The following is a 72,089-nucleotide window of genomic DNA, read 5'->3' on the forward strand; positions in this document are numbered from 1 at the left end:
TTCACATGGTCACAACTGGTATTTATAATTACAATTTTCCACTCTCTATTCCATACTCCCCTTGCCTTCAGCAAAAACTTCAGCTGGCTGAGGTTCTTTATCTGCCAGAGCGATCTAAAACTTAATTCCTGAAGGGTCTGAGCCATTTGACCCTACTAGGTTGTAGTTTTCCATAGACTTTAATCATAGACTTTGGGGGTACTAAGAGGCACAGGGGATCTCCTGCATCCTAGGCACACTCCCCCTTACTGCCATTTTGTAGTGGCAATCAGAATTTCCCATGGATGTCAGGATCAAACCCTCTAGTCGGTATAGTACCCCTTACCTGCTTTTTGATTCACTGGCATGAGGGCACTAAAGAGGTGGGGTGACACTCTCGGCTCTGTTTAATGGAACTGTTGAGGTGGCCATCCCTTGATGGAAATATTATCTTGGGGGACTGAAACTTCTAGCCCAGCATAGCCCAAAGTTGTAGGAAATGGGAACCAAAAGTTTCACAAGTGCATCACTAGAAGTCACAGTGAGAGGAGCTGTTCCCATTTTCTACACTTGATTCCCGGGCCTGTGAATCCTGGTTCCAAGAGAAACAGCCGCATATACTGATCATTGATTTACAGCACACGCTGCATCTTGGCAGGCATTGTTTTAGCTCCAAGAGGTGTTGACATTCAGTTGGCATCATAACTGAGTTTTCAAAAGGCCATTCCACCATTCCACACAGCTGCTTCAAGGTGATAGGGCACATGCTAAAACCAGGAATTCCATGAACATGAGCCAATTGCCACAATTCATTTGTTGTCAAACAAGTTCCTTGGCCAACAGCAATGCTGTGTGGTATACTGCGATGATGAGCAAGGCATTCTTCAGATCCACACAATGGTGATTTTTGTAGCAGCATTGTGGCCAAGGAAGAAAAAATCGTATCCAGTGTTAAGTGTCCATTTTAGTAAAAACCAAGTGCCTACTGGGAGTGGTCCTATGTGATTAACCTATACCAAGTAGATGGCTCATCTTCCTGGAGAATGATACCATTTTGTGGGTTTGTTGTTGATTTCTTCAATTGGCAGTTTGGGCACTCAGCAGTGGCTCTAGCCAGATCAGCTGTGATGAGTGAAAGTCCACGTATAACTTCCATCCCTGTAGCCATGGTCACTTTGTTTGTGGGCCCGCTAGGCAAGGACAGGTGTGACTGGGGAAAGAGGATGACTATCCATAGGATGGATCATCTTATCCACCTGATTATGAACATCCTTCTGTACATATGTTGCAATTTATTGATTATCACCTGGGGCACAAATATCTTCATACTATGAACTTTTATAGGAAGGTCTCTCTCCAGACCTCCTCAACAATTTTCCTAGTATATTTTCTGAAATGGAAGATGTTTACAATATGTTTTAAATGATGAAAAGCATCCACAAAATTGTATATAGACCATTGGCCCATTTGTTTTGTAGGTATTTTCTGGGCACTGTGCACTGAAAAGTCTGAGGGACATAGAGATGATTAATATCTATGTGATGAGATTGTGGAATTTTTCCTTTTTTGAAACCGCATGTATTTCCTAACTTTTCTATAATAAACATATATTACTTTTGTAATTAAAGTTTTAAAAATAGTATTTTGTTGGAACATAGTAAACATCTTTCTGGTCTTTCATGAGTATATCTGTCTCTCTACCCAGGTACTGTTCACTGCTGTATTCTAGAAGGGGTGAATAATAATGCCTCCCAAATTTGTTTCCATTCGACGTGAGGGTATCTGGATGTTCATCACTACACAGACATTAATTACTACACTACGGACGGCCATCTGTAGTATTAGAAACTCAGTGTCTTAAAGTCAAGGACAATATCATTTTTGCCACAGAATTCCCTGCACCTCCACAGTGCTGGCACATAGTAGGACTCCTTAAATATTAGTGGAATGAATCCGTGAATGAACCCCTTGCCTCTTCCATGTCTTTTTATCCTTCAGTGTATCACCTTAACAATTGTGCTTCCTTAATTTTTCTTTCGTTTGTTCCCACATTTTCGTCTCCACTACCGCTTCTTAGTCCAGACCCAACCATTTCCCATCCCAGTTCTCTCCACATTGCAGCCAGGGTGTTCTTTCTAAGAGACTGAACAGATCTCAGTATGCCAATCAAGATGCCATCCTTACTGCTAACTAGGGAGATGTAAGTAGCTGGGTAAAAAGTAAAATTTGGGGGCGCCTGGGTGGCTTGGTTGGTTAAACTTCCGACTTCGGCTCAGGTCACGATCTCACGGTCCGTGAGTTCGAGCCCCGCGTCGGGCTCTGTGCTGACAGCTCAGAGCCTGGAGCCTGTTTCGGATTCTGTGTCTCCCTCTCTCTGACCCTCCCCTGTTCATGATCTGTCTCTCCCTGTCTCAAAAATAAATAAAACGTTAAAAAAATTAAAAAAAAAAGTAAAATTTGGTTTCTTTTTGCTCATTACTATCTTCTTTCTTTTCTATCTCAAAGCTCCTTTCCATATTTTAATACATGTTTTGCCGAAATTGTGGGTATATTCTGAAAGCATCTACTTATGCTCACATACTTCTTTCCTTTCCTTTGGAGAAATGGGGACCAGCGAGGGCAGGCAGTAGTGCTGGTGATGATAATGTTCACCATTTCTTCCTTCATTCATCAAGCATTTATAGAGAATGTAGCAGAGACAAGTTCTGTTCTAAGTGCTGGGGTGAAGGTGGAGGAGGGACAAGATAACCAGTACCTGATTCCTGCCTCAAGAAACTGTCATTCTGATCAGGAGAGAAACACACACACACACACACACACACACACACACCACAATCAATGGCAGGACTGAGAAGTGCATGCTTACTGGAGTTCTGGACAAATTGCTTAGCAAGTCCTGGAACAGAAGTTACTCATTCTTGTGGGTAGGAAATTCCAGACTCACAGAAGAGCTCATATTTGAGCTGGGCATTGAAGGAGGAGCTAGATTCCTTAACAGTCAGGCTTTTCAGGCACGAGGAGCAGTCTGAACAAAAGCAGAGAGGTATGAAATTCCAAGGGAAGGTGAGTCGCTTGCATTGATGGTTCAGTGGTAGAATTTCTCACCTGCCAAGGGAAGGTGAGTGATTGCATATGACAGAAGACTAATGGAAGAAAGGCTGGAGATATGACTCTAAAAGGAAGGATGAAGCCTGTTTGTGGAGGGTCTTTCAATGTCATAATGCATTTAAATTTTACCTAAATAGATAGATTGATAACTGAAGGATTTTTGAAATTGAGATAATCGGGTGTGTGTTTGGAAGACAGATGGGAGAGCAGACAGACATGAGGCAGAGAGAACTTTTAGGACCTCAGTGTGAAAGCCCAGATGAGAGACAATGAAGGCATGGGATAGACTGTGGGAATGTTCAGAGCAGGGAGGTTGGTGGCAATGGAAAGACTAAAAGATCGTCACTGGTAGAATCAGGTGAATTTGATCAACAAATGGATATGAGGCTTGAGCACTGATAAAAGCGAACTGAGAAATAATGGTTTTGGGCAACTCTGCTGCTGAGTCCACGAGCTGGACCAAAGAAGAAGGCTTTTTCCTGGACCTAGAGGAGGAGACTGGGGTAACGGCCAGGGTCAAGTAGTGCTTTCGTGGATAGCAAGAGCCAGGGTGGAGCATACCTCCTTCCTCCCTGGGACTCTTACTATATATGCATGCCACATTCACCCCCAACCCACTCAATGCCTGTCAGAGGAAGATACATGGAGCTGAAGGCTAAGGTCCTGCCATCTGCCTGATGAGAACTATCGTTCTAGAGGTACTCTCCAAGAGGGGACCTTGCTCCCAGGAGGGGACCTTGCTCCTCCTGGGACCTTGCTCCCAGGAGGGGATCTTGGTGGAGCCAAGATTTCGAGATCCAGGAGTCAGCAGCATCTGGGTGATAGTGCATGTCTTATCAGTGGATGAAGATGCCTAAACACGAGATGGAGTAGGCAGGGGGTTTGTTTAGAGGGATCATCCTCCAAAAGATCTCCTTGCAAAGCTGATAAAAGCTATGACCTTTCTCAGAGCCTGGAGCCCGTTTCAGATTCTGTGTCTCCCTCTCTCTCTGCCCCTCCCCTGTTCATGCTCTGTCTCTCTCCATCTCAAAAATAAATAAACGTTAAAAAAAAATTAAAAAAAAAAAAGCTATGACGTTTCTTCCCAGAAAAATGCCCACACATACCCACCAAATGTAGCTATAATTATAGGAGGTTCAGAGACAAAAGTTGAAAGACAGAGGGAAGAGAACAGAGGACGATGCTTAGGGAATCACCCACAAGATTAAGAGGATACCACATAGTAGATACAACAAGATCAAAGGAGCAGAACAATCAAGGGAGAGCAGTGGCAGAGAGGCTCAGAAGGGGGAGTTTCCAGCAAGTCAGATGGAGTGAAACTGAACAGAAGCCACAGGGTTTGACAATTGGTCATTGGTGACCATTGGCCAGTGAGTGTACTGTTAAGTACATGACACTAGAATGACTCGAGAACGGATCTGACTCCACTGCAAGGCACAATCTTAAAACGTAGTATCCTGATCAATGCTTATAAATGGTTGGTGAATTAATTCATTAATTTCAGTAGCATGGTGGCGGGAGAAGAAACCAGATTGCAGAAGGGAGAAGTGAACGGGAATTTTAAAAATAACAGGAGTGAAGGAATATAGGATTCATCCCTCCTAACACAGGAGGTGTGAAAGGAATAGGAGGGCTGAGGTGGTAGCTGAGGTTTTTTAAAGATGGTGCCACTTGGGCACGTTTGTATGAGACAAGGAAAGAAAATTGTAGAGATAGTGGGACAGAAGTGGCAGAAGGAGGGGAGGGTGCTAAGGAACAGAACAAATTCAGGGCCATGGCACAAGGGTGTGGAATGGAGCCCATCAGAGGTGAAATTTACCTTGGAAAAGATCTGAGCCATCTTCTGAAGAAAAAGAGATTAGAGGCATAAGGCAGCCAATAGTGTGTGTATAGACAGGAGTGTGTATACTATACACAGGAGTTGTATTAGGTTGGCTTATTTAATTCATCCAATAGGTGTTATTGACTCCATTTTTCAGATGAGGAAGCTGAGGCTTGTTGAGCTATTGGGCAAAATGCTCAAGTTAACACATTCAGAAAGTGGCAGATCCCTGGCCTGCTGATTCCAAAGCCCACACCTTTCCACACATTAAAGTTTTGTGCCAAAGGATGATTGCTATGTCTTCAGATACCATTAGGCCACTTGGAGTGAGGGTTGGATTGGGAACAAAAGCACATACTTTCAGCCACTTTGAAAAATGCATTAGTATTCAACATTAAAGATCCAGATTAAAAAAAATTATATACATATATATTTAAAATTATATACATATATTTTAAATTATATCTTTGCATGTAATATATATGTAATCTTGTGTAATATATGTTTTATATATACATATATATTCCATTACGCTTTTTAAAGACAAATAACTGTATCTGAACATTTTTTACCTTTTCGTGCAAAGCTGTTGCAATTCAACAAAATAACAGTATGTTTTTCTGACAGCCACCCACCTGTAATTTCTTTCTGTGGCCACAGCAGGGCAGGAGTTCGCTTTTACAGGAATCACAGTACTTCGCCAAAATGTATTTTCGATACCTTGAGATTTACAAACTATATTCGCAAGCATAATGAAAAAGCAAACTTATTTGAAAAAACTTGCCTCAATGCTGTGATCAAATAAACTCAATGAAACATTACACAAATGGAAAAGGCTGCTTCCCACAGCAGTCAAGCATATCTTTAAAATGCAAATGGTTTACTCTTTTAATGATGAAAGAAAAATCTTGTGAAAGCAACATTTTCAGATGAATAAAATATCAAACCCAGGATATTTTCTTTTACATCTAGTTGCCTTGCAAATCATATAGCTTTATACGAGTGAAAAAAAGAAATGTGTATTTGTCTGGCAAGTTTGGGTTATTAAATCTTAAGAAAAAAAAAAAGAAAGAATAATTTCCAGTTAAGCCTTTTAAAGTAAACGTATTAGATTTCGTTTTTTCAATGCAGAAATTTATAAAGAAGGCATAGCAAAAGTGGCCTGAAATGCCATCAGACAGATAGTCCCTGTTCTTTTAAAAATAAGATTACATGTTGAGAGTTATAAAATTCAGAAAGTACAAAGAATAAAAATATGAAAATTGAATGCCATCTTCCCCTTAGCAGTTTCCTCCTTCCCTATTTCTTCTTCCTGAAAGTAACCACTATTAATAGATTCTTACGATGAGGGATACTTTGCAAGGACTGTTTTACCCCGAGATTAGGAATAACATTTAAAATAACAGACTTTAGGGGCACCTGGGAGGCTCAGTCCATTAAACATCCCACCTCGGCTCAGATCACGATCTCATGTTTCCTGAGTTCGAGTCCCGTCTCCAGCTTCGTCCTGACAGCTCAGAGCCTGGAGCCTGTTTTGGATTCTGTGTCTCCCTCTCTCTCTGCCTCTCCTCCGCTCATGCTCTGTGTGTCTCTCTCTCCCTCACAAATAAATAAACATTAAAAAAATTAAACTAACAGACTTTAATCTTTCCAAAAGAATTTGAAGCGAAACCCAGAGTGCAATTTTGTTGCACTTGTGAAACGTGGCAGTGGCCTCAGAACCAAAGGCCTGTGTAAAAGGGCCAACCATTCCACCACCATTCCCACCGCCATCTTTCAAAATGAACAGGAAATCAAAGTGCTTTCTCACCTCCAGAAATGATCTTAGCAGAGGTAAGGTATTTGGGGTACATTTGAACAGCAGCTGTCCCTGCTGACTGCCAGGAGCCCAGAGCAAAGACCACTGTCTCCAGGGGCTGTCAGTCTGGCTCTTTCAGACTCACTGAAGTGGATTTAACAACACAAAACAAAACAATCCTATCTTGGAAATGACAAGAGACTCTTTAAGACATTGATGTATCCATATTTGCACACATTGAAGAGAAAAGTATGTTTTATATATATACTGAATAAAATATCTAACTTTTTAAGAATGTTGTAAAATATTTCCATATGTACATTATATCAAAGTACTTTCCCCCCAAGTTCGGTTGAAAGGAAATACCCAGAGCATTAGGCCCATCAGAATAGATGTCTCCAGTTGTGGTTTTCAGATGCCCTAACGTGCTTCTGCCCAGAACTAATCAAATACAGCTTGGCATTTTCAGACTGTGTGTGTGTGTGTGTGTGTGTGTGTGTATAATTCCTTACAAAGAGAAAAAAATCATTTGGGATAAAACATGATAGAGGAGGATAAGGTATCCGCTGACTTTTTGGTTTATTTCCAACATTATCACTTGTTTTTAATCATACAAATGAGAGGACTCCATCATGACCATCTTGATGCACTTTGTTGATTTCTCCGTAAATATATATGAAGGCATTTCCATACTAGAACCAGGAAAAGGACATGCAGAACGTGGTGTGGATAACACAGGATATTTAATTGAACTGGACACTAAGAACGCTTGAAGTTAAATATTACCTTCATTTTATAGGTGTGGTGACTAAGATTTAGAGAAGGTAAGAAACTTGCTCCAAGTCACCTAATTGATGACCAATTGGTGGACCTACGATTTAAACCCATATTTGCCTAACACCAAATCGTGTATACTTTCTACGGCATCTTGTGAAAAAGCAGTCCGAGGTGCATCTCTGTGAGAATCCGCTGGGAGATCTCGTTAAAATGCAGGTTCTTGGCTGGACTTTCACGGGTTCTGACTGAGAAAGTCTCAGACAGGGCTCCAGAACCTGCCCAGCAGATTCTTCAGTGAATTGGAAGTGTGAGAACCTTTGTCCATATCATAATGCTCAGTTTTTTTAAAAAAAACGGAAAAGGAAATTTCGTACAACAAACCTCATTTGAGCCCCTCAACATCCGTTTGTAAAGAGGTGGCAATCCCAGTGTGCTCTTCACCCTTGACCATGTCCTTGGCATTACCCGGAGACTTTGTATTTCTATTTAATAGAGTGATCCTTGACTCCCAAGAGATTGAATTACCCGCTTTTCCTGCCTGAAATTCCTTTGGCACAAGTCAGTCTTTCCACCCACCATCAGGAATTACAAAGCTAAAATGTAAATGAGCCTAGAGGGAATACACTGACTTATGTTCACACTATGGCTGATGGCAGATGTGTTCTGAGATTAAGTTTTGAGAAGAGATGGAAAGGGACCCAGAATAAATATTAATTAAATGCCTACTAACAAATTTTTTTTAATGAAGTAACTTAATTAAGTGTGCCAGGCACACTTAACCTTTCTAACAATCTTGGAAGATAGGTATTTTTATACCCATGTTTGCCTTTCATAAACAGAGACTGGGAGGATTTAAGTGACTTCTTGAGGTAACATGACAACTAAGTAGTGGAGACTATGCTTTGTTCATGACACCAAACCACATGCCTGTGTGCACAGAAAGAGGGGGCAAAGAAGGGAGATTGGAGACTTTGTGTACTCCAGAAATTCTCACCAGGGGCAGTGCCAGCATAGTGCCTGGTATACACCCTGTGCACAGTTAATGTCTGTTGAATGAATTGATGTGAATTCTTCATGCCATCAAAACATTCTAAACACTAATATCCTTAAAACCCTGTGCTCGCTCCCTGTTGCCCCTAGTAGTAATTCTCTAACTTATACAGAAAGCAAAGCACTCAGAATCATGGTGCTCTTTTCAGAACACAACATACATATATATATATATATATATATATATTATATATACTTTATATATATATATATACTTTATATATATATAAACATATAAAGTATATATATGTGTATGTGTGTATACATATATATATATATGTATACACATATACACATATATAAAACGTAGAATAATGGATAATGACAACAATTTTCATGTACTGCCCTCCCCTCTTTCATCTTCCCCAAATTGTCGAAGAATAAATAATTCCTGAGAGAGAGTCCCTTGAGAGTGAAGCGAAAACAAGACAGACAAAAGGGCAACGCTGCCTTATTTTCTCCAGAGGGCAAAGGGGTGGCAAGACTCCATGTCTCTCTGTTTTGCTTTTTCTTCCTTAGAAATAGAATTGGGGAGGAGCACTTAAGTGACTCAGTTAAGCATCTGACTCTTGATCTCAGCTAAGGTCTTGATCTCAGGTTGTGAGTTCAAGCCCCACGTTGGGTTCCACACTGGGCTTTGAAGCCTACTTAAAAAAAAAAAAATAGAATTGGGGGCCCCTGGGTGGCTCAGTCGGTTAAGCGTCTGACTTCGGCTCAGGTCACGATCTTGTGAGTTTGTGAGTTCAATCCCCTCATGGGGCTCTGTGCTGACGGCTCGGAGCCTCAAGCCTGCTTCAGATTCTGTGTCTCCCTCTCTCTTTGCCCCTCCCCCACTCACAGTCTGTCTCTCTGTCTCAAAAATAAATAAACATTAAAAAAAATTATTAAACAAAATAGAGTTGTGGAAATCACCAATCAGGAACAGACTTTCAACAAAAAAAGTTTAAAATCCCATGGAGAAAATGGAATGATAATATGAAGAGGAAAAATGAGGAATATAAAACATCCAACTGTTGAAAGAGCCTCCCTGTGTCTTTGTTTTTAATGGTTGCTATATAGATTTAATTCGATATATTTGAAAGGTGATAGTTGTTTTTTTTTAATTATTCACATTTTTACTATGCTGGAAATTATATCCTTTGGAATGATTTAAAGTTATAATGAAAAGTTTTATATGATAATCTAAAAATGTGCAAAGGTCTACACAGTTTTTCAAAACAATTTTAAGGAATATGCAAGTAAAATCATATTTAAAGACCATTGAACTGTACCACTGTTTTAGAGGTATATTGCTATATAAGAAACTACCTCAAAATTTAATGTAATAAAACAACCAATTTATTTTCTCTCAATATCCTTTGGGTTATTCAGACTCAACAAAGCAGTTTTCTGCTGTTCTTGCTTGAGGTTTCTCATGCACTTGCAATCAGACGGCAGCTATAGAGGGGAGCAGCGGTCATCTAGAGCAAGGGGGGGGGTGTCCACAAACTACCACCAGTGGGCCAAATCTGACCCAACATCAGTTTCTGTAAATAAAACTCTACTGGAGCACTGCCAGGATTGTTCATTCAGGTACTGTCTGTGGCTGCTTCCACGCTATTGGTAGAGTTGAATAGTTGCATCAGAGACCATATATAGTTTACCAAATCTTTATACAACTTATGTTAAGAGGCAATAAACATTTGCATTTTCTTCAAGGCCATTCGTTCTTGAGGAATGTCAAGCGTAAGCTTATTCCCAACCCAAGAGAGAGAAACAAAGGAGAGAAAGAGCACGCATGTGAGCCAGTAAAGCCCTCAGGCTATGGCACAGGCCAAGAAATACAGAAGCTGAATGAGTATTAGGGGAATTCAGTCAATAATTTTTATCCCTTTCCTCCTTAATAGTAAGTTGATGCCTAAATTATAGAGGGGAGTGCATAATTTAAATATCCTCTAGTGCAGAGGAGTATGTCTTTAGGAAAGCTTTTCTTTCACTGGTCTCCCTTAGGAAGCAAGGGTAGCATACATCTTTTGGCTCTGGGGACACATAGGTGGACCAAAAGCTGTGTACTAACAGGGAGTTCCCTCTTAGTGATTAACAATTTGTTCATACATATCACATTTATTTGGCTGTAAATACTGAGAGTGAATAGGGTTGCAGGAATTACTTTATTTTTACGATCTCTTTCTTGACAGTAAGGCATTTACACATGTTGGTGCTTCCGTTTGGAATGTTCACCCTACTTGTCACCCAGCTAAGATCTACTTATCCTAAGATTAAACATCACTTCCTCAGAAAAACCTACTTTAACTCCCCATGAGGTTTCTTTCTTGCCTGTTTCACAACATTGTAGTTTCCCTTTATGATTCTTATCTCAAAGAGTGCAATTAAAAACGTATTTGTATCCTCATTTAACATGGTCTCCCCTATGTGCCATGAGAGCAGGGAAGAGTCTGCTTTGTTGACTACTGTATTACTACTTACTCAACAGCACAATTTCTGGAACATAGTAGTTTCTAATAAATATTTGCTGAGTGAATGAATGAAAGCTAAAGCAAATTGTAACAGAATATAAATGTAGTGGCAAAAATATTTATATAATCTTTTAAATTAACCAGAAACACTTAAGATTTAGTCAAAAGAGTATTGAATGCTAATATTTTGGAAATCAGAAAGCATCTTTTGATATAGAATTATTGTGGGTCTCATCCCTTAAAAAGGACATTCGTGAAGATAGTCTTAACTTTTCTACTCCTGGTTTATAGTAGTGTTTATCACATCTAGTTTTCGTTGTTTAAAGAGATGAAATTTGCACCTTTGCAAGGTTTTTAATTATTTTCCTCTACATTCACACAAATGGACTCAATAAAAGCTTTGTTTTGTATTTTATGAAATCAAATCCCAGAACATTCACGGATTCAAAGCATTAATAAGCTTTTACTACAGAAAAATTTAAAGTATAAATCATTACTAAGTATGTACCAGATATATGTAGAGCTCCTGAACCAACAGCATCATATTTAAGTTGTGACAAGAGACTATAACTTGAGTAATAGCCAATGGCTTGCTGGTAATATTTCATATCCAGCTCCTGAGGAGGGAAAGGGACTTTTGTAGCATTTGCTGATTTCCAGGTGTAAATACTCCCACCATGTCAATTTCAAGGCAGGAACCTGACATCAATGATGTCCAGAGCTGGAAAGGCACACACTGCTGGCTCTCACAGCCAGAATGGGCTGGCTACACACACTGCTGCTTCTGTTGGTAATGTCTGATGATTATAAATTCTGACCAAACCCTTACTCTTAAAAATTCTAAGTAATCCAACTCAGACAAAAACCGTAGCATTTAGCCCTGCTTCACAATCTTATTCTGCAGGAATTGAATATGATTTTAATTGGTGTGATAAGAAATATGGGTTACAGTTAAAGCTGGACATAGTCCAGACTCAAAATTCTGGGAACCCAAGCTCCAAATCATTAAGATAAAAATTCTTTAAGTATGTTATTGCGCTGCTGAAAATAACCTTAAAATTTACTTATTTAAACATATGGAGATTTTCTGCTTTTAAGGGTGGAAGACACCCCTCCCCCATCCTTCTAATAGAATTTATAAGCAATTCCATGGAAGGAGAAATACTAGACTTTGAAAAGAAACCACTGACTACATTCACATGTCTTTTTAAGAACCTGTCAAGAATACTTAAGTCACACACACAGAACTGGATTCAATAAAAGATTCATTTTGCTTTTTACAAAGTTAAAACCCAGAACAGAGCAGAATCCATTTTGGTCGCTAGGGCAGTGCTGGTGCTATGTTCGTGCAATTCTAGGTTCTTCTAGATCTACACACAAGACAAACTCGGTCTGCTTGGAGTGTGGGGTGGGAGGAAACTGGACCGGGCAGTATGAGAGGGAGAGATGAAGAGAAGCATTAGCAAAGGGAGGCTGGGAAGCGGTTTGTGGCCAAGAGCTTCAGTGGCTAACCCAACAAAGGTGAAGAAATTGGTCACCAATTAGGCACACTTCATATCATTAGTCGTATAGACATTAGCCTATTTGTGTCCCCCCCACCAAAAGTCGTTCAACTGAAGCCCTGATCCCCAAAGCGATGGTATGAAAAACGGGGGTCTTTGGGAGGTAATTAAATCTTGAGAGTGAAGCCCTCATAAAGGCATCTGTGCCCTTGTAAGAGACACAAGAGGGCTTATTTCTCTGCTCTCCATCATGTGAGGATACAAGGAGACAGCACTCTGCTAACCAGTAAGAACTAAGAACTGAATCACTAAGAACTGAATCTGTCAGAACCTTGATCTTGCACCTACCAGTTTCCAGAACCTTGAGATAGGTATGTAGTTTAAACCACCCAGTCTATGGTAATTAGTTACAGCAGCCAGAGCAGGTGTCCTGATACCTAGGAAACAGTCCTGTAACCCCAGTAACTAAGCTTAAGGGCTGTACTTCAGTGCCAGCTTATGAATTTAAAAACAATCAGAATAAATAAAATAATCAAATGTATAAGTATGCTCACAAGTATTAAATAGAGCAAAATTGGAAATAGCTTTCATCTTCAAAAGAAAGGGAGTAAATTATGGCACGTAGATTTGACAGCACATGCAGCCACTGCAATCTTTTCAGTTAAGTGGGGAAAAAGGATTGAAAATATATATACATGGTATGCCTCCTATTTTGATCTAAGACTCTTAAGTCTAGAAAACAAGATGGGAACATATCAAACTGGCAGATAACCTGTGTACTGAAATTAAAAGGCATTTTTTTCATTCTGTTTTTCCACACTTTCCAAATGGTCTACATTTATAAAAGGGAAACGTTTCAAACTTTAAAAAGGCTAAACCATTTGACAAATCCTTTAAAAAGTATGGAACTTCAGTGCTTTAGCTGTCTAAAATTTCTGCCAACCCATTTCTTTTGCTGAAACTTGGGTAGTCCTCGTTGGTCAGTCTTTGCGTTTGGTCAGGTTGTCCTGTGGAACTCTTTGTAGTAGAGGGAAGAGCCCCTACAGGGAAGAACTCCTGGTGGGCTGGCAAATGAGGCTGTCCCCTCACAGCTGGTATGAAAAAGCTACATCTCAAGCCTTTCAGAAACTCATCTACAAAGCAATCAAATAACTGAATTAAATTTTAAGGCATTGCTTCTGAACGTTAATTTAAGTACTAATTTGTACATTCTTATACCAAACCCACCCCAGGATTACCAAACATGTTGCTGCAGAATACATCAGCCTGAGTCATGGGGAAATGAGAGGTTACTCCACCTCAGAATCCAATGTTTTTCAGTTATATTCCCATCAGAAATCTTATTATTCAATTAAACATTACACAGTGATTCCATTACCCCAGTTGCTCAACAAGCCTTAGGATTGGCAGGTGTTTGGGGAAGCCTAACGGATCTCAATTGTCTGAGACCACGTGGGCAACAGGGGCCTCGGCGATCACTGCTTATGCTGTAGGTTCACCGGAACAGGCAGTCATTTGATTCCAATCACTAAGTAGACCACTTGCAAAAAACCTGGAAACACTTAAATGACTCTGGGTACTATCGTACAACCTCTGTGCCTCAGTTCCCTCATTTGTAAACTGGGGATAAAGTAGGTGTCACAGAGTGGTTAGAGAGACTACATGAAGGTTAGTTTGAAGTGTTAGCCACCACTAAGGAGATGCTATCAAGTACTGTCGTTAAATTCTTGAGTTCCTATGCAGCTTAACCACTTACTAGCTCTTGTACAAAAATGTTTAAAACCCGTTGTCTGTCAAGAAGTTAACTGGCAGTGTGGCACAATGAGTGTTTAAGAGGCCAGAAAGATTTGTTTTCCTTCCTACAAGGGGAATCATTTATTATAATTAAGAGAAAACATTCCTCTGCATGAGCCATCAAAGTTAAACCACACCAGTACAGTAACATCTAAATTGAAGAAAAGGGTCAGAATTTACAGAATTCTTCTGGCTTCCAGATTTCTTGGCTTGTGCAAATAGCCTGGGGGCTCTGCTCTCTATTTTTCCTTGAGATTCAAAATAAGCTTGACATGATCTGAAAAAATGGTCTTGGAAGGGAATTCAAATGAGCTTATGCATGTAGAATATTAGACAAATACTTGGTACAGTCTGAGCACTGTAATGAGCTATTATTACTGTGTACATACTTATTAAGAGTTGTTAGATACACAGAGCTTCCAAGAATAAATGTAACTAAGGCCTGTTATTTTAATTTTCTGGACTGGATTAAAAATCCAATTTAAGTTAGAATTTAAATTTCACTAGACCAGAGACATGAAGTTTTTGTATACGAGTGGAGCTCTTGATTTGCTGAATATGGAGTTCTGAGCTCTTCCAAAATAGACCGTTTTTGGTCTGAAGTGAACTAATGAAATGGAGGGTTTAAATACAATGGTGTATAAAAGATTCTATTCCAAATAACTTGTCAATAAACACTGTTTAATTTCCATCCTGAGTTTTGGTGCTGAAGGAGACTGGATGGAAATGATGCAGCGGAATTAAAAGAAACATCCAGATATAACAGCCACTCTTCTCAAACCTCCCCAAGTGTTCTAGAGGTGCTATCAAAAAATTCTACCCATCACTGGCCTCCATTATGGTCTTTCAGTAAAAGCAATCAACTAAAAATCACGGAATCCCAAACACCACATAGAAACCAAACCTGTATACTAACAAATTACAACAGCAATAACAGAAAACGCCTTTGATTGTTTTATTACTCAAAAAAGCTTCATTTCTTTATTTAGCTTTCTGACTCTGTGCTTGTGCCTTCAACACTTTCACAACGATTTTCTGCTCCTCAATAAGGAATGCACGTTTGATCCTAGAAAGAAAAATAATAAATGAATACAGTTTAAGATAAAACCCACTGATTTAATAGGCAGGAAAAATACCATAAAAGAATTGAGTAAAGCAATCAGGGAAGATACCTAGAAAAGTAAAGGAAACCCACCAGTATAGACTAAAAACTTAAGATGAAATTAGATGGCCAGAACCGTTTGGCTGGCTCAAAGTCTCCTTTCTACATTGGCAGTTTAAGTAGGATAATCCTTCAATTCTACGCCAATTGTACCTGCCCTCTTCTTCTGAGTCACGAAGGAATTACATATGGGAAACCAAAACGAAGGTTAAAAGCTAATGGCAAGAGGCATTTTATCAAGAGCAAAGTTTCTACAGCCTGGGGTCAACTCTACTACTTACTAACTGTGTGATCTTGGGCAAGTAACTTTCTCTGTCAAAAGGTACACAAAAAACCTTATACCCATTTCACAGGGTTTTTATGAAGATTAAACTTGGAAGGAGTTGCAGCGTGTGTACTCTGAACCTCCATTTAGAGAGGAAGTACATTTTATCAGTCACTATTATTACAGTGCATGGGACCTGGCAAATAGCAGGTACTAACTACCATTCGTTAAAGCAAAGCTACCTCCACAGAGAAAGCACTCAATTCCCACAAAAACCTCCCCATTTATGATCTTTATTTGTAACCCTGGTCATCTAATAATATGGCCTAAAATTCCTGGGATTTTGGACTCCTTCAAATCTCCCCAATGTAATCACATTATAGAAACACAACTGACTGGTGCCACTTTTACTCAGGACCCTTACAAATTCCCTAAACTTACTCAAAGATCAGACTCTTGTCAGTGTCACAGCTAATACCAACCTATAGACAACCGGTAGATCTACATCCAAATTTCCAAGAGCTAGGGCCCAAGAATTGGACTTTCAATAAATGTGCCCATGATTATGTATAGCAAGGTCTGGGGAACCAAAGACTGGTAAAAGGCCAAACTCCACCAGCTTAAAACTAACACATGACCCTTCCGCCTCCATATATCTTTCCAATCTCACTGCTCATTCTTTAACATTCTTTGCCCTTTCAACCTCTTGACCAACATTTACCTATCATGCAGGTTCCACCTCAAATACCGTTCCCAGAGTCCCAACTACTTGAAAGTAATTTCTCCTCCAAACTTCAATCATAGTTCAGTTTTCCAGTATTTCATGAAGTTCAATTTACCGTGTATTTGTACTACTGTAACATGTTTACCATCCCCCTACACATTAACTCCTGAAAGGCAGAGGGAACTTGCAAGGTTTGTTGTCAGATTTGGTTTAGAAACCTAGCCTGACCACTTTACACAACTAGCTTTATAAACTGGAGGCATCTAACTCTTCTGAAGCAGCTCTGTAACTTGTGAAGACCAACCAACGTCCTTACAAATCCTCCCAGTCAGGTCTTTAGAGGCAATTCATGTCTATCAGTGAGGCTAAAATCAAGGGTCTCAATAAAACCTAGAATGAATCCCAGTGCTGCTCCTCACTGGCTGTGTGAATTTAACAACAAGCCTTGTTTCCTTCATAGAAAGTAGAACGGTCCCTGATGGACCTTTGACAACGTTTAGCATAAAGACTCCACTGCTCCACTTCTACCTATGCCACTACCAACTCTCACATATCCCAACATCCCAGTCCTCGACCTGGAACACTGTCCTCTCCTCTAACTCACTCCACCAGCCTTTAGGTCTTCATGCAGGTGCCATCGCCTTAGCCTCCACCAAGAGGAAAACCATTCCAAGCACTCACCTTTTGTTGAAAGAATGAGGTTACTATCCATCCTGCTGCAGTTTTCGTTCTGGCACATCAAAAGTCTCCCTCCCGGCTCAAAATCCATCAATTCCTACATGTTTTAGGATCGAGCTAAAAGTCTGTCCTTTAAGGGCCTGCATAACCTGTGACTTCTACCTTTCTTGTCTATCACCTCCTGCAAAGCTCTGCTACAGCCACACTAGAACTATATATAGTTATTCTCTTCCTACACTTTTTAGACTTTCCTCTCTCCATCTACCTGACTGACCAAAAACTAATAGTTTCTTATCTACCTCCTCCACAAAATCAAGGTCGTTTTAATTTCTACATCTGCCATAAAGATGCCGCCAAATCTTAACTGATTTAAAGTGAACCAGTATCTTTACTGGTTTGTACAGTATCAATTGCCCCTAGCCTAGGAAGGACTCTAAAATATGCTACTCGTGTTTACATTTCACCAGTCTTCTAATAATCATTAGCATTCAGTGTAACAGACATGCACACACGTTTGAGAAAGTCCATTTAAGAGTGATATTTACCTGTCACGAACACACTTAGCACACATGGAACCACCGTAGGCCCTGCTGACATGTTTTTTCGTTTTGGACAGCCTCATAAGAACTTTAGGTCTCACAGCACGAACCTGCACAAAGTCAATGTTGCGATTATTTCGTGATGCTTTAACAGAAACAGAAATTGTACTAGATGCGACATATGGCAAGTATAAACACTAAACTAGAACAGGAAATGGTATACTGCTTTATCTGAAAGGCATTTCCCTGTATTTATCACATAGGCTTTAAAAGTCCACGTTCTTGACAGATGTGGATCATGGATGCTTAGTACTTTGCACCCTTCCTAGTGGTGACCTCTCCTTCACTCCATCCCTTACCAAGATGCTAATGCTCCCTAGTTTAATTCTTGTTTACGTTATTCAGAGCAAAAAAGATCACTTACTCCTCGAAGTCGGCCTGGGCACACGCCACACGCAGATTTTGGTGCTTTCCCAACCTTCTTGGTATAAAGGTAAACGATTCTATTACCCGGCGTTCGGGACCTAGAAAGTGAGAGAATAGGGAACAGGTTCAGCATTCTGCAGAGTAAATGACAATATGTATTTCAAATTTTAGAAATACTTACAGCCTAGTTTTGTTAGAGGCTGTATTGTAGGACAGCCTACGACGGTATGTCAAACGCTGGACCATTCTGAATGCCTAAATTAAGAAAGGAATGAAATTGCATTGTAGGAATAATTCAAACCTTACAGCAAAACAGCATCACATAATTTATACGTTCACATATTCTTATATACAATAATCCTTAAAGTATCTTATGAAAAGAATTCCCTATTTTAAAACTACTGAGATTTAAAGGTGCCTGGTAAGAATACTAACAGACCCATGTTTGTTTTCCTTATGGTAATCAATGGTGGCACTTGGTTAAAATTTACCAGATGTATTCCTCAAAACGTCTGATTCTGTTTGGAGTGGTGTCCAGAAAAGTGCTACTAACAGGCAGATTTAAGAAACCCTGTTTTTAAAGGAAAAGCGCACCTGAGCATCTATGCTGAACCCTCACTTGGGCCATCTACTGGCCTATACAGCACAAGGGGCTAGCTTCCTTGTCTCTACATTTTTAGGGAGTTCACACAGCTGTCATTAGTTACAAATGAGAGAAGCTATCCTGCCCAACCTAGTGCAGTGCCTGTCACATGAAAGATGCTCGGGTTCAGTGTCTTGCCCCAAAGTAGCATGGGTGACAAGCTAAGTGCCAAATAATACTTATTTCTGTATCAAAGAGTCTTTGGATTATGGCATTTTTTTTAATCAACTGGAAATAACACTGAATGTCACTGAGCAAATCGGTAAGTATGCCTATGAACCGTTTTCTCAGAACTGCTCAAAGTAACATGAAAACGTAAACAAGACTTGAATCCTCATTTTTAACCCCAGACTTTGTAATCATTTCATCACATGCAATGCAAAAGTAAAGAGCCTGCTTTTGTTGTTATAAGGTCTTTACTAACATTACACTGAAACATAACTATGAAGACACCAAAAGCGACCCCGAAGGCCAATGAGATCCAAGAAGCCACCATTCCGTTTATATCTCCAAAACCAAGACCGAAAACTCCCTATTAACATTTTTATCTTCCTTGCTATTGGCCTTGGAAAAGAAAACATTCTGAAACAACGACCCGAACATCATGGTCTCCAGTCCTCCCAAAAACCTGAGAACATCTACTACAGGCGCACTTAACGTGGGCGTTAAAATAGGAAAACGTTCTGCGATTTTGCAGCCTCAATCAGCCGAACCACAACTCGTAGGTCTCCACAAGCGACCTCGACGGCGGCAAAGTTCCAGGTGATGAGCTCCGGCTATTCCCGGCTCGGGAGGGGTGGTCCGGATCGATGGCGCTCTGAAGCTAAAAGCCGGGGGACCTGCTCACCACCAGCTTTCCTCCTGAACCCTTATCCCTATGCCAGTCCAAAAGGCTGCGCCTGAGAAAGCCTGGTTCCTCTAACTCCCCGGATGGCGGCCGATTGTAGAGGGAGTCAGCAACAGGGAAAAGGAAAAAGCAACCATACCTACAGACGCCGTCCCCGGAAGAGGAAAAAGGAAGTACTTGCAAGTTTAAAGGTTAAATAAGACTGCGTCGGACAGGAAGTTACGTCATAACCAGAGCCGCCATGTTGTACGGAAGCCACCTAGCTCCCCTCCACGGGAGGGAATGCATAGCGCCGCCACGTTGTACGGCAACCGACGTGCCGCCTTTCCTTGGGCCCGGATGCAAGTCAGCAACCCACAAAGCCACACTTAAGATCTTTTGTGAATCGCCCTAGAAACAAATGCAAATGACAAAGGAACTGCAAAGGGCGGAGGTGGGACAAAATCAACTTTTTTCGTTCTTGGGGGCGCTACAACGTATTTACCTAAAGGGCGCCAGCTTTGCAGTTAGACCTGGGTTTAAAACCCAATTCTGACACTTGTTATTAGTTGACCTTTGAGGAGTTGCTGTCTTTAACCTTCCCTTCTTTTTTACTTATCATTCATTCAAAGCACAAGCTTTACAAATTGGATTTAAATCCAGTATCTACTAATTATTAGCTGTGTTACTTTGAGCAAGTCTTTAAATGAGTTATGTCATGATCAAAGGCACAATAAAATTAAAGCACTTAGCACAGGTCTTGTGGAGAGCAAGTGCTCAATAAATGGTGGCTAATCTTACGATTATGTACAAAGAGCTTCACATGAGTGGTAAAATTTGAGCTGGGACTTAAAAATGAGGAGAAAAGGGAACCCCCCTCCCCCGAAATAGCATGTAAAAGTTAACATTAAGTGCCTATGTGTATTTTTCTGAGACCAGAATTCTTAGATTTCTTTATATTGTCAAAGGGATTCGTGACCTCCAAAAAAGTAAAGAGCACTTTGTCTGGACTCTAAGGAAAGATGCTAAAAAGGGCCTTTAAATTTTTATCTGACCTTAGGTTCCCTGCAAACATACTGAGGGTTGCATGCTGATGTATTGGAGAGTGCTCCTAAAAAAATACATCCCTAGGGAAATGAAGAAGGTAGGAGCAGGGGACCCACAATGTGGTTGCAGCTGAGGCCTCAGCTACTCCAACTAGGAGCTCTGGAATTAGGATGTCTCTCATCGTTGTCCCAAACAGGCAAAGGAGCCAGGCCTTTGTATTCCCAGATCAGAGTCCTTACTCTCTGCATGCCCTCTGACCCTGAGTGCAACAGGTTCTTTCTTTCTCTTTTTTTTTTTTTCAGATTTTTATTTTTTAACATTTATTCATTTTTGAGAGACAGAGGGAGAGGGAGACACAATCTGAAGCAGGCTCCAGGCCCTGAACTGTCAGCACAGAGCCCGTTGCAGGACTCAAACCGACGAACCGCGAGATTGTGACCTGAGCTGAAGTCGGATACTTAACCAACTAAACAGCACAGGCGCCCCTCTTTCTTCTTTTTTTTTTTTTTTTAAGTTTACTTATTTATTTTGAGAGAGACCGAGCACAAACGTGAGTGGGGGAGAGATAGAAGAGAAGTCAGAGAAAATCCCAGGCCGCCTCCGTGCTGCTCCATCTCAAGAACCATGAGATCACGACCTGAGCTGAAACCAAGTCTGACGCTCAACCTACTGAGCCACCTAGGTGCCTGGAGTGAAGCAGTTCCTTGAAGCTGAGAGCAATGTCTAGTGAGGGAGGCAGACGTGAGCCTGCTGCATTGACCCAGAAGAGAGAATTTGAGTAGAGCGTCCCAATATCCATTCAAGGTTCCTTCCAGGTTTCCTGGTCTGACCGTCCTTGAGGTGAGGAAGCAGGCAGGTGACTGAGGGCAGATTGCCTCGTTCATATTAGAGATCTGTCTTGGACTGTGAGTCCTGTTAAGGACATCATGCCTCATGTTTTTGTCACCATACCAAATGGAGGGCTCTGGTTATATCCTTCCCTTTGTTAACTCTTAAAGAGCTGCTTCTCTCCTGACCTAGTCGTGAGTTATTTCCCTCCTTTCCAGTCGGTTTTTGTCCTTCTGGAATCCCTTTCATCTCTGTAGCAAGCAGCAGACAGAGTCATAAGTGGTTTTTGAATGAGTGAACAAATTTACTTGGAATATATTCTCTTTCTTTCTGGAGAGACTGTGCTGGGCTGATGGGTACAACAACAGGAGATGGGAATCCTTAACACGCGGTAGTATGGTTTACTTAAGTTTCCATGCCCTACTCTATCCCAACAGAAAAGAATAGTGGTCTATCATAATTTTCCCTTATTATACTTAACTCAGTTCCATAATGTGACTTTCTTCTCTTTCAATCTGTATTTGCATTTTTCTTGGTCAGTCTTGCCAGAGATATGGACTATTTTATTCAACATTTCGAAGAACCTCATTTGCTTTTATTAATCTTTCTCTCTTTTATTCTCCATTCATTGACTTCTGTGTACTTTTACTAAATATCTTATAAACTTTGTGAAATTGAAATATGATGAACCTACCTCACACTTTTTTTCTGGCTTGAACTGGGAAACTTTGAGGTTTAAAATTCATTTACTTGAAAGACTTTTCAGGAAACTTATTAATTTTAATGTGGCCAAATGTATCTTTTCTGAGTTTGTGCTTTGTGTGTCTTGTTTTAAGTATCCTTTTCTACTCAAAGGTCTATAAGATATTCACCTGTATTTTCTGGCAATTTAAAGTCTTGTTATTGACTCTTTTAGAGTTGTTTTTTGCGTATAGAGTGAGTTAGAGATACAATTTTCTTTCCATTATGTACAATCTTATTTTTTCCAGCTTTGCCTATTGAATAGTACCCTCTTTCCCCACCAATCTGATATCTAAGCTCTGTTGTAAATAGTACTTTGTAGCTCCAAACCTGTGTGGGTCTGTTTCTGTCTCACTATTCTCTTCCACTGGTCACTTTGTCTTTTCTTTATTAGTTTTAGACACTCTAAATTCTTTAGGAGATCTTAACTGCTAGAAGTGCAAATATGTGTTACCTTTCTTTTTTGGGAGGAAAATTCTTGACCTTTTCTCTCTTCCAGTTGCATTTTAGAGTCAGCTACTCTGAATTTTGTTTGCATTTGCATTGAGTCTGGATCAATTAGAGGAGAATTAACATTTTTATACTATGAAGTTTTCATAAATGTGAATATAGCATCTCTCAATGTATACTTAAGTCCTCTTTAATGTCCCTTAATAAAGTTTTATAATTTTTCTATAGAGATTTGCATGCTTTGGGTTAGATTAATTTCTAGGTTAATTAAAAGTTGACATTTTCTGATTCTGTTGTGAAAGGTGTCTTTTAAACTATATATTCTCATTTTTTTATTGCTGATATATAGAAATGCAATGGCTTATATATTAATTTGACTTTCAGCTGTCTTAATAAATTCTATTATTTCTACTAATTTGTATGAAGATTCTTTTGGATTTTCTAAGATTTGTTTGAAGTAGTAACTTAAAATCTTCACACATGTCATACATATGTAATTTAATACATTTTCACAAATTGAACACACCTAGATCAAGACACAGCATTATCAGCACTCCAAATGGCTTTTCTATATCCTCCCATTCTTTTCCCCTCTTTCCAGGGATAACCACTATTCAGACTTCCACCCCATAGATAAGTTTTGTCAATTTTTGTACTTCATGTAAATGAAAAATATTTTTTATATCTAGCTTCTTTTGTCAATCTTATGTTTATAATACTCATCTCTATTTTTTTTTTTTTAATTTTAATTCTTACTGCTACATAGAATTCCACTGAACGAACATTGTACTATTCTTCTGTTGAAGGGCATTAGGTAGTTTCCAAGTTTGGGCTATTATGAAGAGTGCTTCTATGAACGTGGTTAGTACATGTTTTTTGGCGAAGATAATACATACATTTCAGTTGGGTATAAATGTAGCAGTGGAATTGGTGGGTCACAGAGTATGCATGGTAGGCAGAAGGCTAAGAAGTCTAGGATGGCCCCAGTGACGTCTGTCTCATGGTGTTATTCTCATAATGATGTTATATTACATGGAAGAAGGGATTTTGAAGATGTAATTAAGGTTACTAATCAGTTGACAACAAATGAAGCCAAAATTAGATTTGGGCTGAAGGAATGTTGAAGGACACCAGCAGCTTCTGCTATGCTAAATAAGAATTCAAGGCTGGTGGTTGGTTTTTTCTGTTTTTTGTTTTTGTTTTTTGTTTTTCCTTTCAGTACTTTGAAAGTACCAGTCTGTTGTTTTTTGGTTTGCACGATCTGTTGAAAAGTCAAATTATTCTTATTTTTTCTTTAAAAAAAGTTTGCCTTTTTTTCTCTGTATTTTGGAACATTTTCTCTTTAGATTTGGTTTCCATTAGTTTTACTATGATATACTTAGGCAAGCTTTTCTTCATTTATTCCAGGAGGTTTGTAGGTTCTTTTATATCTGTATCTTGGTATCCTTCACAAATTTTAAGAAATTCTCAGCCATTATCTGTTCAAATATTATTTCGCCCCATTCTATTTCTTTCTGGGACTCCAGCTACACACTGTATTCTTATCACTATATCTCTATGTCTCTCTTCTAGTTATTAGTTGCAATATAGCAAATCATCTCAAACTAGTGGTATAAAATAACAACCATTTTACTCATGGATTCCTTGAGTCAGGAAGTTCTATAGGACATAGTGGGAATGGTTTGTCTTTGCTACATCATGCCTGGTGCCTCAGTGAGGGGTAACTTGAATGCTGGAGGCTGGAATCATCTGAATGCTTTTTTACTTAGTGCCTGGACTGGGATACCTTAAAGGCTAAGCTCAGCCTGAGACAGTCCACCAGAGCACCTACATGACCTCTGCATAGGGCTTGGACTTCTCATACATGGCAGTTGGGTTCCAAGAGGCAGTACCTCGGGAGGGAGCATCTAGAAAGTAAGCATTCTAATAGAAACATCAGAAGCTGCATGGCCTTTTATGGCCTAGCCATGGAAAGGTACATAACATCACTTATACCATATTCACAAGCTCAAGGTTCTGGTCACTAATTCCAGCATGGGGGTGGTGAGGAAGGTGTTTCCACACCACCAAGCAAGTCTCTGACACCAGCCAGATGTCCTACAATTCAACTTAATTCCAACACTGTCTACCTGGAGATAGCGTCAGGTCCCACAAGTAAGGGCTCAGGTCTACAAACTGCCTTTCACTTTAGATGCCACTTATGAGTCCAGGTGGTTACCTGTGCTTCCAACCAACTGGCTATGAAGCAGAAGTTACCACAACTCCCTCTTTGGTTTTGATTAATTTTCCAGAGTGACTTATAGACCTCAGGAAATCCATTTTCTCATTAGATTGCCAATTTATTACAAGAGATATTAAAGGGTACAAATCAGCAACCAGATGAAGACATCCATAGGGTGAGGTCCCCAAAAAAGGATCTTTCATTCCCACGGAGTTTAGGCCCAGGACAGTGGCTCGTGGAAGTGTTCTGTTTCCCCAACCAATCCTGTAATCAAATGGTTGGTTCTTCTGGCAACCACCCCCCAGCTTTAGGTGAGGTCCAAGAATCACTGAGTTAACACAACAAGACTTCACAACTCTTATTACTTAGGAGATTTTAAGGGGTTGACAGCTATGTGTCAGGATGGAAGGAAGATCAAATATATATTTCCAATTTTAAATCACAATATCACAAGCCCACCTAGATTCAAAGGCAGTGGACTTACATCCTTACCTCTTGATGGATAGAGCATCAATAATTGTAGGATCATATTTTATTTTATTTTTTAAAGTTTATTTATTTTGAGAGAGAGGGAGAGAACAAGCCGGGGAGGGGCAGAGAGAGAGAGGAAGACAGAAAATCCCAAGCAGGCGGTCAGCACAGAGCCCAAAGTGGGGTTCCAACTCACTTACCAGGAGATATGACCAGAGCCTAAGCTTAACCGACTGAACCACTCAGGTGCCCTGATACTCAACAGATCTTAATACTTAAAGTATCTTAATAGATACTAAGAAGGAAATTCACAAATTCAGCACTCATTCTTGACATGGTTAAAAAAATTAAAAAATAATTGACAGCTATTTTCTTTATATATATATTTTTTCTTTATATATATATGTATATATATATTTTTTCTTTATATATATGTATATATATATTTTCTTGATATATATGTATACATGTGTGTATATATATGTATATTTATGTATACATGTGTATATATATACATATATATGTATATATATATATATTTACATATATATATATATAAAATGTTTATTTTTGAGAGAGAGAGAGAGAGAGTGAGTCAGGGAGGGGCAGAGAGAAAGGCAGACAAAAAAATCTGAAGCAGGCTCCAGGCTCTGACCTGTCAGCACAGAGCCCAATGCAGGGTTCGAATTAACAAACTGTGAGATTATGACCTAAGACAAAGTCGGACACTGACTGAGCCACCCAGGTGCTCCATACAGCTATTTTCTTAACACAAGACTTAGTGATGTTTTCCTACTAACATCAGGACCAAAATGGAAATGCCCAGTGGAAATGGATAAGATCAGCCAATGGAAATGGGTAACAGGCATAAGAATTAGAAAGGAAGAGGGAATATGCCTGGGTAATATACCTGGAAACCCTGCAAAAATTAATTAAAAAGTTAAATACCAATAATATGAGAATTTAGTAAGATAGCAGGATATTAACTAATACACAAAAATTCATAGCCTTCAATAAAAAGAAAACAGTTAAATGGAATAATGGAAAAGAGGATGCCACTTACCTACAGAGGATGCCAAAATACCTACAAATAAACTGGGGATCATGGGTGGCTTTTCTAATTTGCACAAAGCCATCATGGTGTTCTCGTTTCATTGGCTATTTCTCTGCCTGATAGCTACATGGCTTACTCTCACTTGCTCTACCTCTTTGTTCCAGTTCCCTTTTTTGGTGAGGCCTATCCTAACCATCCCACTTAAATTGCTCATTTCTGTCCTTTATTGGCACTCCTAGTCCCCCCCCACTCTTTTTTTTTCCCTCCACTCATCACTTTCTAACGTACTATATACATATTATGTCCACTATACCTTGTCTGCCTCCCTTAGAAGTATGCTGCTCAAGTAGGGAAATTTTGCCCTTTAAAACAACCTTTGGGGGGACACCTGGGTGATTCAGTAGGTTAAGTGTCCGACTTTGGCTCAGGTTGTGATCTCGCAGGCTGTGGGTTTGGGCCCCCCGTGGGGCTCTGTACTGACAGCTTGGAGCCTGGAACCTCTTTGGATTCTGTCTCCCTCTCTCGCTACCTCTCCACCACTCATGCTCTGTCTCTCAAAAATGAATGAGCGTTAAAATAAATTCAATAATAAAAATTTTCAATACCTAGAATGGTACTTGGAATGTAGGAAGCACTCAAAAAAAATTTTTTTTAAAGTAAATGAATGAGATTGGAGATTGTCAAAGAATGGTGAGAGTGAGCATGTGGACTGGAGCTTCCTATTCAAGAAGAACTTCTACTTAAGAATTTTGTTATTTCTAGATGAGGTTATATTTGTAGTCATTGAGACACAGGACAGAAATAGAAAGACTGTCATTGTAGAACTTGTACACTTTGTCCCATTACTGGGTGTCACACACTATAGACCTCCATGAATTAATGCCTTTTATTAATCCTGTGATTATTTGTGGATAGGTGAATTGTGTTACACTGCATTTTGTGTATTAAACGCTTTAATTGGTTTAATGTAAACATTTACATTTTTTAAATGTTTTTATTTTATTTTTGAGAGAGAGACAGAGTGAGAGCAGGGGAGGAGGGGCAGAGAGAGAGAGGGAGACACAGAATCCAAAGCAGGCTCCAGGCTCCGAGCTGTTGGTGCAGAGCCCGATGCGGGGCTTGAACTCACCAACTGTGAGATCATGACCTGAGCTGAAGTCGGATGCTCAACCAACTGAGCCACCCAGGGGAGCCTCAGTGTAAACATTTTAAAATATGTCATGGTTTTGGTAATCTTGCTTTGGCATGTCTTCATTTAAAAAAAGTTTTTTAAGTTTGTTTGTTTGTTTATTTATTTAGAGAGAAAGCATGTGTGTGCCAGTGGAGGAGGGGCAGAGAGTGAATCCCAAACCGGCTCCATGCTGTCAGCACAGAGCCTGATGCAGAGCTCGAACTCATGAACTGTGAGGTCATGACCTGAGCTGAAATCCAAAGTCAGATGCTTAACCAACTGAGCCACCCAGGGGCCCCAGCATGTATTTATTTTTAAATTTATACGTGTCTTTCTTGACCTACAGTAGGGTTACATCTTATGCTGAAGATATTGTAAGTCAGAAATGCATTTAATAGGGGTCGCCTGGATGGCTCAGTCGGTTGAGTGTGGGACTTTGGCTCAGGTCCTGATTTCATGGTTTGTGAGTTGGAGCCCTGCGTCAAGCTCTCTGCTGTCAGCCCAAAGCCAGCTTCAGATCTTCTGTCCTCCTCTCTCTCTGCCACTCCCCCACTCTCTCTCTCTTTCTCTCTCAAAGATAGATAAACATTGTAAAAGTGTGTTTAATGCACTTAACAATACACTAACATCACAGCTTAGCCTAGCCTCCCTTAAATGTGCTCAGAACCCTCACGTTAGACTATAGTTGAGCAAAACCATGTAATGCAAAGTCCATTTTTTCATAAAGGTTGACTCTCTCATGTAATTTACTGAGTACTACACTGAAAGTGAAAAACGGAGTGGTTGTGTGGGTGCAGAATGGTTGTAAGTGTGCCAGTTGTTCACCTTCGTGACAGTGCAGCTGACGGGGGGTGGGGGGGGGGGGTTGCTGCAACTGCTGCCCTTGCCCAGCCTTGTGAGGGCGTACCCTACCATGTACCGCTAGCCTGGGGAAAGATCCAAATTCAAAATTCCAAGATGGCTTCTAGCGAATGTGTATCATTTTTGCACCATTGTGAAGTAGAACCATTGTAAAGTAGAACCATTGTAAGTTGGGGATATTCTGTACCGGGCACCTCAAGAAACATAGCAGAAGTGGTCCAAGCTTTCCTTGATTTTTTTTAAAGTTTATTTTCTTTTTGAGAGAGAGACAGAGACAGAGCTGGAGTGGCAGAGAGAGAGAGAGGGAGAAGCAGGCTCCAGGCTCTGAGCTGTCAGCACACAGCCCGATGCGGGGCTCAAACCCACAAGCCGTGAGATCCTAACCTGAGCTGGAGTTGAATGCTTAACCAACTGAGCCACCCAGGCACCACCAAGCTTTCCTTGATTCTTGAAAGGCCCTATTAGAGACCTACTCCTCACCTTATGCTGGAGCTCTGTGTCTTCTGAACTACTGTGGAGCCTTTTTGCTAAATTATGTTGCCTGCATCTTTAATTGCTTTGCCATTTGAGCTGTAGTTTAGAGATGATTTTTGCTACAAAGAGTTAAAATATCAGAGCATTTTAACCACTCAAAAATTTAGAAATAGGAATTTGAGACAAATTAGATTTTTCTAATAGAAATGTTCTGAGCCTAATGCCCTAAAGGGGAGTAAAGAAACCAATTAACTTTAATTTAAATAATCATGTCTTAAGTAGCAAATGAACCGAGTTCTATTGTTAAAGAACAACTGTATTAAATCCCTGAAAGGTTAGTTTCAAAATGGCATTAATGCAGTGGTTTCATGTTTTACTAATGAAGTAAGTTTCCATTGGTCACTGTGACTTCTGTTTGTTGGCATACTGGTCATTGTTACCGAGAGGAGAGGAGGGGGAAAGATTGAGAGCAAGGATAGAATAATTGTGTGAAATTGCCAGTGATGTTTCTCTTGCCAGTAACTTTTTTTTAAGCGACAAAGAGAAAAGCTAATAATTTTATTCCTGGGTGGGGGGGGGGATAGTATAAGAAAGTGCAAGGAAAGCTTGTTTTCTTATTCTAAAACTTATGTATATGGCATATGATTTTCTGTTTGTAGTTGCTATTTGAAAATAATGTATTTAAGATGACTGAGATCACTGTTCAGAACTACAATGACTTAAGTTTCAGCAGATGTTTACAAACATTAAGGCAACCATCAACAATGTATCAATAAGATATATATTATACTAAAATCTGGCAGTGGGTTAATGCTGAAGATGCATTTTGGATGAGCTGATGTAATTAAGTAGAAAGAACATGAACTTGGCAGACAGTTTGAAGCTAGATCATGGAAGGCTTTCTATGCTCAAAGGCTTGAAACTTTCTTCTTCTTATGATTTCTCTATGTCTTCCTTCTCATGTGCTGCCTTTGTGACCTTAGGAAGTCAAGTTAACTTTGCAGAGACTGTCTTTTTATCTATAATATGAGGATAATAATCTTATGTAATGGGTATGCTGGGAGAATTAACAGAGGTAAAGCATGTGATTGAGGCTAGCACACCTCAGTGGAAGCTTAATAAATAGTGGCCCTAGTATTGTTTTCTAGAAATGAAATGCTGCTTTGGCTCTCCTTTATTAACCAGTTTTGCATATCACACATCACTATCACATCTTGTGCTCTACTAATGTTTGCTGTATTCTTGGGGAAACCTTTTAATTTCCTTTCGGTACTTTGTAGACGAAGCCTAAAGAAGCCACTACAGAATTTACTAAAATGGAAAATAGCATGGCTTGACAGAAAAGGGCAAAAGAGTTTAAAGGGTTGGTATATCAAAGACTTGATTTTTCTGCAGATGCTTTTTCTTCAAAACAGTCACTGCCTTGGCTGGCAAAATGACCTGTGCCTTGATTCAATTATTTATGCAAATCAAAACAATTTTTTTTCCCCCTGGGAAGGACGTGGTGAAATGATGCTATAGAAAGATCCCGTGCATTTCCCTTATTGCTTGCTCCACCGCAATACTATTTTCTAGCAAGAGGAAAATGATTTGGCAGAATGCTCCCCCACCCCCACACAGAAAGCACATAATATCATGTTTGTGTTGAAAGTTTTTCTTCCAAAATGTCATAACCCCATACGAAAGAGAATTAAAATCCCGTTATTTTAATTTACATCTCGCCACAAGATAAGTAAAGTTATCATTGAAATTCTAATTAAATGGGATGATTGACTAAGGTAGCACATCAAAGAAGAGAAGTGAATATGATAAGTCAAAGACTTATTAATTAGTCTGCGTGGAAGAAATTCCAGGGATGTCAAGCTGAGCCTGCTGCAAGGAGAAAAAAAGCAGACAAGAAAACGTTCGTTTCTTTGAAGTTAGGAACTGAGATAGTGATGGAGGTAATTGTGTCTGACTGGATCCAGTAATGAAGAGCTGTAAATCAGACCTCAGAATCGGAGGAAAGATTCAAGTAACGAATGTGGCTGTCCCCCCGCCCTCCCCCCGCCCTCCCCCCGCTGCGAAGAAACAGAATACAGAACACACTAATTGACCCAGCCTATTTCCCAGTAGTTCTCTGTTATTATTTATTAATTTTTAATTTCTGAATTATTTACGTCCTGGGAAATTATTCTTGACAGCCTGTTAGGCGTGCCAGAGTTAATGGAGGATGAAAGGGTTGGTACCAGAATTAGCGGGGATGTAGTCACAGGCTACTGGATTTAATGATTTGGGAAAGAGAAATTGATTTCACACAGCGTGTCACTTTATACTACTTTAGGGATACACCAGCTATTTGATTAATTGAGGAATAACCAATTCAAAGTATATTTGAAGTGTAAATGAGTCACACTGCTCAGCTGTTTATTTTCCCCTCTTTCTGAGAGATCTGAATTTTCTTGAAGCTGATGATTAAAAGCTGATGAAGACACACTCACATGCTTTGAATGCACACCTGTTTGATTCGTATTACACTCAGAAGGGAAGAGAGCCCTGATGTACTAGAGAAAATATTTTCACTTTTCTTCTTCTTTCTAATCTCTTTCTGTGATTTCTTTACTCCAGTGTGTGGGATAGCAATAGTTGTAATCTGCATTCCTTAAGAACAAGGCTTAAGAAAATCTTTCTTTTGTTTTACCGCCTGTCAGCAATGAGCGCAATCAGAGACAGTGCTTGCTCAATGAGCAGAGGGAACAAACGTAAGAAAAATGTATTAAAAGAAAACAGTGACTTTAATGAACAAAGGGAAGAAGATTAATCTGTTAGGAAAATGAGTGAGGCAGAAATGCACCATCACCATGTAGCCTAAAAGTTCTGCATCGTTTACAGCCTCTCCCTTCCTGGCCAACCTCATTAGCCTTGGTGGGTCTACTTCTGCCATCTTTGTTCATCTCTCTTTGGCCTAATCCTCTTTCTGGTTTCCTTAAGTCAAATCTTCCTCTTCCACTGTAATCTACACCAGTGCTTCTCAAAGTTGAATGTGCAAACAGATCACTTGGGGGCCGTCACTCCTCCGTGGGTTTAGATTCAGTGGGTCTGGGAGGCGAGCTGAGATTTGACATTTCTAATGGGCTCCCAGGTGAAGCTCATGCTCCTGGCCCTAGACCCGACTTTGAGCAGCCAGGTCCTACGGAACTCTGACAAACTCACGTTCTTTGAAACACTGCTTTTATTTTATTTTATTTTATTTTTTTATTTTTATTTTTTTTAATGTTTATTCATTTTTGAGACAGAGACAGAGCATGAATGGGGGAAGGTCAGAGAGAGAGGGAGACACAGAATCTGAAACAGGCTCCAGGCTCTGAGCTGTCAGCACAGAGCCCGACGTGGGGCTCGAACTCACAGACTGCGAGATCGTGACCTGAGCCGAAGTCGGACGCCCAACCGACTGAGCCACCCAGGCGCCCCTGAAACACTGCTTTTAATGATGTAATTCTCTCATTCAGAAACTGTAAGTGATTTTCAGTACCTATGATTAAAAACAGATTCCTTAGCCTGGTGTTCGAGACCTTCCAAAGATGATCACAACTTGCCCTACTGGACATATACTACGTTTCCCGGTACTTAATGTGCTTATTTCTCCCTCTGCACATACAAGATTGCAAGTTCTGTAAGGATGGGGACTGTACTTTATCTTTGTAGCCTTCCTAAGTGCAGGTGAAATATCTAACAAATATTTCATTAAACTGAACTATGAGAATGTTCCCTCCATAGCCATTCCTATCCTTGTAAACTTGTAGCGTTTTGAGAGCACGCACAAGTGAGGGCCAGAGAGAGAGAGAGCGAGAGAAGTGGGGCTCACCAGATGTGGGCTTATGCTCATTGGATGTGGGACTCAAACTCAGGAACCATGAAATCATGACCTGAGCCAGAAGTCAGATGCTTAAGGACGGAGCCAGCCAGGTGTCCCACCCTAATTTTTTTTTTTTTAAATCAAAACTCCTCTTGATAGTTCTTGTAACTATTATAGGTCCAAGCATCATTACCTGAGAATCTGGACTGCCTTGAACTCTGAGGAACTTACTGCTCTATCTTGACTTTGCATATATTCATTTTCCTCTCTGAAGGATTTAAAAATCATTAAAGCCTTCCCTGTTCAACCACAATTCCCACTCTACTTGCCCCATACCCATTTTTCAGCACTGTACTAGTTCTCAAACCTTTGCTCCTCCCTATCTTAGATTGTATAAGAGTGAGGCTCCACAGTGTATTTAACAAACTTACTCCAGTACCAAAATTGTTCTCAAGTTCTTTCCCCTTCCTCTCTATTCTTTTTCTCTGTCTTTTCCTCTTTGTGTATCTCGTACCCTTGCCCTGCTGTACTTTCTATCCTTAACCCTTACACCATACCAAATCTGGAGGGAAGAAACATTTAAAGAATCTCCTAATCTTATATCGACTATAAAGATTCAGACAAAAATATACCACAACAAGCAATTGTGTCATGAAATGCATGGCAGAAATGTCCAAGAGTCTACAAATAAAGAAAGAGACAAAGAAAATTGTACTTTTTTTTTTTTTTTTTTTTTTTAGTGGCAAGTAACAGAAGGCAACTCTTGCTAACAAGCAAAAAGAGAAGGATTCGAGGGCTACTCAAATAGAATTCAATAGAATTGAATTTAGGTGAGTATGAGTGCTACCCAATAAGAAACCAATTCCTTAGTGCACATGATGGGAGTACCTGCTTAGGTCTAGATCTTAATTTCTGTCCTAAGAACTGACTCACAGGTAGAGTAACCCAAAGAAGGAAAAGGATTGGAGCTGATCAATTCCCCTTGGGAAGTCTTGTTATCAATTCCTATGTGCCCAGAGCCATCTTGGTTCCAGTTCTTCCTGAGTCCTGGCTGTTCAGCTTTTTCTTCAACTGATTTTTATCAGTGTCAGCCAGAGAACTATGTGATACAGGAGACATTTAAAATAGCAGGGGCTCAATAGAGGTTTGTTCATCAACCACATGGTGTAGCAGAAATAAATTTTATACAATCTACAGGGACAACTCCTTAGTCACTCAATACCTAAACATTTCACCTTTATGCCTTTACTCAAGGTCTCCCATCAGCCTAAGATGTCATCCACCCTGCTGCTCTCCTCACTCCCCAGGGCCTACTCTTTTCTTATTTTTAAAAAAAAATTTTAATGTTTATTTATATTTGAGAGAGAGAGAGAGACTGTGCATGAGTGGGGGAGGGGCAGGGAGAGAGGAGACACAGAATCCCAAGCAGGCTCCAGACTCTCAGCTGTCAGCTGAGAGGGCTCGAACTCGCGAGCTGTGAGATCGTGACCTGAGCCAAAGTCAGACGGTTAAATGCTTAACCAACTGAGCCACCCAGGTGCCCCTATTTTTTTTAACACTAGTATTGCCTACAGTTAGTCTAAGTTTTATTATGAAAAAAATTCCACATACATCAAAATTAAAAGAATTGTACAATGAAACTCACCTATCTTCCACTGGGATTCAATAGTTGTTAACATTCTACTATATTAGCTTTATGTATTTTCAAAGTACATTTGACATCATGACACTGTTCTGCCAAACATTTACCATGAAACTCCTAAAGATAAGGACATACTCCTATGTGGCACAATTCCATTGTTATGCCTCAGAACATTAATAGTAATTCCATGTTGAATGTATCCAGTTGTTTCAAGAGTGTCATGTATATATTTTAAGCCAAGGTCGAATCAAGTTGTTCACTCACTGCATTTGGTTGTTACGTTTCTTTAGTCAGTTTTCATATAGAACAGTGCGCTGTCCTTTTTTTCATGATGTTGACTTTCTGAGAGCTGCAGGCCAGTTGTCCTGTACAATGTCTCACATTCTGAACTTTTCTGATTATTTTCTCATGTTATCATACAGCTAGTTCTACTATCTCCTATATTTTTGGTAAACTGAAAGTTAGGTGCAGAGGTTCAATTAGATTGATGTTAAACATTTTTTTTTCCCAACGTTTATTTATTTTTGAGACAGGGAGAGACAGCATGACGGGGGAGGGTCAGAGAGAGAGGGAGACACAGAATCTGAAACAGGCTCCAGGCTCTGAGCTGTCAGCACAGAGCCCGACGCAGGGCTCAAACTCATCAACTGCGAGGTCATGACCTGAGCCGAAGTCGGACGCCCAACCGACTGAGCCACCCAGGCGCCCTGATGCTAAACATTTTTAGAGAGACTACCTCTTAGGAGATGTTGTGTACTTCTCATTGCATCATCTCAGGAGTCACACTACATCTGTTGTCTCACTATTAGTGATGCTAAGTTTGATCATTTGGTGAAGGTATTGATCACTTGGTGAACCCAAGTCTTGGGTATCACTTGACCCAAAGATCACTCCATTTTAAAGTTAAAAATTTCACCGACTGTTTTTCAATCCCCAGACCAAATGTGATACTTTAATCTCTTCCCCTTTTGTATTTTTTAATTAAAAAAAATTTTTTTAATGTTTATTTACTTTTGAGAGAGAGAGAGAGACAGAGCGTGAGTGGGGAGAGAGAGAGAGAGGGTGACACAGAGTCCCAAGCAGGCTCCAAGCTCTGAGCTGTCAGCACAGAGCCCAATGCGGGACTCGAACCCACGAACTGTGAGATCATGACCTGAGCTGAAGTGAAACGCCTAACAGACTGAGCCACCCAGGAACCCCGTGTATTTTTTTTATTTTAAAAAAATTTTTAAAAATAATCTCTATGCCCAATGCAAGACTTGAACTCACGACTCTGAGATCAAGAGTAGTAAACTCTGCTGACCAAGCCAGCCTGATGCACCCCATTGTGTATTAATTATCCCTTATTTTGTTAACAATATCTATATCGTACTGCTTTTACCTTGTATTGTGGTAATAGTTTTGACATATGTTTTTCTTGCTAGATGGCGAAATCCTTGAGGGGAAGGTTGATATTTTATTCATTTTATCGTTTTTAAGTTTATTCTGAGGAAAGAAGCTATAAATGTATAAATAAAATACATTTCATTTATATTTGAAACCCTAATGTCCAACACATAGAAGACTGTTTATAAGGTATGATTGAGCCTTGGCCGCTCCATCCTTCAGGATGGTCTATCAGTGAATGAAATGAGTTTGAATTTACTCATTTGTCATAAATTGTTTTCAATGACCTTTGGAACCACAGTTTCAGACAAATGGAAGATCCATTTTGAACAGTGGAATCTGGAGGATACCCCTAAAGATCCATGGCCATTCATTGTTGATCAAGCCCCTACACAAGTCTTATATTGAGAGGATTATTTTCCTGGGTTCTGGGTTAAAAGTGGTTCAGATAATGACACCAGGTAACTGTCTGAAACGAACAGGCAGATTTTAATCTATACCAATTCTAAAAGACTCGCTGAGAACAACCTCCTTAAGAAAAGGCAGTCAAAGGAAGTTCCAGTGGCAGTATATACTCATATTACTTAAAAGGCCAAATAAAGCAAAGGGAAACCATAGAAAGCCTCTACTGAGATGTTTCTAGCTGATACCAACATAGGAATGGGGAATTATTTAAACTTTTAGTTATTAAGGAATACTAGAAAGCAAAAAACTGTATGGTTCTGGTGTAGAAATAGACCAATGGAGCAGATTGCAAAGTTCAGAAGTACATCTTGGTGTATATGGGAATTTGATATTTGATAAATGTGGTGCCGCAAAAAATGGAAAAGGATGTCTTGTTTGGTATATGGTGTTAGGAAAACCAGCTCATCACTTGGAGAAAAAGCTGGGCTTTTGACTTATACCATACAAAGATGAATTCTAGGTGAATTAAAAACCTAACTGAAAAGGTGAAAATACAGAGTGACTAGAAGAAAAAGAAGAATATATTTGTGAAGTTTATTAAATCATAATTCATAAATCAAAAAAAATTATGATTTAACTACATCAATATTAAGGCTTTTGTTGTTGTTCAATTAAGGATACCAAAGACAGAGTTAACAGGGAGAGAATAATTGTAGCATCAAAACGAATATCATTGCTGTCCACTAAAAATATAATGGGAACCGTATATGTAGCTTAAAATATTCTAGTAATCACATTTTTTTTTAAAATTTTTTTTTTAACGTTTATTTATTTTTGGGACAGAGAGAGACAGAGCATGAACGGGGGAGGGGCAGAGTGAGAGGGAGACATAGAATTGGAAGCAGGCTCCAGGCTCTGAGCCATCAGCCCAGAGCCTGACGCGGGGCTCGAACTCACGGACCGCGAGATCGTGACCTGAGCCGAAGTCGGACGCTTAACCGACTGAGCCACCCAGGCGCCCCTCTAGTAATCACATTTAAAAATAAAAAAAGAAGTGAAATTAATTTTGGTAGTATATTTCGCCCAATAATCTCAAAATATTGGTATATCAATATGTAATCTAAAAAGAAAATTGTTAATGAGATATTTAAAATTTTTTCTATACTAAGTGCTTGGAATCTGGTGTGTGTTTTATACTTGTAGCACATCTCAGTTTAGATGATAAATGTTCACTGGAAGTACACTATATACATTTGTATTTCATAAAAAGTTGACTCACATGCCCCAGTTATTCCAAACATACTTAAAATTTTTCCAATAAATAAATACATTAAGTTCCAAAAAATATTTTCCTTTAATATTTGCATTCATGTTGACAAAAATGGTTTATCTTTAGAAGAATTGATTTGACATTGAAACAAAAGCATATCAGTTTAGAATGCTACATTAATCCAAGTTAAGTAAATTCACTAACTGTTGTGTCTACTTAATATTATTGACATCGAGTCCAAAGGGGTATTGCATAATTTGAAAAGTAACTCTAAATTTACTACCATAACAAAGCATTCTTCACATTTTTTCTCGTGTGTTCTTTTTCTTTTTTGCAATCAAATTATGTAATGCCATTGATTACAGTTAGAATCTTCTGCACTTCGATTCATGTTAGAAAAATGTGTAAAGTCATAATTATCGATTTGTATTGTGAAGATATCTAGCTAATAAGTTTTAGACTTTTTTAAAGGATAAATATTTTTAACGTTTATTTATTTTGAGAGAGAGAGAGAGAGAAAGAGAGCAGGGGAGGGGCAGCGAGAGAATCCCAAGCAGGCTCCCTGCTGTCAGCACAGAGCCCAAGGCAGGGCTTGATCCCACGAACTGTGAGATCATGACCTGAGCCAAAATCAGGAGTAGGATGCATAACCAACTGAGCCACTCAGGCGCCCCTCTTTAAGAATTTTAAATTTAGCTAATTCATATGTAGTTTGATATCTATGGGAAAATATAAATCACGCTGTTATTTTCTGTCTTAGATTATCAAATATTTAGCAAGCATTCCTTCTGTTTCAGAAAAATCTTAAGTTGGACCTAATAGTATCTTAAAAATGTTTCCATGACTCTATCAACAAGCACTGACAACAAACACTGACAAGATTACAAGAATCATAATCTTCTATTTCTTTCAACAGTTCCTTAAGTTGGAAATGATTCATATAATTTGTACATATATACCAATAACTTTTAAACAAGTATGCCCATAACACTTTTCATAGTGTCTGCTTCAAACAACTGAGCACAAATATTTTCAATATATTATACTTTGGAATGAAGCAGTAATGAATGGAACAATAGCCCCTTGTTTTAAAATTCCAAAAAAATCTGGATTGTTGGCCTAATAGAAATGGACCACCATGTGTCATGTTAGAAACACAATTTTTATGTCTAGCTGAAATTCTTCTTTGAAGGTTATAAAAGATTTAAAAATATCTGCACCACGAATTTATTTCCCCCTCTCTAATTTGATAACATTTCATAATTTTGGAAGTCCTTTGAGAAACAAATATACCAAAGTATTGATGGACAATATCTCTTCTGTGACATGACCCATGCAAGGCTAAAAAATGAAGTTACCATTTTTCAAATTATGAATCAATTTATCTTTGATATTATTAAGAAGTCTGTGGGCAATTGTTTGGTGGCTTAGTTGAGATCTTTCACTTTTTGTAGGATATCTTTTAGTCTTTGTTTATAATTTTCTTTATAATTTTCTAGCAAAATTTCCATTACTGAAATCATTTCTTTTACGACGGTGTCTAAAAATGCTTTTCTATCGATTGATTGATGGATGCAAGAATCCAAAACATTTTGTAGCCGATTAAAATTATAAGCTCAGATTCTATTATAAGCCATTAAGAATTTTTTTGTTGCTGGACATTTAATTCTCCCTTCAAGCTAATTTCCTTGATACATTTTTACTATCAAGAGGAAATTTCTTACCAATTTGTGACATACTTCTAGTCTTTTTTTTCTTTTTTAAAAAAAAATTTTTTTTAACGTTTATTTATTTTTGAGACAGAGAGAGACAGAGCATGAACGGGGGAGGGGCAGAGAGAGAGGGAGACACAGAATTGGAAACAGGCTCCAGGCTCTGAGCCATCAGCCCAGAGCCCGACGCGGGGCTCCAACCCACGGACCGCGAGATCGTGACCTGAGCTGAAGTCGGACGCTTAACCAGCTGAGTCTTTTTTTTTTTCAATTGGCCTAGCTATTGTACTACTCTTTGTATCTCCACTTGATTCTGCATCAGAGTATGCTTTTATTTTATGCTTAACATAGATTCATTTATTTTTAAGCTAGAAAAATGATCTAATTATATTAGAATTAGTATGATAGGTAGTTAAATCTAATTAACTCTCAGGCAAAGGAAAACGAGGAGAATTTGTTGCCAGCAGACCTGCCTTTAAAGGATGGCTAAGGGAGATTCTCTAAAAGTAGAGGTAACAGCTGGCCTAGAACTTCAGATGAGAAGAAAGAACAATGGAATGGGTAAAAACAGGGGTAAGCATAATAGACTGTTTCTTCATCTTGGGAGTTTTTAAATCATGTTTGATATTTTGTATCAGTTTTCTGTGTTGCTGCTGTAACAAATAACCACAAATATAATGGCTTAAACCATGCAGACTTATTTTCTTACCGTTCTTAAGGTCAGAAGTTTAAAATGGGTGTCACCGGGCCAAAATCAAGGTGTCCTCAGCACTGTATTCCATCTGGAGACTCTAGAATAGAGTCCGTTTCCTCATCTTCAAGGCCAGCAGTGTTGGCCAAGTCTTTCTCACACTGCCATTTCTCTGATTCTCTCTTCTGCCTCCCTCTTCCACTTTTAAGGATTTTACGACTGCAGTGCCCTCACCTTGATAATCTAGTATAATATCTCCATTTTAAGGTCAGCTAATTAGCAACCTTAATTTCATCTGCTACCTCAATTCCCCTTTGCCAGGTAACCTAATGTATTCACTGGTTCTGGGGAGTAGGTTACGGGCATCGCTGAGGCAGGGGACATTATTCTCCCTACTACAGCATTTACTATTGTATCATCAGATGTGGTGCTTCGTGTATGTAGAGGAAATACTTAGGACATTTACATTTAAAAGGAGGGATAAGTTATGATGAGAAAAAAGCCAATTCCAAAGGTTATATACTATATTTTTCCATTTATATAACGTTTTTAAAATAGAAAGTATTTAGGAATGGAGGGCATATTGCCAGGGCAAATGGTTGCCAAGAGTTAGGGATGAGGGAGTGGGTGGAAGGGAATGAATAGGTTATAAAAAGGCAACATACACGACCTTTGTGATTTTGGAACTGTTGAATATGCTAACTGTGGTGGTGGATACATGAACCTACACAGGTGGTAAAATTATATTAAACTTAATACATAAACACACACACATAGACACACATAGACACATGAATATCATTAAAACTAAGAAATCTGAATGTGATCGGTGAGGTGTGTCAATTTCAATATCCTGGTTTTGATGTAGGGACTTCAAAGTCAGTATGTATCTAGAGCACTGAAATTTTTCTAAGTTAATTATTTTTTGCAGGAGAGCGGGGAATGAGAAGTATTGGGTTTAATTTGTGTATTAATCTCAGTGTCCTTGAATATTGCAAGATATTTTAGGATATTGATAATTTCTTTAGTCTAGCATCTTAAAAAGTGGTTGATAGAGGCAGGAGGAAGATAGATGCGGTTACAACAGGGCAACATGTGGGACCTATAGTGTTGGAACTATACAGTATCTTGACTGTGGTGATGGGTACATAATCCTGCACAGATGATAAAGTTGTGTGGAACTCATGATCTACAGACAGATACACACAAATATAAATGAGTCCAATGGGGAAATCTGAATACAATCTGTAGATTTTATTAACTTCCGTATCCTGGTTGCGATAGTTTTGTAAAATGTTACCATTGGGGGAAACTGATATCAGGACAAGACATCTATCTCTCTTTTATTTCTTTTTTTTTTCTTTCAGGTTTTCATTTAAGTTCAAGTTAGTTAACATATAATGTAATATTGGTTTCAGGAGTAGATTTAGTGATTCATCAGTCATGTATAACATCCAGTGCTCATCATAACAAGTGCCCTCCTTAATACCCATCATGTATTTGGCCCATCACCCGCCCACCTCCCCTCCATCAACCCTGTTTGTTCTCTGTAGTTAAGAGTCTCTTATGGTTTGCCTCCCTCTTTTTTTTTCCCTTCCCCTATTTTCATGTGTTTTGTTTCTTAAATTCTACATATGAGTGAAATCATATGGTATTTCTTTTTCTCTGGCTGACTTATTTCAGCTAGCACAATACACTCTGACTCCATCCACATCGTTGCAAGTGGCAAGATTTCATTCTTTTTGATGGCTGAGTAATATTCCACTGTATCTATATACACCACGTCTTCAATGGACATTTGGGCTCTTTCCATAGTTTGACCACTGTTGGTAATGCTGCTATAGACATGGGGTGCATATGCCCCTTCAAATCAGTATTTTTGTATCCTTTGGGTAAAAACCTAGTAGTGCAATTGCTGGGTCATAGGGTAATTCTATTTTTAACTTTTGGAGGAACCCCCATACTGTTTTCCAGAGTGACTGCATCAGTTTGCATTCCCACCAACACACCAACAGTGTAAGAATGTTCCCTCTTCTCCATATCCTCGACAACATCTGTTGTTTCCTATGTTGTTAATTATAGCCATTCTGACAGGTGTGAGGTGGTATCTCATCATGGTTTTGATTTGTATTTCCCTGATGATGAGTGGTGTTGAGCATCTTTTCATGTGTCTGCTGGATATCTGGATGTTTCTTTTGGAAAAATGTCTATTCATGTCTTCTGTCCATTTCTTTTCTCCCCCCCCCCTTAATGTTTATTTATTTACTTGAGAGAGAGAGAGAGAGAGAGAGCGCACAAGCCAGGAGGGACAGAGGGAGTGAGGGAGAAATAGAATCCAAAGCAGGCTTCAAGCTCTAAGCTGTCAGCGCAAAGCCTCATGCAGGGCTCGAACCCACAAACTGTGAGATCATGACTGAGCTGAAGTTGGACACTTAACCAACTGAGCCACCCAGGCATCCCTCTTCTTTCCATTTCTTAACTGGATTATTTGTCTTTTGGGGTGTTAGGTTTGATAAGTTCTTTATAGACTATGGATACTAACCCTTTATCAGATATGTCATTTGCAAATATCTTCTCCCATCTGTAGGCTGCCTTTTAGTTTTGATGATTTCTCTCTTCTTCTTTTTTTAAAAATGTTTTTTAAATTTATTTTTGAGAGAGAGAGAGAGAGAGAGAGAGAGAGAACGTGAGAGGGGAGGGGCAGAGAGAGAGAGAGAGAGAGAGAGGGAGACACAGAATCCAAAGCAAGCTCCAGGCTCTGAGCTATCGGCACAGAGCCCAACGCGGGACTTGAACTCGTGAACCACAAGATCATGACCTGAGCCAAAGTCGGCCACTTAACCAACTGAGCCACCCAGGCTGCCCTTCTCTTTTATTTCTTACAACTGCATGTGCATCTACAATTATCTCAATAAAAATTTCAATTAGGAGAGGTGAGAGAGTAAGAGATCTAAAGGAAGTAAGGTTTCTATGCCTCTCCAAGTGACAAAATGTTGACACTGGTAGACTGTGACAAGTTATGCATATGTATTATAACTATTAAGAAAACCGTGGCCACCATGAAGAAAAGTATACAAAAAAATACTCAAAAATACTATAAAGAAATTAAAATGTAATTCTGAAAAATGTTCAAGTGATCCACAGGAAGACAAGAAAAGAGGAACAGCAGAAACAAATGGTAAACAAATAATAAAATGGCAGGCGTAAGCCCAACACATCAATAATTACTTTAAATGTTGGTCTAAATGTACCCATTAAAAGACAGAGATTGGCAGACTGGATAAATTTAATTATCAATTATTGTTTAAATAGATATCACTGTAACTCATGCTGTTTGCATAAAGTATTCAAATAGATGCATTAAAATATTCCATAATTGCGTAGAAAAAAATCACTCCGACTTCCAGGATGAATCCATTGGCACTGGCTACATTGGTGATGTGTTTATGTATGATATAAGAGTGTGCCCAAAATATGCAGGACAATAATATAATAATACAATGTTACATGATTTAACGGTTAAAATGAAGTGTACTTTCACCCTGAAGTAATATAAGTCAATTCAACTCACATTTCCTTGGCCAAAGCAGTATCTTGGCTACATCTGTCTTCAAGGTGAAGTGCAGTCTTACCATGTGCTGAGGAATAAGACTGGAAATATTTGGTGGACAGTACTACTGACTATCACAGATGCTGCATAAAGATGGTTTTTGTCATGTTCGTGAAGTAGGGAATTGGAAGCAATCTAGCTGTCCCAGGGGAGTGGAATGGCACTTTTAATTTTGTATTTGTTAAAGTTACCATTTATTGAAAGCTTAATCAACCACTCACTGTTCTAAGGTTCTATATTTGTTAATTCATTTGATCAAGCTATACATGAAGTAGATATAATGATCTTTCTTTTTCTTGTGTTATACTAAAGGTGAGTAATTTGCCCAGGGCCACCCCTCTGATGAATGGCAGAACTAGGACTCAACCTACTGTTGTCAAATTCTCTTTTATCCATTGCTCTTTTATCCATTGTGCTGTATTGCCTCTTTTGGCTTGATTGCCCTTTTATGGTTAAACATGGTAATGGAGGAGGTCGTCAAAGATTGTTTATTGAAGGAGACAGAGAAAGAGGAAGGAAGTAGGAAAAGAGAGGATTAAGAAGGGAGAAGAGAGAGTGGGGGACAGATAGAAATCCATGAGAAATGACTGCTAGAATGTGTGCTGTGGTTACTTCATAGGTCCCAATCCTATCAGAGCCCTAAGCCATCTTTGTGGTCCTTTCTTCCAGATCCTTTGCTGGTGCATCCCTGTGGCTGGACACAAACGTAGGAAATACGAATCTGAGATATACTCCATAAAGGTGAGCCTCCAATGACACAGTTAGGGTGCAGAAACAAATTCTTCCACACACCATGTCTTCCCCTTTCTTGGCTTTTTTCTTTCATTTTGATGGGAGCGTATCCTCTCTAGCTTCTTGAGAAAGAGTACATGGACATTAGCTTTTGAGAGCTTGCATATCTTTATGAAAATGTCTTTATTCTCCCCTCATATGAATGTCTTCATTCAAATTCCCTTCAATAGTTTGGCTGAGTCTCCAATGGCAGGAATACTTTCCTTGAGAATTTTGAAGGTCTTTTTCTTTGTCTGGTTGCAATTGAGATATCTGAAGTCGTTCTGATTCCTGATCCTTTATATGTAACTGTTTTATGTAACTCTCTGGAAGCTTATAGGATCTTTTCTTGGTCCCCAGTGTTTTGAAATTTCGCAATGATGTTCCTTGATATAGATCTTCTTGAATCTATTTGGTGGAGGGGGCACTTGGTGGGTCTACCAAATTACACAATTACATGTGTTAATTACTGAAATTTGGATGAATTATTTTCTGGGAAAGTATACTCAAGACTTAGCATGAAGTACAATAAATAAAAAAATTGGAAAATATTAATTCCATTTGCTTTCAGTACAAAAATGAGAAAAATAAATCATTAATTCTATTATAACTGTTATGGGTACTTCAGGACTATAAAATGAGAATTTTGCCACGGGTCCCTTAGACTGACCTTAATTAACCTTCAACTTTTCTTTCTTCCTATTTTCTGTCTTTCCTTCCTTCTCTCAAACATGTTTCTTGATTCCCAGTATGTGCAAGATTCTGAACCAGTGACTGGAACTCTTGCTGTGAACAAGGCAGACATTGTCCCTGCCTTCTTGAAACTGTCTTTTGGCAGAAGGGACAAGGGCAAAACAAGTAATTACAACATGACTTATTGTGTTAAGAATATAAAAGAAGAGGATTTGCCCCAGCCTCAGCCGTAATGTTTGAGCTGAGGTCTGGAAGGGGCAAAAGATGTTGATTAAGCCAAGGGGGCCCAAAAAAGCCACCACACATAAGTAACAGTGAGTGTAAATGCCCAGAGGCATCTTTGGATGGCCAGAGGCAAGAGACGGGGGCAGATCAGAGATGAGACTGGGCAGAAAGCAGAGTGCATGTCATGCCTGGCTGTAATATTCTCCCAGAAAGAAAAGAACTCCCTACAGCAGAAACACAGGGCACTAAATTTACTTGCTTAACACTTCAAACGGTCATCCTGCTGCAGTAGGACAGTACATTTCAAAGAAAACATTTTACTGGACACAAGTTTTCAAAAAGAGTATCTGTGTATACATTTTTCAATGTTTTTGACTTTTTAAAGAATCCTGATGGGCTTTCTAACCAGGGAACGAGAACAGGATCTATTAAGAGTACCCAACAATATCTATTATGCTATTGGCTAATGTATCTACCTCCTGATGTTTCTGTTTTGTTTTAATCACAATTCAGTGTATACGAGATAAAGCTTTTTTTAACATTAGCTATTGCTGAATAGCTGAATGCATGTGCTGTCCTAGATCATGGGGTTAGGGGTGCTTATTTCAATATTAAATAAAAGGACTCATTTTCATTGAAGCAAGCAGGGAATGAAGCTTACAACTTCAATTACCAATAATTAATTCCCCACACTGCAAGCCATGCAGTGTGCAGTTAAACTCCCAGTGCCCAACGGATAACAAAAATCTATTTTGATCACTTTTTATTTTCATCATTTAAGGAGTACATCTTATTTCAATTAGGCACATGCATTTTCAGATTATAGGACAGAACAAATACCCCTTCTAAAAACCTAGGCGACTGGAGCCGGGGAGACTCGTAAGCATGACAAAGAAATGCTAGGATCTTTTAATTGCTTTTGCTTTTGTTGAAGGAGCACCTAATATTGTGTAGAATTAGCTACTTCATATACATGAGCCTAGTATTTACAGGCAGATGGATAATTTCCCTAACTTTATTTTTCCTTAAGCATTAAGGTATTCCTTGGTGGCTTTTCGCCCCCTGAGAAAAAGAAGGCAATTGAGCGCATGATTTAAAACGAGGTAAATTAAGTCCTGCCCCAAAGCCAATTCTGCAGGTTGGGAAGCAGGTGTAAGGATCAGAAGAACGCTTCTGAGAGGGGCGCTAGACGTACAGATGGATTAGAGTGACTGAGCTCATGAGTATGTTCCATGGTTTTTGGCCAAATTCTGAGCAGCGGAAAGAAGCTGCCACAATGCCACCAAATAAAAGACACAATCAGAACCAGAGTTCCTAGAGGTACAAAGAGGTGTTTGGAATCAGGTTTCACGAGAAACAGACAGACCTGTGTGGCATGCAAAAAATGAGTTCTAAGAAGTTCTCATCTTTCAAGTTTTAAAGACATTAGTTTTCTTCCTGCTTGTAGGTGTTCACTTTGCCCCAAATAAATCTCACATTTCATAACAGAATTGGCCATCTTACAGTAAAATCTCTTTTAGGTGGAACTCAGTGAAATGAACCATAAATTAACCATGGAATTAGCTTCTACACTGGCTTTCTGGAAAAAGAATGGAGTATCAGTCGTTTAATAAAAAGGAATGGCTACAAGGGCACTTTCTAAGGTTAATACATATTTAATCCACAGCCGTACAATGTCCAAACATGTCCAGAATCTTAATTCCCATATCCTATAAGATCCTTAATATAGTAGTAGCATAGTAAAAAAAAAAAAAATTAAGTTCAGTGCATTTTACTTCTCGTTTTAAAAAAACAAACCAATATCAACCAATATATTTTTAAGTGATTCTATTAACAAGGGTTGAGGCAAAAAGGACTTTCTTGCTGAGTAAACCTTAGTGATTAAGAATGGCAATAGCGGGGCGCCGGTCAGTTAGGCATCTGACTTCAGCTCAGGTCAGGATCTCATGGCTCCTGGGTTCAAGCCCCACGTAGAGCTCTGGGCTGACAGCTCAGAGCCTGGAGCCTGCCTCGGATTCTGTGTCTCCCTAGCTCTCTCTGCCCCTCTCCCGCTCGTGCTCTGTTTCTCTCTGTCTCTCAAAAATAAATAAACATTAAAAAAAATTTAAAACGTGGCAATAGCTATTCAGGCTGGCATTCAAGCATTTGATTAATACATCAACTATTTCCATTATTAAGTAAAAATGTATACAACTTTGAAAGAGATCCAGTTCTCAAATAAAAGAGTTTTCGAATGCAAGAAAAAAAAGGGATGGTTTTACTGGATATTAATATTACAATACAAACAAACAGAAACAGATTTCTCGCCCCTGGGGGCCAAGACCCACATCTACTAAAATTACGTAACATAGAGACTCATCACTGACCCTACTGTGTATATGCTTGATACATCGTTGTTAGCATAGCCAAATATTTCCACCCTAGGAAATCAGATCTAAAGGATATAACAAGTGATCTATTTTCACATGACAACTTTAGAGAAAGCATTAAAATTTTTTTTTTTATTGCAGAGCTTTTGTGAACAGGCCACTGTGATGAAAGGTAGAGGAGATTTATTTTGCTTGGGAATGAAGAGCAACTGTGTCACATTCATTTCTTCGTTTCTGGCTTCACGATATTTTCAAGGTCATGCCTTCAACAATAAAGGTAAGTCACTCATATTAGACGCTTTGTCACCTTCCTGTTCAACACCATCTGTTAGACACCACCTCTCTCGCTTCATTTAAGGCTTTGGTTCCTTTGCAATGGTCTGCTGATGTTTTTAGCACAGACCAGCAAATTTGACCCAGAAACTTTATTGTGGTATCATGCAAATGTAAGTTCCCAAGCACAATGGATATTATTAGCCCAAAATATCCCTACTGGACCACACAGCTCTGAGACCCAGCCCCGAGGCATAGATAGCCACAGGGAACAAAGAGAAGAGAGAAACCTCAAATTTGCTTGGAAAGATAGGCCAACCCTGGAGGTCCTGGACAAGGAGCAGCTGAATGCCTGACAGATTTGCTATTACACAGCTGTTCTTGCCTGGGAAGGGAGCAGGGAACACACACACTGCTTTCCAAGATTCTGTAAATGATGAACTTCTGAAGAAAACACTTATCACTGGCTAAAAAACATCTGCATAAATATACAAAAACTCAAAACAGACTAGATTGGAAATCCTTTCTGCTTCCCAGTTGGAACGGGAGGCTATCTCGAGGTTAATGGTCATCCAAAGCTTGCAGATGTGCTACTGTTCACAAGTAAAAGGGACAGTGGTTATGACCATCATCTGTCGCTCAAGCATTTTTGAGTGGTTTTTTCCACTGGAGATGATGGTCTCCTACTTCTTGGCTCCATGCTCCATGTTACCAAATTACCATTTTTTAAAAGTTTACTTATTTATTTTGAGAGAGACATGGAGAGAGTGAGCAGGGGAGGGGCAGAGAGAGAGAGAGAGAGAGAGAGAATCTCAAGCAGGCTCTGCACCGTCAGCGCAGAGTCCCGGGTGGGGCCTGAAGTCATGAGCCACAAGGTCATGACCTGAGCCGAAACCAAGAATTGGGCGCTTAACGGACTGAGCCACCCAGGCGCCCCCCTAATTACTGTTTTTGAGGTGAATACCTAGTTAGAGGTGCAGACTTTGGCAATGCAATACCAGCTCATTGTACGTACGTGGAGAGTTCGTGTGGCTTAAAATTAATCACAGTGATAAAACTAGTTAATAACTGAACACAGGCTTGAACTCAGGCCTCCTATCTGTTGACTCCAGAACTTTTCTCATTTTACTACACTGATTATATAAATCATTCCAGCATTTGAGATAGATTACTATTCCTCACTGTGATAGGTGGGGCAACGGCCCTCCAAGATATCTACATCTTAAATCTTGGAACCTATGAATATGTTTTGTTATTGACAAAGAGAATTAAGGTTGCAGATGGAATTAAGGTTGCAGATGGAATTAAGGCTGCTAAGCGGCTGAGTTTAAAATAGAGAAATTGTCCTAGATTATCAGGATGGGTTCAGTGTAATCCTGAAGGTCCTGAAATGTGGATGAAGGTGGTAAAAGAGTCAGTGTCAGTGTGATATAATGTAAGAAAGACTTGATTGGACATTGCTGGCTTTGACAGTGGAAGAGAGCCACCAGCCAAGGAAAGTGGGCAGATTCTAGAAACTGAAAAGGTGAGAAAATAGATTTTCCCCCAGCACCCCCAGAAAGGCAGCCCCCTGCCAACATCTTGATTTTAGACCAATGAGATTCAATATCTAACTTCCTACCTCCAGCACTGTAAGATAATAAATTTGTGTTTAAACCACTAAATTTGTGGAAATCCATTACAGCAAAAGTGGGAAATCAGTACATTCTCTAAAGTACCTAAAAATAAACACATAATAACTAAACTCAATAATACATCTTACTAGTTTTAAAAACTATCTAGTGTTCCTTTGAGGTTTGATCTTCAACAAGTGATAGCAATTAAGAGCAATAGCAAACACTCAAGTATAATACCTATTCTGTCAGGAATACCTATTATGTGTTCTAGATGTTATCTATAATTAACCCATTTAAACCTGTTCAGAACATTATGAGGTTGGTTCTGTTATCATCCCCACTGTATAGAGAAGAGAACTGAGGCACAGAGAAGCTGTGCAACTTGTCACAAGGCTGGAAAGTTGCAGAACTAAGATTGAATCCAGAAAGTATGGCTTTAGAGTCTGTCCACAGCTATTCTATTCTGTTTCTCCCAATGGTAGCGACCCAACAGATAGCATCCTTACTCAGAGTCAACATAGATGACCTTGTCTTTTACCCAAGAGTTAAACAAAATTGCTTACGGAGATACATTTTTTTTTTTTTCTTGTTCATAGGCTTTTCCTTTGAAGTGTTTTTAGCTTTTTCCTATAAGTTTCCCTTATTGTTACTTAACGTTTCCTCTCTTCTTAGCACTGAGGCTGTTTTTATATGTTTATCACCAAAAATTTCATAGTCTTACAGCTACAGATTATTTAAGAACTGGTCAGTATGCGTGGTTTCCTACCTCAGTTGTCTCTGTTCCTTCTTGCCTCTTGCCCTGTTCAGATACACTGCCCCGTCTCCTAGTCTACATGCAGTGAAGGGCAGAGGTGGTGCAAATAAAATCTGTAGACTTAGTTACTGTTAACAGCTCTGACAAAAGAGGAGCTTTGCTCATGTTTGCCTATCATGGATTTTTTTTCTAATTTCTATTTGTTTTCAAAGAAAACTTAAGCCTCTGTGTTTCCATGATGTTTCATATTTAGACAACATTTAAGTCTTCATTTCTCACGTAGGCTTTTGAGAATTGTTAGTTTGATTTATTCATGCTACACTGTAGTCTCCTTTATCACCTATGATCAAGAATTGGCTTTAATCATGTTTTGCTTTGTTTGTGGGCGTTTTTTTTTTTTGTTTTGTTTTTTTGTTTTTTTTTTGCTTTTTTTGTTCTGTCGACACAGAAAACCCAAATAAGATGTCAAAATCAATTCATCCTCAAGGCTTCGTTCCCATTTAAAATATGCTTCACTTGGGGTGCCTGGGTGGCTCAGTTGGTTGAGCGTCTGACTTCGGCTCAGGTCGTGATCTCATGGTTCATGGGTTCCAGCCTTGTGTCAGGCTCTGTGCTGATTCTGTGTCTCCCTCTCTCTCTGCCCCTCCCCTGCTTGCACTCTGTCTCTCTTTCTCAAAAATAAATAGATATTTAAAAAATTTAAACATAAATAAATAAAAATATGCTTCACTCTATGATTGGAAATAGATTAGTGGTGGCCGATTGATCAGCAGAGACCATTCAAACTAGTTTTGAAAACTAGTGATGTAGTTTTGAAAACTACAGACGTAGGTGTAGACTTTGGAGGTGAGCTGGGTATTACAACTGCCACACACTGTGCCTGCCGTAGTGAGTCAAGGATTCTTGCTTCACCATAAGTTCCTTCTGACTTCCTGTGTGGACAAACTGGATTCCAGTCGGCACCCTCTATTTCAATATTACCACTTTTCTGACTCTTCAGAGTTTTCAAGATTAAATCATTGAAACTACATAAAACCACATAGAAGATAGTATGTAATTCTCTAATTTATAGGCTAAAATGAATGGCATCAGGATTACATTAAATACAGATAGTCTTAGGTTTTCAATGATATTTTACCAACTTGAAAGATTGTTAGATAACAAAGAAGGTGGCTGGTATAAACTTTCTTTTTAAAATGACAATTTCCTGAGTTTTTTTTTTTTTTTAATTTGTAAGGCCCTTTGTTAAGTGACTTTATACATTTATCTTATCCTCATCCAAACCCACAAGACATGTATTTTTAACTCCCATTTTGCAGAAGAGAAAATTGAGGCCAGGAGGTTAAATCACTTTCGTTTGGCCACAAAAGAATCTCCCTAGGAAGGCTTCCGTGTGGGCTGCCTCCTAGAGAAAGAAGAAACAAACTGGAAGGATGCCTTTTGAATGCACCCAGCTCAGAGATGAAACTGAACCCATTTCTCATTATCCGCGTTTGAAAAAGTAAGAGTTACCGAAATAGAAATATTAAACAACATGTTTGAAGTCATGGAGGGATTAGACAGGGCCAGATCTCAGAAATAGCCACCTCTCAGGACTGTGTTAAGATGGAGCAGCCAGTCTCTCGGCTCCTTTTATCTGTCTTTCTAGGTCAGTCCCTGCAGGGTGTCAACCCTATCACTCTTTTCTGCATTGCCTATCAATAATTTGCTGTCTTGCTCTGGGGTTGTGATACGTAAAAGAAATAAAAACTTGAGAAACAGTAAAATAAAATAAAGTACTAAAAACTTGAAAATTAAGTAAAGGTAAAAATAAAAAGAAGATACAAAGCAAGCTGCCAGGATTTGCCCGAACTTCCTGGGTACTTGCCTCAATTTTCTGCTTACTTTTTGCTTTAGACACTGGTTACATAATAGGTGGATTTCTTTTTGCATCAGAGGTCACTACAGAACGTTTGGAAAGGTTGGTAATTAACAAGGACTCATGAAATCAGACCTCTGGCGGGAACTTCAACTGAATGAAATATCAGTTGAGAGACCATTTGGATGTTCTGTTGAGGCTTTGTCTAGTTCAGCTTTCAAAATACATAGCTTAAATACACACACACACACACACACACACACACACACATGGCGTGAGCTTTAAATTGGTTTGTGAGGTGTGCTTTTTTAAAATACTGATTTGGGTCACCTAGGGAAAAAGAAATTAGATAATATTTAATCTGAGTTACCCCAGCTTTCAAGATTAAAGTGAGGTTGAAGTTACTGTATCTGCCATTTTGTGGCAGCTAGTTGGGTGGAAAAGTGAAGTATTTTCAGAACTCAGAGATTCTGCATTGGAAATTGCATAGGAAAAGCTGGATCCATGTGCCCTGAAGAAGCACCTGAGACAAAGATGGTTAAACATCATGTTATGTAGATGGTTACTGGTTACTTAACACCTTTTAGTTAGAATAGTAGTTTAAGTGTTACTACACAGACTTATATTTAGTATTCAATGTAAAGACCAAAGGATAACCTCTCCTGTTATAAGACCAATTGTGAGATTATATTCCTTTCAGCAAGTTCCTGCTGAGACTTGTGGCAAGATGGCTATGTGTTCACGAAAACCCATTTCTTACCTCCTTGGGCAGACCGCCAGCTACAGTAATAAATCGGATATTTAAATGAAATTAACAAATATTTAAACTCAAGAAGCTAGTTGTTTTGGTGACATAAAAAGTTTGCAAGTTTCACTTCTTGTTTATGTCAATTAAGAACATGAAAATTTTATTTTTTTCATATCTTTTCAACCACCACAGTAAAAGTAACATAATTTCTTATCTTTTTAAACCTTCGGTTTATCTGAAAACATTTGAATATTTAACTTAAAGTAACAACATTTGATTTATCTTAAAAGTATCTCGATGAGGGGCGCCTGGCTGGCTCAGTCGGTAGAGCATGATCTCGGCATCCTGAGATGCCCACTTTGGGCATAAAGATTACTTAAAAAAGTAACAATAATTAAAAATAGTATCTTCATGATACTTTTACTAAATTAGTTTATTTGTGTACTTAATCTTTTGTTTCCTAGAGAAATGCCCAAATCTCTTGGGAAAAAATGATAGGGAATATGATATAAAACAGTCAATTCTTTATTATAATATTCATTATTAGACTATCTGTGAAAAAACAAAGCATTAACAGGACAACAAGAACTTTGCGAACAAATGTGCTTTCAAGTAATCTTCAGATATGATAGGAGAAAAAAATGGAATTTTTCAAATAAATCTCAGTGGTAGACTTGGATGCCTTTAGGAACATAAACTGAAGGTACGTGTTAAACAAGGGTAATTTATCCTGGGTCCACACAACAATATGGCTTCAAAGGTTTCTAAAGTAGGTCGTTTGATTACTCGGAAAATGTTTGGCGTATGGTAACTTTCCTTAACTTGTTCACATGATAGTTAAAGTGCATCCCAGTAGCATCCTTGGGATTTCTGACCATATCAAAGCATCATCAGGAGCTCTAATGAGACAGTTTGTTTAATAGAAATGCTTTAAATTACCATGGAGTACAACATGAAAAAAATCATTATTTTCATTAGCTGAACTATTTCTGCTAGTCTTAAACTAAAAGTTCTAATATCGAAGCATGATATAATAAATGCATTGTGAAACCTGTTAAACAGCAGATCACAAAGAGGAATTTAAATGAAATAATTCATATAAAATAGCCAAGATTTTGCTGGAAACATTACTTTTAGGCATCAGGATCATATTGCTGACTTTATCAAGCCAGAGGAAGTATCAACAAGAAATAGGTCCCATCTACACAAATAAAGAACTAATAATTGTGGCATCACCATTTTAGATACTCTCTGTCTTCATAGACAATACAGTGGTGGAGTGGGTTGCTTCAGACAGTCTTTTTAAGAGTTTTGTGTGAGTATTTTTATTACTGAAGACAAGCTTATTTTGACTTAAGAAGAATCTACCCATAATCAAGTGGGAAAATTCAAATGGCATCTGTCATGATTGTCTTTACATTGAAAGAACTGGCTGTCCAACAGCAGAATATCAGAATGAAATTTACCATTTGGATCTGTCTCAACATGAACTACTTTTGCTTTTAAGAAGCACTGAAAAGTAGCTTAAGAACTGTGTCCCTCACTCACTTGATCTGTATCGTGAGCTAGATCAAAATGATCCTATGAGAATGGATGCAGTGTGAAAGAAGATGTATAACAGGGGGTGGGAATCTCCTCTGTGGGCTAACCTAGCATCATGTAAGGGTACAGTTTGCCTTAATATATATGTCACAACTTAAGAATAAAAATAACAAGGCTCGAATCTGCTGATTGAGAAGCAGCTTAAGATGGGTTTTAAAAATCAGATGTAGAATATTAGCAATTGAAAATAATTTCTGTGCTTTTTGAGTGATAGTGGATGCTTGAGTTATTTGTGTTTGTTTCATGCAAAGGAAATTTTATTTTTCATGGATTAGGTATATGCAGGTGATATGAAGAATTTTATTTTTCTGTAATTTTTGTGAGGTGTTCATTTTACTGCTCTGTTGTGTTTGTGATTAAATGTTTTAGGTGCTGTTTCTCTAATCATCCCAGTAATCAAGTTCACACATTTCTCCAGGTTTACGCAATGAGTAGCTATGGACAAGGAGAACAGAACCCAGGAATCCGTTTCATTAATTTCCTTATACTTCTGGTACAATACATATATGATTTTAAGGGTTCTCTTTTAGGGACTCTGAAGGAACTCCTGCCACAGAAAAAGTATTAGTGTATTAATAGACCATGTCAGTTATTTTTTCTAACATGTTATAAACTAGCAAGTTGAATGTTCCAGATTTAAAAAAAAAAAAAAAAAAGAATGTTTTGATCGTAAGTCCCTTGAGTCCTGTACTTGGTTGGAGTTTTATTTTCCCATCCCTGATCCAGCCTGAAGTTCTTTGTCTGCAATTCAATCTCAATGGCTTTAATCATTTTGGATTGTACCGATGCCTTCTCAGTAATAAAAGAAATGGGGAGCCAGGCTTGGCATGGGACAAGTCTCTTCAGCTGGAGTAAGACATTACATATGAGTTGTCTACCCACAAAAGGGCCCACTGTCAGCTTAAATTAATGAGATACATGTTTTAATCATTAAGGTAATAGCAACATGTGGATTCTTTGCCTCTGTTTTAATCATCTCTATGTTTTTACCAGCTAGATCATCAAATGCTTTCTTTTGAGAAGTCTTCCCATTTCATTGCAGAGAATAGCTTCTAAGTGGGGCAGAAATAAATGCTTCAGAGGCCTAAGAAACACTAAATAGCTTTCACATCAGGTCTTAGTGAAATTTATAGCTACCACCTTGTCCTTCAGTGCAGGGACACTGGAGGGACAAGTCTGTAGCCACCATTAGCCAGGGGAACTTAGCATGGGCTCTGGTTTGCAAAGAGTTGAAGTCGAAGAGGTGAATTGTTGGTCTCAGTGGCTGAGTTTGAAATAGATTATTTTGTGGACCACGGGCAGCATTTAGTTGCATTTAGTTGCATTTAGTTGAAAAAGATAGTGATGCCTAAGATAGCATTCAGGGCTCTGAATGCTTTGCCTCAGCTGGAAATTGCTTTATGCAGACTTTCACTTCACAGGCTGCTAACTGCTTGGCAAATATTGGCAAAGGGACTTGCTGTTCTCAAGAGAGTCATGGTAAGCAGATCGGCACATGGCCCCCTAGACCTGATAGACCAGATAAAGACATTTCAGAAAAGGACATATGAATTTAGCACCACTTGTATTCTCTTCAGATATTTAGGCTACCCCAGTGAAACCTAGAGCATAGATTGCAAAAGAGAAAAAAGTCCAATATATTATTTTGTTTGGGTAATGCCAAACACAGGGCTTAATTGATTTTTCACTGAATTCACGAAATTAAAACAATCATTTTGTGAGCTCTGTAGGACTATCGCACTGTCCACTGTGTTACCACAGTAATTGTTCATAGCTCGGACATAGCTTTGTCCTATACGTGTTATGGTGAATTTTATCGTTCAACTGTAAGCTTCTAGAGGGCAGGGCTGGTAACATATTTATCTGTGTGTCTTTAAGTCTTTACACCAGTTGATGCTTCATAAAAGATTGTAGAACAGAACGGAGGGTAGGGATAAATAGAGTTTCTGCTTGCCTTTATGGAAATTGGGTATGTTCGAGGGGTGTGTGGGAAGATTTAGAAATATAAAATGACAGGTTAGAAGGGGTCTTAAAGATCATTTAGTTCAACGCTTATTTACAGATGAGGAAAGTAAGGTCCTGAGAAGTCAATGATTTGATCAAGATCACTTAGTTGGTGGCAGAACCACGGTGAAGATGACTTAGCATTTCCCAGAAACTACTAGAGGCTGGGAATGTATTCGACCTGGGTTATACAGTATTGGCAGTGTGTTAGCCAGGGTTCTCCTGAGAAACATGACCTGTATATGTGTGTATATATGTGTGTGTGTGTGTGTGTGTGTGTGTGTGTGTGTGTGTAACCTTTAGATTACATATAAAGACTTATAATGAAGAATTAACTCACACCATTATGGAGCGTGAGAAGTCCCACAATCTATCATCTACAAGCTGGAGACCCAAAACAGTTGGTTGTGTAATTCAGTCCAAATCCAGATTTGGGGAACCTACGTAAAAGAGAGATGAGTCCAGCAAAAGAAGCAAAAGAAGATGAGATGTCTCAGTCCAGCGGTAAAGCCGGGGAAAAAGAGGTGAATTTCTCTTTTCTCTGTTCTATTTTTGTTCTATTCGGGACCTCTGTAGATTGGATGATGTTCACCCACATTGGTGAAGGCAATCTGCTTTATTGAGTGTGATGATTCAATGCTAATCTCCTCCAGAATCACTCTCACAGACAACCTGAAATAGTGGTTAATCTGGGCACCCAGTGGCCAAACTGACATGTGAAATTATCCAGCACAGTTAGCTACTAGCCTGACAAGGATAGTGAGCACTTGAAACGTGGCAAGAGAGATGCGGGTAACCGAACTTCAAAGTTTACTTAATTCTACTTAACTTTAAGAACTGAAGCAGTGTAAAATATTTTTCCATTAAAGATAATTTTACTACTTTAATAGAACCACACTTCACATTAATCATGGAAAATTCAGCATCTGAATTGAGATGTGTTGGGGCTCCTGGGTGGCTCAGTCGTTGAGTGTCCAACTTTGACTCAGGTCACCGTCTCGCGGTTCCTGAGTTCGAGCCCCGCACCGGGTTCTGCTGAGAGCTCAGAGCCTGAAGCCTGCTTCGGATTCTGTGTCTCCCTCTCTCTCTCTGCCCCTCTCCCACTCAGACTGTCTCTCTCTCTCTCTCAAAAATAAATAAAACATTAAAAATTTTAAAAGGAAAAGAAATGAATTGAGACGTGTTGTCGGTGTAACATACATACTAGATTTCGAAAGCATCATGACAAATAGTGTGAAATATCTTGTTGATAATTTTTTATATTGATTCCATGTTGAAGTAGTAATATTTGGGACCTACTGGGTTAAATAAAATACGGTATTAAAATAACGCTCATTTGTTTCTTTTCACTGTTTTTAGCGTGGCTACTGGAACATTTAAAGTGACACATGTGGCTTGCATTGCATTCCTATTGGATAGTGTCGTGATACTGTCTTAGTGTCCAAATGTACTTCAGATATACAAACTGGGCTGTAGATTCAGCATAGAGATTCATCATTCTTTCATTTATCTTCACTGACCACTTCAGAGGAAAAAAAAATGGGAGAGTTCTCTTGACTGATCACTGGAAAATTTAAAGTGGCCAACCTTCAGGTTCTTGGGTTCTGTTCTACATGTACCTCCTTCTAAAATTTGTGTAAACTGGGATGCCTGGGTGGCTCAGTCAGTTAAGCGTCCGATTTAGGCTCAAGTCATGGTCTCACGGTTTGTGGGTTCAAGCCCCATGTTGGGCTCTGTGCTGACAGCTCTGAGCCTGGACCTTGCTTCAGATTCTGTGTCTCTGTCTCTTCCCCACTCATGCTCTGTCTCTCTCTCTCTCAAAAACATTTTTTTTTAATTTGTGAAAACCAACAAAATAGAATTAATTTATTTCAGAGAATTTTCTCACATTTTTGTTTGTTTCAATATTCAGTGCTTATAAAAAAATAAGTTTCTATCCAACAGTTGTGCTTCTGATTAAAGCACGTACAAAGTTGATGCATCCTTTTTTAATGACTCATTCATTTTTCTATGAGAAGTGGGTCATATGTTTTGAAAAGAACTAACATTATTTTGGAACTAAAATTATTTGGAAAAAATTAATTGATTAAAATTAATGTTGAATAATATTACTTAATTAAAAAGTAAAATGAATTAAAATTTAAACAAATGTTATATTTTAATATTTGCTTTGTCCGTATTTCCATTATTGGTCTGCTTTTTGCCAAGACAGGAAAAACAAAGATAATCTGGTGGTTCTGGATAGGGTGTATTTTCTGTACAAGAAAAGATTATTCTTTCTTATTGGTATTTGACACTTGGAAATTCTATCACAGTTTTGCCCTGAGTTCTGACATCGGCCAGATGAAGATGCATAAGGATGTGACAAAAAGCTTGGATGTGTGAGCCCATAAACACTGTTTTATTTTTTTTAACGTTTATTTGTTTCTTTTGAGAGAGAGAGAGAGAGTACAAGCAGGGGAGGGGCAGAGAGAGAGAGACAGAGAATCCCAAGTAGGCTCTGCACCATCAGGGCAGAGCCAGATGTGGGGCTTGAACCCACGAACCGTGAGATCATGACCTGAGCCAAAATCAAGAGTTGGACGCCTAATTGACTAAGCCACCCAAGTTCCCCTAAAATCACCCAGAAACTGTGTTTATAGAAAGCCCTGCAAATACCCTTCTCATTACTCTCCTAGCTACAAAAACAAAAAAACCAAAAAACAAAAATCTTGGTATAATTTCACAGCAATTGAGTTTACTGTCAATAGAGGGCACCAAAGGATGGAAAAGTAGTATGATTAGGTTTATTTCCCCAGGTCGTCGCCACTTTAAAAATAGCTAATTTAAAAAACCTTTGAAAGGTCATCTTTTCATCTTGAAAAAGGAGAAATCAGTACTGCTGTCCACATATGTAATGTCATTTCTGCCCATTCAGACATGGCCAAGCTGAACAGACCACATGCTGAAGCCAGGGGTTGGGTGCATGACTGGTCTTGGAAGTGGAGGGCTAACTCCTACTTCAGGCTCTTCTACCGGGGGGCATAGTCAGCATTTCCCCAGCTAGGGCTCTGCCCAGCAGCTTCACCTGTTCTGTCCTTTAATTATTAGCAAATTAAAACCCTTTACTGGGAAGTAAATTGACTCTGCACTTATTCTAGTTCCTGCCATGTGGCAGGTACTTTGTTAATTTCTGGGGAAACCAGGTACTAAAACAGACCTATGTGAGTGCAACCTACGGTCTAGTGGTCAACAGAGATATTAACCAAACAATCACACATGCAGTAAAACCTTAACCTGACAAAGTAGAGTTTGAGCTGAGATCTGAAGGCTGAATAAGAGTTTACTAGGTGAAGTAGTAAACAAGACTCCGGGCAGAGAGAATAGCAGTATCCCTGTATCTGAACTGGCAGGGGTTGGGGGTTGGACACAACACTCCAGGCACTGAAAGTCGGAGTGGCTGGAGCCTGGGAAATGAGAGTGGCTGAGGCTGGACGAGGAGGCAAAGTAGTCACACACAAGGACAGATGGCAACAGCGTACAGGGATTTTTGTTGTGCGTTGATAAGTGGATGTTAGGATTAGATTTATGTCCTTAAAAAGATCACTCTCGCTGTTCTGTGGAGAATGGATTAGAAGAGGACAAGAGCATAAGGAAGCTACTGCAGCAGATCAGATGGGAGATTTTGATGACTTGGACCAAAGTAGCGATGTTGAAAATGGAGAGACACGAACAGGGAAGGGGATCAGATTGGCTGGACGTAGTTGTGGATTGAAGAAGGTGAGAAGGGAGAAGATGGTGTTAAGGTGAGGAGAACTTCAAGGTTTCTGGCTTGCAAATGATCACAGGTTAGGGTTTTCAGACTTAGAAAACACAGCCAACAGTGTTTAGGAAGCATTGTCATAACTGATGTGAGGCGGAAATCAGACAACTCAACAGGGGGCAAACTCAGCCCAGGCTGTTGGTCTTTGCATCAGATCTTCAAACCTGTCATTAATGGAACATTTCAAGAAGAGCTGGGAATGACCAACAACACTGTAATGCGTTACCTAAATACATAGCTGCCAATGCCAATATATGCATATGTATACACATAGAAAATTTTTGGAAGAATATGATCAAGCCATTACTGTTATTTTTGGAGGAATGAGATGAGAGGGAGCGTCCGTTTCAAGTCTAGATGTTATTGTGTTGTCTGAGAAATTTTAAAGCAAGCCTTAATTGGTCTTCTAATTAGCAAAACCCATAAAATCACTGTTGTTACCAATAGAAAGCTTTTCGTCTGGGAAACTTAAAGCTCTTTGTGCAGACCCAATAATCTCCCACCTCCATTAAATCTCTCTCCTGGAATCTACAGAGTCTTTCCATTTGGGGACCTCCTAGCCCCAGAGAGCATAGATTTTCTATTGCAGCAGCTCATTAGAGATGCTCAGAAAATCAACGTGAGGACTGGCTACAGAAGCCCTCCCAGCACCGTTTGATCTTTTCAGTGGCAAATGTGTCATTTGTAACACGATGGTCCAGTTCTTATGCAGGGCTAAAATAGAGCCACTCTGAGATGCTTTTGAGACTCCCTGAACTCCAACTAACTACGAATCTTTGTCCCAATTGATGTATCAGTTCTGCTGTATCCCTGGGGACATCATTTCCACTTGCTTGGTAAATAATTAGCCCGGCTGCCTTTGGCTGTAGAAAGGATTATAAATATTTTAAGCACTGCAAGTGACTGAAACTGTTTTTATTTGATTTCGTCTATGCCTGCAATGCTTTGGGTGAAAACTTACCTCTAAGTATGAAGCATCCTTGGGCAGATAAATGTTCTAGGTGTGAGAATAATAAGGTATTTTTTAGGTTGCTATAGTCAGTGGGCATTCAGAAACAAGCTATAATTAGCTGGTAGTTAGAACCTTTCTAATTTTAATTCGTACCCATCATTTTTTCTCGTGAGAGAAGCGAATGACCTTCTTTCCCAAAAAGATTTTTTATGCTTATAGGATTTTTTTTAAAAAAATAGACTTTAAATATGTTAATATCCAAAATATATAAAGAACTTATACAACTCAATAAGCAAACCAAAACAAAACAAAAAAAACCCAAAACCCAAAACTAAAAAACCCGTCAAAACACTCTGATTACAAAATCGGTGGAGTATCTGAACAGACCTTTTTTTCTAAAGAAGATACACGGAGGGCCAACAGGTATATGAAAAGGTGCTCAGAGTCACTAATCATCAGGGAAATGCAAATCAAAACTACATTGACGGGTGTCTGGGTGTCTCAACTGGTTGAGCCTTTGACTTCAGCTCTGGTCATGATCTCATGGTTTGTGAGTTCAAGTTTTGCAACGGGCTTGCTGCTGTCAGGGTGAAGCCCACTTCAGATCTTCTGTTCCCCTTTCTCTCTGTCCCTCCCCCACTCACGTTCTCTCTCTCTCAAAAACAGATAAAACGTTTAAAAAAAAACTACATTGAGATATCATCTCACACCTGTTGGAATGACTTCTATCAAAAAGACAAGAAATAACAAGTGTTAGTGAAAATGGAAAGAAAAGGGAACCCTCATATACTGTTTGTGGGAACATAAATTGGTGCAGCCACTATGGAAAACAGTATGGAGTTTCCTCAAAAAATTAAAAATAGAGGGGTGTCTGGGCGGATCAGTTGATTAAGTGTCTGACTTCAGCTCAGGTTGTGATCTCATGGCTCGTGGGTTTGAGCCCCGCATCGGGCTCTGTGCAGACAACTCAGAGCCTCGAGCTTGCTTCAAATTCTGTGTTTCCTCCCTTTCTCTCTGCACCTCCCTGGCTCACACTCTGTCTCTGTCTCTCTCTCTGAAAAACACATAAACATTAAAAAAATTTTTTTAAATTAAAAGTAGCACTACCATATGATTCAACAATTCCACATAGGATATTTATCCTGAAGAAAATGACAACACTAACTCAAAAAGATATGCACCCCATTTTCATTTATAATAACCAAGACATGGAAACAACTGATGTGCACTGATAGATAAATGGATAAAGAATGTATATATATATATATACACACACACACATATACATTTATATATATATACACATATATGCATTTATACATGTATACATATATTTATATGTATATATATACATTTATACATGTATACATATATATATGTATATACACATATACATTTATACATTGTATATATATACATATATACACATATATACATATGTATACATATGTATACATATATGTATATGTATATACATATATGTATACATATATACATATACATGTATACATGTATACATATATGTATACGTATATACATATATATGTATACATATATACATATACATGTATATATGTATACATATATATACATATATACATATGTATACATATATACATGTATACATATATAAATATATACATTTATACATTTATACATTGTATATATATACATATATACAATTATACATGTATACATATATACATTTATACATGTATACATATATACATTTATACATATACATATATATAAAACATGTAATGGATAATTACTTATTATATACAAAATGGAATATCATTCATAAAAAAGAAGGAAATTCTGTCATTTGCAATAATATGGATGGACCTTGAAGACATTATGCTAAATCAAATAAAAAGATAAATGCCATATGATCTCATTTGTAGTGGAATCAAAAACAAAAACAAAAACAAAAACAAATTGAACTCATAAGTACAGAGAACAGATTGGTAGTTGCAGGTGGGGGCGGGGAGGTTGAGCGAAATGGATGAAGGTGGTCAAAAGGTACAACTTCTAGTTATAAACTAACTCCTGGGGATGTAATGTGCAGCATGGTGACTATAGTTATTAACAACGTATTGCGTATTTGAAAGTAGCTGAGAGAGTAGATCTTAAAAGTTCTCATCACAAGAAAAAAACATTTATAACTATGTGTGATAAGGGTATTAACTAGCACCGTGGTGATCACTTTGCAATATATACACATATTGAATAAAAAATAGACTTTTTTTAGAGCAGTTTTAGGTTCACAGCAAAGTTGAGTGGAAAGTACAGTTTTCATAAACCTCCTTTCCCCCACATCCTCCTCGAAAGTGGTCCATTTGTTACCATTGATGAACCTACATTGACCCATCATTATCACCCAAAGTTTATAGTTTACATGAGGGTTCACTCTCGGTGTTGTACATTTTATAGGTTTGAACAAATGTATAACAACATGTGTGCATCATATGGTATCATACAGAATATTTCCTCTGCCCTAACAATCTTTGAGCTCCGCCTATTCATCCCTCCCTCCACACTAACCCCTGGCAACCACTGATCTCCATTTGCCTTTTCCAGAATGTCATATAGCTGTAATTCTTATAGACATTTTAAAATTATTTCTCTCACAGTAAGTTAAAAGAATATAAAAGTTGCCATTAATATAATTGGTTGTAATCTTTCCAGTGAATTCTTTGTGGTTGCTATAAAAACCCAATGTCTTATTTTGACTATGTCTGCATCCAGCCAGTGGTATAGGAACAACCCAGTGAGAACCACTGCCTTAACCCAGGCAGGCGGGAGTCAGGAGAAGAGGGCTGGTGTGCTGGGGTGGTCCACCCAATGCCCTGCCGAGTATTTGTTCTCAGCTCTTTCAGTGTGACTTCTGATGAAAATAGTAACATGTGCCTATTGATTCACAAAGCAAAACACAACAATGGTGTACAAAGTAGATGTTGTCCATGCTTTTATCCCCCACTGTTATCCTTACATATTATAAATGAGCTCATACTATACTTTGTATTTGACAACATGCTGATTTTCTTAAACAGTAGATCATGGGGAGCTTTCATGTCAATTCATAAAGATCTCATTTTTAAAAGCTACACAAAAATTTCTTTAGCCAGTTCGCCATTGATGGCTACCTGGGTTATTTGTAACCATTTGGTATGGAACACTAGCAACGAAGATATATATGTCTCTTTTCACATGTGCTTGATTATTTCCTCAGATAAATTCTTAGAAGTTAAATTGCTGGGTCAGAAGGTAAACATATTTAAAATTTTGGTACGTATTACCAAACTATACTCTCATCAAAAGCATATGAGAATACACTCTTCGTACATCCAAGTCAAGAGAAAGAGCATTAATCTTTCACTTTTGCCAATGTGTTAGCTAAAAAGGATTTGTTATTTCTTTATGGACATATTAATGAAGTTGAATTTTTATGTCGATGTTGGCTTCATGGGTGTATTTAGTTTGTGAAAATTCATCAAGTTGTATGACATGTGCACTTTTGGGGGGGTGAGTATTATGTCTTGGCTTATTGAGCAAGGGGATGATTTCTTGTGTTATCTGTTAGGCTACTTAGGGCTTCAGGTAACAGAAAAGCCCAAATGAAATATGTGCTCCTTTTTATAACACAAATCCTATAGCTAGGGCGCTACAGGGTTGTTTCATTCAGCAGGTCAGTGCATCATCAGTCAGCCTCAGTACTTTGGCTTAGTTTCCCTTATGGATGTGAGATGGTGACAGCAACTCCAGGCCTCACTTGCAAATGCCACAGTATCTAGTGGGAGGAGAGAGACTGTCTATCATTGTGGAAAATCTTTTTTCAGACACTTCCCTTCTTCCCCAAAGGCTTGCTCTCACATCTAATTGATCAACATTCCACTTATGTCCACATGTTAGTCCGTCAATGGCGAGAGGAATAAGAATGCCATGACTGGTCTAAGGGAGTAATGATTCACTCCCAATGGCTAGGGCTGAGACCTACCTTCCTGAAGTTCACAGCTGGTGGAGGAAATCCGCAGGGTTTGCTGGAGGTGGAGCATGTTTAGGGAAGCAATGGGAGAGGATATGGGACAGGTAGGGAGGACAGACCTGGGGGCCAGTTAAGATGGATCTGAAGGGAAGTAGAGAGTGAGAGAGCTGTTAGAAAGCCGCTTTATAGTCTACATAAAAGATGGTGAAAGTCAATATTTATTGAGGCCTGCTCTGTGCCAGATAATGTGCTAAGTGCTTGGGGATACAGTGACTACAAAAGCAGACTTTATGGATACTGCAGTCCAGCAACTTCGCTCAAGGACGTTATGATTCTGTTGCATTAATAGGCATAAGAATAACAATGATGGCTAATAGTTACTGAGAGCTTACTACCTCCGGGGCACTGTTTTCAGTAGCTTATCTACCTATTAACTTGATTAGCCCTCACAATAACTTTCAGAATTAGATACTATTATCCTTATTTTAAAGGTGAGGAGAGGGGCACCTGGGTAGCTTAGTCAGTTACTCCACCGACTCCTGGTTTCGGCTCAGGTCATGACCTCTCGGTTTCATGGGTTTGAGCCGGGCATCTGGCTCTATGCTGGCAGTTGCTGACAATGCTTAGGATTCTCTGTCTCCCTCTCTCTCTCTCTCTGCCCTTCCGCCACTCATGCTGTCCCTGTCCCTCTCAAAATAAATAAATAAACTTAAAATTAAAAAAGAAAATTGAAGGTGAGGAGACTGAAGCGCAAAGAGGTGAAGTAATTTGCCCTAGGTCAAGGGGCCAGTAAATAGGGGAGACAGGAATGGAGCCCAGGCAGTGGGGACGTCAGAGTCCATGCTTTTAACCATTCACTATGCTGCCCATAAAACCGACACTTCAGGAGTTAGGATGTTAGTAATATGGACAGTGCGCTGGAGAGGAAGCAGTAGGAATAGAAGAGGGAGTAGCTATGATTATATTCATATCTGACAATTATTGAGCACTCAACCACCTAACAGAACTGGGTTAAGTGCTGGTTATACATGATCTCACTGAATTCTCACAACTCTGTAATATAGGCGTTATTCCGCGAGTACGGAAGCTGAGGGCTTCGAGATGTCAAGTCATTTGCCAAACAAAAGTCATTATTGTATTTGAACCTGGGGTCCTTAAGACTCCATAGCCTGTGGACTCAGTTAACCCCATGATGCTGATTATGAATAGGAAACGGGGAATTCTGAAATGTGTTTTAATGCCCCCCACCCTTTTAACTGAAGAACTCTAAGGAAATAAATTTTTAAGTATACTGTTGTGCTTTGGCTGGTCTGAGTTGGCCTTCACAAATGCCGTGGTCTTGATCGAATACTTTAGGATACCTCAATTTATTGTTTTCTTGAAGGAACTCAAATCCAGGATATAGAAACTTTTTCCAAGCATCTTTTTCATGAAAAAGTCACGTATCTTAAAATTTTATTACACATTTGTAGTTTTTTGGTAATACTTAGGGTATATAATAGGCACCTTAAATTTACCAGTGTTTCTATACGAATGCAGAGTAGTTTGAATTTGTATAACCAACCAGCCAAACCATTGCTGGCTGTTCTCACAAACCAGGAGCCCCACCCCACCCCACCCCCACTCAACCATACTGCCTTGCAGAGTTAGGGAGCAACAATTACCCAGAGAGTTTTTCCCTTTTTTTTTTTTTTCTTCTGTTTCCAGAGAGATTCTCTCAAGCCCTTGTCCAGATGTTAATGTGTCACATGTGGTGTTGGAGTCTTGACTTTTCAAATCTTCTTTTCTTTAGTAGAATGACTGGGTGGAGCAAAGGAAATTGTTAAGGGGTATTATGGTTTCTTTCTCTTCTAAGCTGAGTTGAATCCAGCCAATATCATCAGTGACCAAAGTCACTGCCATCTGTCAGTTGTGGGTGGCCCAAACCAGCGGTCTCCTTCTGCTCCCAATGGACAGGTAACTTGCGTTCATAAAACCAATGCATCACATCTGGAACTTATTGGCAGACTCAAAGGGAATCCAAAAATGAAATCAGTCACAGAGATAGAATGCCCTGCTTTTTCTTGGAGCTGGTATCTGTTGGGTTCAGGCTTGTGGCATATGGGCAGAACAGCTCAAGAAAGTTTTCCAATGGTATAGGCCAACTGAACATACTTTTCTGAAGCACAACCTTCTACCAAAAATGGAAAGGGGAAAATAAAGCCCCAAACCAAACACACCCAAACCAACTTACTCCTCTGGCGTGCCACATAAAATAAAATTGCCTGTCATGACGATATTTGACTTTAAATTGTTGCCAGTTCTAAGAAAAAAAGGTAGGGTTAGCCGCTTGAGAGATAATCGGCATTCTAATAAAGTACCCGGGGCTAATACTATAATTAGTAAACACAGGTGGTACAACTTCTTGCTTCCTCTTCCTTAGATATATTAGAGATTATCAGGGGAAAAAGAATGACAGGATGGGGGAAAAAATAGAAAACATGTAAGGAAATAACTTTATAAATAGAATATAGTATAGTTTTGCATCAGAATGATAAAAATAGATGCACATCTCTTTAAATATTTTATTTTTGCAGTATTTTGGGCGCATAGAAGTATATCATTTTATTCATCACACTCTTAGAATTTACCCAGCACTGTTCCTCATGAGCACTCCAGATAGCAGTATATATTCCATTTCAAACACAAACCATGGCTGCTTTTATTAAAATATCATAGAAATAGTTAAGGGTTTGGGTGAGTGAAAGAAACGGGCAAAATATATCTGAAAATAATCAGGAGTCCCTGGAGAGTTTGAACAGGTAGAAGTTGTGGAAGGACTGTTTATCCTGCAGTGGGCCAGGGGCCTACGTACACACATGGTTCGGTATGTATGTGCATACATAGAGTGACGTCCACGTGGGGTAGTGGGAAATTGATGAGCTCCAGTCTCACACAGCCCTCAATTTAACTCCTGGCTCTAGTACGTACCAGCAATGTGACTTTGGGCGAGTCACTTAAACTTCCAGAGCCTTAGTTTCCTCATCTATGAAATGAGAGTTGTTAACACCTTCCTGGTAGGCTATTTGTGACGATTAGATATGATAATGGCATTAAAGCACACAGGGCCTAACTGATGCTTTGATAATGATTTTCATTTCCTCTCCTTTCTCTGGCAGTATAGGGGTGGAGGGCTGCTGTTACTCATGTTAACATGGGTTTCTCAGAGAAAGTGGGGCTTGGTGGAGTGGAATCTGGTCTCTTCTGCCTTGTACTGCATTTTCTCTCTCTCTCTCTCTCTCTCTCTCTCTTTTTTTCTTCTAATGGTAAGATGATGATACAGTCCTCATGGGAGAGCTGATTCATTTTCAGTGTTTCTTTTCCCTAGCCAAGAGGAAAGCCTACAGTTTTCACCTTTGGTGAAGAAACGTTTTCCTGTTATCCCAAAGAGATTCTTAGTTATCTTAGTTATCCCAAAGAGATTCAGAATCACCCTAACTCTGTCTCCAAACTACCAGTTGTGTTTGTCCAGATTGGGAGAGTTCCCTTCCTTCCATGTGATCACATTGTGCCATCATGGACTCCTCAGTGTGTATGAGTTTTTCAAGGTATGGGTGAGTCTATTTGTTTTATACCTTTCATAATGCCAGCTGCATAGCTGAGCATCTGGGAAGCAGTTGATAAATTCTGAATAAGCAAGTGAATGAATTAATGAATACCTTTAGAAGAGTATTTCTTCACTTTTTGAAGCCCATGCTACCTTGTGATCAATGCCTCTCACCCCCCAAATATGATATTCCTTAGAAGAATCCTACCCCAAAGGCAATGAACTCTATTTTCTGCATATCCCACCAGTTAAAACCTTGTTGAGCTTCCGTTTTTCTATCCCCTACCCCTGAATTATGCATTAGGAAAACAAAACAAAACAAAATTATTGCACCTAGCTTTCTTCTGCCTAAGGTTATGATATTTACTCCATGGGCACCATTTTAGATCAGAGGCCCCAGAAAGAGAGGGGTCTGCCTATTCAAACATCTGCCACGCATAAGGTATGTTAGGTACTAAATAAGTGCTTTTGATAATGACACAAATGACAGCTTTGGAGCAGCTTTGGTGCCCTACCATCACCAATTACATGTAGCAGTTCAAAACTGGATTTAAATGCAGACCTCCCAAGAAGGGTCCCAGTAGCCTGGTCCGAGATGGAATGCATGGTATTCTTCAACCTCTCTTCCTTAAAATCTGTCCAGCTTATACCCTTTCATGTGCTTTTGAAGTAGAAAAGAATCGTGTCCCCTACAAAACCTTTTCCTGACTCAGGCTTTTAATATTACTAATGAAGACTGAATGGCTGGGGTTTTAATGTTTTTAATGCTTTCAGCTTGAATATAGGAGTCTCAGAGCTGAATGTTTGGCCCATGGTGTCTCAAGGCCTGCCTATACTTTTTGTGTGCATGAGTATAAAATGAAAAACAAGGAAAGTGGCGTGTAATTTTATAGCAACCAAACACATGGTTTTTCCCTTTCCTTTGGGAAGAAAATTCCTTCCTGTAGAAGCTAAGGTTATGCCCCTGCTTGTGAAGCCCAAGGAGGGACACTTTGATGTGAAAGAGGATCCTGGTAGAGTAACGGATACAGAAACCAGTGTGGGAATAGGAGGAGCCTCCAGAAACAGGAAAAGGCATTGTCCCAAGGAGGGGTTATTTCATCCCTCTCTGTCGTCATTCGGGCTGTCTGGTTTATTTCCTCCCCCAGGTTGGTGTGAGCTGGAAGGAGAGTCCTTTGTTAATGAGGTCAAGAACAAGACTGCCCATTTTGTGAGGTGGTTAGGCTGAACTTTCAGATTTCAGATTTTATGAACAGTGACCAAGAACAAAATTAATTTGGGCTTCATCTAAGCAGTGTCAAAGCAACTGGCTAGGAAGTGAAAGCTCCCATCATTTCGTGTGGCTAAATGACATCAAACAACTTGGTTGGATTGATTTTTCAAGGAAATGCTTCAGTTGGCCAACAGTTTGGGCATTATGTAGGTGTAAGACTGAAATTTTGCCCGTAGCTAAGTTCCCTGAAACCAAAAATTCGGTAAAATAAAAAGAATTTTATTTTAAGAGTTTTATATCACAAATGAATAGCTGCTTATCAGAAGCACGGATATACACAAAGGAATGCTCAGAGCTGGGAACATTCATGAATTTGTTATCTGGAATGACATTGTGGGCTCCATCTTTCTCAGGGACTTTCTTAGCACACACCAGGTTGAACCCTGCAACTCCCTTTGGGAACGGTGATGTGCAGGTCCTGGCAGGATCTTCAGCCAGACCTTCGTCATCTGGGAACAGTATGGGAAAGAGTGGCCAAGGCCAGTTCCATCTGGCACAGGTCCAAGGCCTCTGGCCACATTGTTTTCACTATACTTAGCAATGAACCTTTTCAGAGTACTTGGGAATGCTTTGTATTTATTAGTTTTCACACCAGTCTACCTCTTAGAGTCACTGTAACATTTTAGAAACCAACGAGCTAATGATCAAGAGGCTTAAGGGACTTGCATATCATCACCCAGAAAATGAGTGTTAGAGACAGATTAGGCTGCACAGATATGCGTGATGCTCTAATGGCTGCATAGTTCACAGAGAACATCGGCCTCTACTCTTAGGACCAAAGGGAATTGATTTTCTTCTCTAAGATCTTGTAGGAATCTCTCCTCCTGGGGCACAGGAAGCCCCAGCCAACTGTACCTCAGGACATGAACTTGATATGAACTGCTAGAGGCCCTCTTTGAGCTGAGTTGGGCTCAACCCAGCTCTTTGTTCCAGGTCACACACAAAGACCCATGAGGGTTTGAGAGGAGCAGGATTTTTTTTCTAATCTGGAATATTAGTACTTAAAAACAAAATCAAGATGCCTTAGGGAACATAAGCTGATCTTATAAAGCCATTCAATTTGGTATGGCAAAGGCACGAGATACTCTCCATGTACAAGGCCCAAAGATGAATAAAAATAGTCCTGACTACAGGAGTTCACAGCCTCCTGATGCAGACAAATAGATATACCACAAGGCAGACTATGTAATTGCTACAGTGGAAGAAGAAACAAAATGTTAGCAGTGTCCAGAAGGGGAAGGAGACGTTGATTCTGACCGGGGAAGTCTGGAAGGTTTTTCAGAGATGACAATTACACTGGACATGGACAAGTCAGCTTTGCAGAAACAGAAGTTACTCCTGAGGTCCAGAGCAGTATTACTTGCCCAAGATCAGAATCAGTTCTGTAGTCATCCTTGCAAACTACTTCAGAACCATCTTCCAAATGCTAGAGGGAGACATGGTATATTGTGAAGCTGAGATCATTTTACTCTCAGCTCCATCTTGCTCAAAAACCCTGGGATGAGGCAGTGGCAGAAATGACCCATTTTTCTCATTTTGGATAATTTTGTATTTAAATTCTCACTATTGGAGACTTTGACAATAAAGAGATTTATCCAGAACTTTTGCATCAGTTTTAAGAAGGACTTCTATTCAGAAGAAAACGTTCAAATGGATCAACCGTGCATTGCAATCCATTTATATTTCCTCTGTTTCTAAGTGGTGTTTCCTGAAATATTTGCTAATTATTAAATTATTTTAGCCAAGATCCAATCCCCCTTTTTTTTCTACTTATTTAAGTCAGGGTCAAATGAAGAGATAAGGCCAAATCTATTGTGTCTATGGAAATAGATTAGGAGGTTATAAACATAGGATTAGTGTTAACTCTAGTATTAAGCAGGAGAAAGTGGTCATAATGTGTGACAATGAGTTTTCTTCACATGCAGAAATAGCACACTTGTCAAAGCCCTCGGGTTTTACACTGAGAGAGGCTTTATGAATACTTTCTATTAATATCTCCCTTTTAAAAGTGATTTTCTGAGAAACACATAACGCAAAAAAAACCAACCACTTCTGGTTGGACAGATAGAACTGTGCTTTGTTTTCAGGTATCTGCTTGTGTGGAAGTTTCAACCAATACTTGTAGCTCAAACTTCTGGAGAAAATACTGGGTACATGTGA

The 72,089-nt window shown here is 39.1% G+C and overlaps 1 protein-coding gene across 1 annotated transcript; it reads right to left on the reverse strand.

Moving 5' to 3' along the window:
* Positions 1-15,227: 15,227 nt before the first annotated feature.
* On the reverse strand, positions 15,228-19,726 carry RPL34 (ribosomal protein L34). The gene is made up of 5 exons (NM_001290597.1): positions 19,710-19,726; positions 18,262-18,335; positions 18,079-18,178; positions 17,661-17,764; positions 15,228-15,352 (listed from the first exon to the last, which is right to left on the reverse strand). Exons 2-5 carry the CDS (start codon positions 18,324-18,326, stop codon positions 15,268-15,270), a joined length of 354 nt encoding a protein of 117 aa, NP_001277526.1. The 5' UTR covers positions 18,327-18,335; positions 19,710-19,726; the 3' UTR covers positions 15,228-15,267.
* Positions 19,727-72,089: the final 52,363 nt, after the last annotated feature.

Source organism: Panthera tigris, chromosome B1 (genome assembly GCF_018350195.1).
Source record: "Panthera tigris isolate Pti1 chromosome B1, P.tigris_Pti1_mat1.1, whole genome shotgun sequence".
In the NCBI taxonomy this organism is placed as follows: domain Eukaryota; kingdom Metazoa; phylum Chordata; class Mammalia; order Carnivora; family Felidae; genus Panthera; species Panthera tigris.

Coding starts and splice junctions, on each gene's coding strand:
- RPL34 (NM_001290597.1), bottom strand. CDS start 18,326: ATGGTCCAGCGTTTGACATACCGTCGTAGGCTGTCCTACAATACAGCC. Junction 17,765..18,078: donor GCCCAGGCCGACTTCGAGGA/GTAAGTGATCTT, acceptor GACTTTGTGCAG/GTTCGTGCTGTGAGACCTAA. Junction 15,353..17,660: donor GCTAAGTGTGTTCGTGACAG/GTAAATATCACT, acceptor TTTTCTTTCTAG/GATCAAACGTGCATTCCTTA.